The sequence below is a fragment of the Corythoichthys intestinalis genome, chromosome 17 (genome assembly GCF_030265065.1).
Source record: "Corythoichthys intestinalis isolate RoL2023-P3 chromosome 17, ASM3026506v1, whole genome shotgun sequence".
In the NCBI taxonomy this organism is placed as follows: domain Eukaryota; kingdom Metazoa; phylum Chordata; class Actinopteri; order Syngnathiformes; family Syngnathidae; genus Corythoichthys; species Corythoichthys intestinalis.
Genome location: NC_080411.1, coordinates 47694523 through 47766611, shown reverse-complemented (window position 1 = coordinate 47766611; position 72089 = coordinate 47694523).

Below are 72089 nucleotides of genomic sequence, written 5' to 3'. Positions count from 1 at the left end.
TCAAACTTAGGTCAAAAAAGCCATTTAAGCCTTTTCACAGTGAGATCTATGCGATATGGCCGAGAAATGTAATTTTGATGTTAACTCCCAAACCGCTGCGCAGAAGTAAACCAAACTTCACCCATTAGTGTATTGTATCACAATCTAGTAGTTACATGTGGAAATTTGGTTCTAGGACATTTGATTTGAGCGCAATCCTCATACTTAGGTCAAAAAAGCCATTTAAGCCTTTTCACAGTGAGATCTATGCGATATGGCCGAGAAATGTAATTTTGATGTTAACTCCCAAACCGCTGCGCAGAAGTCAACCAAACTTCACCCAATAGTGTATTGTATCACAATCTAGTAGTTACATTTGGAAATTTGGTTCTAGGACATTTGATTTGAGCGCAATCCTCAAACTTAGGTCAAAAAAGCCATTTAAGCCTTTTCACAGTGAGATCAATGCGATATGGCCGAGAAATGTAATTTTGATGTTAACTCCCAAACCGCTGCGCAGAAGTCAACCAAACTTCACCCATTAGTGTATTGTATCACAATCTAGTAGTTACATGTGGAAATTTGGTTCTAGGACATTTGATTTGAGCGCAATCCTCAAACTTAGGTCAAAAAAGCCATTTAAGCCTTTTCACAGTGAGATCTATGCGATATGGCCGAGAAATGTAATTTTGATGTTAACTCCCAAACCGCTGCGCAGAAGTAAACCAAACTTCACCCATTAGTGTATTGTATCACAATCTAGTAGTTACATGTGGAAATTTGGTTCTAGGACATTTGATTTGAGCGCAATCCTCATACTTAGGTCAAAAAAGCCATTTAAGCCTTTTCACAGTGAGATCTATGCGATATGGCCGAGAAATGTAATTTTGATGTTAACTCCCAAACCGCTGCGCAGAAGTCAACCAAACTTCACCCAATAGTGTATTGTATCACAATCTAGTAGTTACATTTGGAAATTTGGTTCTAGGACATTTGATTTGAGCGCAATCCTCAAACTTAGGTCAAAAAAGCCATTTAAGCCTTTTCACAGTGAGATCAATGCGATATGGCCGAGAAATGTAATTTTGATGTTAACTCCCAAACCGCTGCGCAGAAGTAAACCAAACTTCACCCATTAGTGTATTGTATCACAATCTAGTAGTTACATGTGGAAATTTGGTTCTAGGACATTTGATTTGAGCGCAATCCTCAAACTTAGGTCAAAAAAGCCATTTAAGCCTTTTCACAGTGAGATCTATGCGATATGGCCGAGAAATGTAATTTTGATGTTAACTCCCAAACCGCTGCGCAGAAGTCAACCAAACTTAACCCAATAGTGTATTGTATCACAATCTAGTAGTTACATTTGAAAATTTTGTTCTAGGACATTTTGTTTGAACGCAATCATCAAACTTAATTAAAAAAGTCATTTAAGGCTTTTCACAGTGAGATCTATGCGATATGGCCGAGAAATGTAATTTTAATGTTAACTCCCAAACCGCTGCGCAGAAGTCAACCAAACTTCACCCAATAGTGTATTGTATCACAATCTAGTAGTTACATTTAAAAATTTTGTTCTAGGACATTTTGTTTGAGCGCAATCATCAAACTTAATTAAAAAGTCATTTAAGCCTTTTCACAGTGAGATCTATGCGATATGGCCGAGAAATGTAATTTTGATGTTAACTCCCAAACCGCTGCGCAGAAGTCAACCAAACTTCACCCAATAGTGTATTGTATCACAATCTAGTAGTTACATGTGGAAATTTGGTTCTAGGACATTTGGTTTGAACGCAATCTTCAAACTTAATTTAAAAAGTCATTTAAGCCTTTTCACAGTGAGATCTATGCGATATGGCCGAGAAATGTAAATTTGATGTTAACTCCCAAACCGCTGCGCAGAAGTCAACCAAACTTCACCCAATAGTGTATTGTATCACAATCTAGTAGTTACATGTGGAAATTTGGTTCTAGGACATTTGATTTGAGCGCAATCCTCAAACTTAGGTCAAAAAAGCCATTTAAGCCTTTTCACAGTGAGATCTATGCGATATGGCCGAGAAATGTAATTTTGATGTTAACTCCCAAACCGCTGCGCAGAAGTCAACCAAACTTCACCCAATAGTGTATTGTATCACAATCTAGTAGTTACATTTAAAAATTTTGTTCTAGGACATTTTGTTTGAGCGCAATCATCAAACTTAATTAAAAAGTCATTTAAGCCTTTTCACAGTGAGATCTATGCGATATGGCCGAGAAATGTAATTTTGATGTTAACTCCCAAACCGCTGCGCAGAAGTAAACCAAACTTCACCCAATATTGTATTGTATCACAATCTAGTAGTTACATTTGAAAATTTTGTTCTAGGACATTTTGTTTGAGCGCAATCATCAAACTTAATTAAAAAAGTCATTTAAGCCTTTTCACAGTGAGATCTATGCGATATGGCCGAGAAATGTAAATTTGATGTTAACTCCCAAACCGCTGCGCAGAAGTCAACCAAACTTCACCCAATAGTGTATTGTATCACAATCTAGTAGTTACATTTGAAAATTTCGTTCTAGGACATTTGGTTTGAGCGCAATGTTCAAACTTAATTTTAAAAAGTCATTTAAGCCTTTTCACAATGAGATCTATGCGATATGGCCGAGAAATGTAATTTTGATGTTCACTACCAAACCGCTGCGCAGAAGTCAACCAAACTTCACCCATTAGTGTATTGTATCACAATCTAGTAGTTACATGTGGAAATTTGGTTCTAGGACATTTGATTTGAGCGCAATCCTCAAACTTAGGTCAAAAAAGCCATTTAAGCCTTTTCACAGTGAGATCTATGCGATATGGCCGAGAAATGTAATTTTGATGTTAACTCCCAAACCGCTGCGCAGAAGTAAACCAAACTTCACCCAATAGTGTATTGTATCACAATCTAGCAGTTACATTTGAACATTTTGTTCTAGGACATTTTGTTTGAGCGCAATCATCAAACTTAATTAAAAAAGTCACTTAAGCCTTTTCACAGTGAGATCTATGCGATATGGCCGAGAAATGTAATTTTGATGTTAACTCCCAAACCGCTGCGCAGAAGTAAACCAAACTTCACCCATTAGTGTATTGTATCACAATCTAGTAGTTACATGTGGAAATTTGGTTCTAGGACATTTGATTTGAGCGCAATCCTCAAACTTAGGTCAAAAAAGCCATTTAAGCCTTTTCACAGTGAGATCTATGCGATATGGCCGAGAAATGTAATTTTGATGTTAACTCCCAAACCGCTGCGCAGAAGTAAACCAAACTTCACCCATTAGTGTATTGTATCACAATCTAGTAGTTACATGTGGAAATTTGGTTCTAGGACATTTGATTTGAGCGCAATCCTCATACTTAGGTCAAAAAAGCCATTTAAGCCTTTTCACAGTGAGATCTATGCGATATGGCCGAGAAATGTAATTTTGATGTTAACTTCCAAACCGCTGCGCAGAAGTCAACCAAACTTCACCCATTAGTGTATTGTATCACAATCTAGTAGTTACATGTGGAAATTTGGTTCTAGGACATTTGATTTGAGCGCAATCCTCAAACTTAGGTCAAAAAAGCCATTTAAGCCTTTTCACAGTGAGATCTATGCGATATGGCCGAGAAATGTAATTTTGATGTTAACTCCCAAACCGCTGCGCAGAAGTCAACCAAACTTCACCCAATAGTGTATTGTATCACAATCTAGTAGTTACATTTAAAAATTTTGTTCTAGGACATTTTGTTTGAGCGCAATCATCAAACTTAATTAAAAAGTCATTTAAGCCTTTTCACAGTGAGATCTATGCGATATGGCCGAGAAATGTAATTTTGATGTTAACTCCCAAACCGCTGCGCAGAAGTAAACCAAACTTCACCCAATATTGTATTGTATCACAATCTAGTAGTTACATTTGAAAATTTTGTTCTAGGACATTTTGTTTGAGCGCAATCATCAAACTTAATTAAAAAAGTCATTTAAGCCTTTTCACAGTGAGATCTATGCGATATGGCCGAGAAATGTAAATTTGATGTTAACTCCCAAACCGCTGCGCAGAAGTCAACCAAACTTCACCCAATAGTGTATTGTATCACAATCTAGTAGTTACATTTGAAAATTTCGTTCTAGGACATTTGGTTTGAGCGCAATGTTCAAACTTAATTTTAAAAAGTCATTTAAGCCTTTTCACAATGAGATCTATGCGATATGGCCGAGAAATGTAATTTTGATGTTCACTACCAAACCGCTGCGCAGAAGTCAACCAAACTTCACCCATTAGTGTATTGTATCACAATCTAGTAGTTACATGTGGAAATTTGGTTCTAGGACATTTGATTTGAGCGCAATCCTCAAACTTAGGTCAAAAAAGCCATTTAAGCCTTTTCACAGTGAGATCTATGCGATATGGCCGAGAAATGTAATTTTGATGTTAACTCCCAAACCGCTGCGCAGAAGTAAACCAAACTTCACCCAATAGTGTATTGTATCACAATCTAGCAGTTACATTTGAACATTTTGTTCTAGGACATTTTGTTTGAGCGCAATCATCAAACTTAATTAAAAAAGTCACTTAAGCCTTTTCACAGTGAGATCTATGCGATATGGCCGAGAAATGTAATTTTGATGTTAACTCCCAAACCGCTGCGCAGAAGTAAACCAAACTTCACCCATTAGTGTATTGTATCACAATCTAGTAGTTACATGTGGAAATTTGGTTCTAGGACATTTGATTTGAGCGCAATCCTCAAACTTAGGTCAAAAAAGCCATTTAAGCCTTTTCACAGTGAGATCTATGCGATATGGCCGAGAAATGTAATTTTGATGTTAACTCCCAAACCGCTGCGCAGAAGTAAACCAAACTTCACCCATTAGTGTATTGTATCACAATCTAGTAGTTACATGTGGAAATTTGGTTCTAGGACATTTGATTTGAGCGCAATCCTCATACTTAGGTCAAAAAAGCCATTTAAGCCTTTTCACAGTGAGATCTATGCGATATGGCCGAGAAATGTAATTTTGATGTTAACTTCCAAACCGCTGCGCAGAAGTCAACCAAACTTCACCCATTAGTGTATTGTATCACAATCTAGTAGTTACATGTGGAAATTTGGTTCTAGGACATTTGATTTGAGCGCAATCCTCAAACTTAGGTCAAAAAAGCCATTTAAGCCTTTTCACAGTGAGATCTATGCGATATGGCCGAGAAATGTAATTTTGATGTTAACTCCCAAACCGCTGCGCAGAAGTAAACCAAACTTCACCCATTAGTGTATTGTATCACAATCTAGTAGTTACATGTGGAAATTTGGTTCTAGGACATTTGATTTGAGCGCAATCCTCAAACTTAGGTCAAAAAAGCCATTAAAGCCTTTTCACAGTGAGATCTATGCGATATGGCCGAGAAATGTAATTTTGATGTTAACTCCCAAACCGCTGCGCAGAAGTCAACCAAACTTCACCCAATAGTGTATTTTATCACAATCTAGTAGTTACATTTGGAAATTTAGTTCTAGGACATTTGGTTTGAGCGCAATCTTCAAACATAATTAAAAAAAGTCATTTAAGGCTTTTCACAGTGAGATCTATGCGATATGGCCGAGAAATGTAATTTTGATATTAACTCCCAAACCGCTGCGCAGAAGTCAACCAAACTTCACCCAAAAGTGTATTTTATCACAATCTAGTAGTTACATTTGGAAATTTAGTTCTAGGACATTTGATTTGAGCGCAATCTTCAAACTTAATTAAAAAAAAAGTCATTTAAGCGTTTTCACAGTGAGATCTATGCGATATGGCCGAGAAATGTAATTTTGATGTTCACTCCCAAACCGCTGCGCAGAAGTCAACCAAACTTCACCCAATAGTGTATTTTATCACAATCTAGTAGTTACATGTGGAAATTTGGTTCTAGGACATTTGATTTGAGCGTAATCATCAAACTTAGGTCAAAAAAGCCATTTAAGCCTTTTCACAGTGAGATCTATGCGATATGGCCGAGAAATGTAATTTTGATGTTAACTCCCAAACCGCTGCGCAGAAGTAAACCAAACTTCACCCAATAGTGTATTGTATCACAATCTAGTAGTTACATTTAAAAATTTTGTTCTAGGACATTTTGTTTGAGCGCAATCATCAAACTTAATTAAAAAGTCATTTAAGCCTTTTCACAGTGAGATCTATGCGATATGGCCGAGAAATGTAATTTTGATGTTAACTCCCAAACCGCTGCGCAGAAGTCAACCAAACTTCACCCAATAGTGTATTGTATCACAATCTAGTAGTTACATGTGGAAATTTGGTTCTAGGACATTTGGTTTGAACGCAATCTTCAAACTTAATTTAAAAAGTCATTTAAGCCTTTTCACAGTGAGATCTATGCGATATGGCCGAGAAATGTAAATTTGATGTTAACTCCCAAACCGCTGCGCAGAAGTCAACCAAACTTCACCCAATAGTGTATTGTATCACAATCTAGTAGTTACATGTGGAAATTTGGTTCTAGGACATTTGATTTGAGCGCAATCCTCAAACTTAGGTCAAAAAAGCCATTTAAGCCTTTTCACAGTGAGATCTATGCGATATGGCCGAGAAATGTAATTTTGATGTTAACTCCCAAACCGCTGCGCAGAAGTCAACCAAACTTCACCCAATAGTGTATTGTATCACAATCTAGTAGTTACATTTAAAAATTTTGTTCTAGGACATTTTGTTTGAGCGCAATCATCAAACTTAATTAAAAAGTCATTTAAGCCTTTTCACAGTGAGATCTATGCGATATGGCCGAGAAATGTAATTTTGATGTTAACTCCCAAACCGCTGCGCAGAAGTCAACCAAACTTCACCCAATAGTGTATTGTATCACAATCTAGTAGTTACATTTGGAAATTTAGTTCTAGGACATTTGGTTTGAGCGCAATCTTCAAACTTAATTAAAAAAAGTCATTTAAGCCTTTTCACAGTGAGATCTATGCGATATGGCCGAGAAATGTAATTTTGATGTTAACTCCCAAACCGCTGCGCAGAAGTCAACCAAACTTCACCCGATAGTGTATTTTATCACAATCTAGTAGTTACATTTGGAAATTTAGTTCTAGGACATTTGGTTTGAGCGCAATCTTCAAACTTAATTAAAAAAAGTCATTTAAGCCTTTTCACAGTGAGATCTATGCGATATGGCCGAGAAATGTAAATTTGATGTTAACTCCCAAACCGCTGCGCAGATGTCAACCAAACTTCACCCAATAGTGTATTGTATCACAATCTAGTAGTTACATTTGACAATTTCGTTCTAGGACATTTGGTTTGAGCGCAATCTTCAAACTTAATTAAAAAAAGTCATTTAAGCGTTTTCACAGTGAGATCTATGCGATATGGCCGAGAAATGTAATTTTGATGTTCACTCCCAAACCGCTGCGCAGAAGTCAACCAAACTTCACCCAATAGTGTATTTTATCACAATCTAGTAGTTACATGTAGAAATTTGGTTCTAGGACATTTGATTTGAGCGCAATCCTCAAACTTAGGTCAAAAAAGCCATTTAAGCCTTTTCACAGTGAGATCTATGCGATATGGCCGAGAAATGTAATTTTGATGTTAACTCCCAAACCGCTGCGCAGAAGTAAACCAAACTTCACCCAATATTGTATTGTATCACAATCTAGTAGTTACATTTGAAAATTTTGTTCTAGGACATTTTGTTTGAGCGCAATCATCAAACTTAATTAAAAAAGTCATTTAAGCCTTTTCACAGTGAGATCTATGCGATATGGCCGAGAAATGTAATTTTGATGTTAACTCCCAAACCGCTGCGCAGAAGTCAACCAAACTTCACCCAATAGTGTATTTTATCACAATCTAGTAGTTACATTTGGAAATTTAGTTCTAGGACATTTGGTTTGAGCGCAATCTTCAAAATTAATTAAAAAAAGTCATTTAAGCCTTTTCACAGTGAGATCTATGCGATATGGCCGAGAAATGTAATTTTGATGTTAACTCCCAAACCGCTGCGCAGAAGTCAACCAAACTTCACCCGATAGTGTATTTTATCACAATCTAGTAGTTACATTTGGAAATTTAGTTCTAGGACATTTGGTTTGAGCGCAATCTTCAAACTTAATTAAAAAAAGTCATTTAAGCCTTTTCACAGTGAGATCTATGCGATATGGCCGAGAAATGTAAATTTGATGTTAACTCCCAAACCGCTGCGCAGATGTCAACCAAACTTCACCCAATAGTGTATTGTATCACAATCTAGTAGTTACATTTGACAATTTCGTTCTAGGACATTTGGTTTGAGCGCAATCTTCAAACTTAATTAAAAAAAGTCATTTAAGCGTTTTCACAGTGAGATCTATGCGATATGGCCGAGAAATGTAATTTTGATGTTCACTCCCAAACCGCTGCACAGAAGTCAACCAAACTTCACCCAATAGTGTATTTTATCACAATCTAGTAGTTACATGTAGAAATTTGGTTCTAGGACATTTGATTTGAGCGCAATCCTCAAACTTAGGTCAAAAAAGCCATTTAAGCCTTTTCACAGTGAGATCTATGCGATATGGCCGAGAAATGTAATTTTGATGTTAACTCCCAAACCGCTGCGCAGAAGTAAACCAAACTTCACCCAATATTGTATTGTATCACAATCTAGTAGTTACATTTGAAAATTTTGTTCTAGGACATTTTGTTTGAGCGCAATCATCAAACTTAATTAAAAAAGTCATTTAAGCCTTTTCACAGTGAGATCTATGCGATATGGCCGAGAAATGTAATTTTGATGTTAACTCCCAAACCGCTGCGCAGAAGTCAACCAAACTTCACCCAATAGTGTATTTTATCACAATCTAGTAGTTACATTTGGAAATTTAGTTCTAGGACATTTGGTTTGAGCGCAATCTTCAAACTTAATTAAAAAAAGTCATTTAAGCCTTTTCACAGTGAGATCTATGCGATATGGCCGAGAAATGTAAATTTGATGTTAACTCCCAAACCGCTGCGCAGAAGTAAACCAAACTTCACCCAATAGTGTATTGTATCACAATCTAGCAGTTACATTTGAAAATTTTGTTCTAGGACATTTTGTTTGAGCGCAATCATCAAACTTAATTAAAAAAGTCATTTAAGCCTTTTCACAGTGAGATCTATGCGATATGGCCGAGAAATGTAATTTTGATGTTAACTCCCAAACCGCTGCGCAGAAGTCAACCAAACTTCACCCATTAGTGTATTGTATCACAATCTAGTAGTTACATGTGGAAATTTGGTTCTAGGACATTTGATTTGAGCGCAATCCTCAAACTTAGGTCAAAAAAGCCATTTAAGCCTTTTCACAGTGAGATCTATGCGATATGGCCGAGAAATGTAATTTTGATGTTAACTCCCAAACCGCTGCGCAGAAGTAAACCAAACTTCACCCATTAGTGTATTGTATCACAATCTAGTAGTTACATGTGGAAATTTGGTTCTAGGACATTTGATTTGAGCGCAATCCTCATACTTAGGTCAAAAAAGCCATTTAAGCCTTTTCACAGTGAGATCTATGCGATATGGCCGAGAAATGTAATTTTGATGTTAACTCCCAAACCGCTGCGCAGAAGTCAACCAAACTTCACCCAATAGTGTATTGTATCACAATCTAGTAGTTACATTTGGAAATTTGGTTCTAGGACATTTGATTTGAGCGCAATCCTCAAACTTAGGTCAAAAAAGCCATTTAAGCCTTTTCACAGTGAGATCAATGCGATATGGCCGAGAAATGTAATTTTGATGTTAACTCCCAAACCGCTGCGCAGAAGTCAACCAAACTTCACCCATTAGTGTATTGTATCACAATCTAGTAGTTACATGTGGAAATTTGGTTCTAGGACATTTGATTTGAGCGCAATCCTCAAACTTAGGTCAAAAAAGCCATTTAAGCCTTTTCACAGTGAGATCTATGCGATATGGCCGAGAAATGTAATTTTGATGTTAACTCCCAAACCGCTGCGCAGAAGTAAACCAAACTTCACCCATTAGTGTATTGTATCACAATCTAGTAGTTACATGTGGAAATTTGGTTCTAGGACATTTGATTTGAGCGCAATCCTCATACTTAGGTCAAAAAAGCCATTTAAGCCTTTTCACAGTGAGATCTATGCGATATGGCCGAGAAATGTAATTTTGATGTTAACTCCCAAACCGCTGCGCAGAAGTCAACCAAACTTCACCCAATAGTGTATTGTATCACAATCTAGTAGTTACATTTGGAAATTTGGTTCTAGGACATTTGATTTGAGCGCAATCCTCAAACTTAGGTCAAAAAAGCCATTTAAGCCTTTTCACAGTGAGATCAATGCGATATGGCCGAGAAATGTAATTTTGATGTTAACTCCCAAACCGCTGCGCAGAAGTAAACCAAACTTCACCCATTAGTGTATTGTATCACAATCTAGTAGTTACATGTGGAAATTTGGTTCTAGGACATTTGATTTGAGCGCAATCCTCAAACTTAGGTCAAAAAAGCCATTTAAGCCTTTTCACAGTGAGATCTATGCGATATGGCCGAGAAATGTAATTTTGATGTTAACTCCCAAACCGCTGCGCAGAAGTCAACCAAACTTAACCCAATAGTGTATTGTATCACAATCTAGTAGTTACATTTGAAAATTTTGTTCTAGGACATTTTGTTTGAACGCAATCATCAAACTTAATTAAAAAAGTCATTTAAGGCTTTTCACAGTGAGATCTATGCGATATGGCCGAGAAATGTAATTTTAATGTTAACTCCCAAACCGCTGCGCAGAAGTCAACCAAACTTCACCCAATAGTGTATTGTATCACAATCTAGTAGTTACATTTAAAAATTTTGTTCTAGGACATTTTGTTTGAGCGCAATCATCAAACTTAATTAAAAAGTCATTTAAGCCTTTTCACAGTGAGATCTATGCGATATGGCCGAGAAATGTAATTTTGATGTTAACTCCCAAACCGCTGCGCAGAAGTCAACCAAACTTCACCCAATAGTGTATTGTATCACAATCTAGTAGTTACATGTGGAAATTTGGTTCTAGGACATTTGGTTTGAACGCAATCTTCAAACTTAATTTAAAAAGTCATTTAAGCCTTTTCACAGTGAGATCTATGCGATATGGCCGAGAAATGTAAATTTGATGTTAACTCCCAAACCGCTGCGCAGAAGTCAACCAAACTTCACCCAATAGTGTATTGTATCACAATCTAGTAGTTACATGTGGAAATTTGGTTCTAGGACATTTGATTTGAGCGCAATCCTCAAACTTAGGTCAAAAAAGCCATTTAAGCCTTTTCACAGTGAGATCTATGCGATATGGCCGAGAAATGTAATTTTGATGTTAACTCCCAAACCGCTGCGCAGAAGTCAACCAAACTTCACCCAATAGTGTATTGTATCACAATCTAGTAGTTACATTTAAAAATTTTGTTCTAGGACATTTTGTTTGAGCGCAATCATCAAACTTAATTAAAAAGTCATTTAAGCCTTTTCACAGTGAGATCTATGCGATATGGCCGAGAAATGTAATTTTGATGTTAACTCCCAAACCGCTGCGCAGAAGTAAACCAAACTTCACCCAATATTGTATTGTATCACAATCTAGTAGTTACATTTGAAAATTTTGTTCTAGGACATTTTGTTTGAGCGCAATCATCAAACTTAATTAAAAAAGTCATTTAAGCCTTTTCACAGTGAGATCTATGCGATATGGCCGAGAAATGTAAATTTGATGTTAACTCCCAAACCGCTGCGCAGAAGTCAACCAAACTTCACCCAATAGTGTATTGTATCACAATCTAGTAGTTACATTTGAAAATTTCGTTCTAGGACATTTGGTTTGAGCGCAATGTTCAAACTTAATTTTAAAAAGTCATTTAAGCCTTTTCACAATGAGATCTATGCGATATGGCCGAGAAATGTAATTTTGATGTTCACTACCAAACCGCTGCGCAGAAGTCAACCAAACTTCACCCATTAGTGTATTGTATCACAATCTAGTAGTTACATGTGGAAATTTGGTTCTAGGACATTTGATTTGAGCGCAATCCTCAAACTTAGGTCAAAAAAGCCATTTAAGCCTTTTCACAGTGAGATCTATGCGATATGGCCGAGAAATGTAATTTTGATGTTAACTCCCAAACCGCTGCGCAGAAGTAAACCAAACTTCACCCAATAGTGTATTGTATCACAATCTAGCAGTTACATTTGAACATTTTGTTCTAGGACATTTTGTTTGAGCGCAATCATCAAACTTAATTAAAAAAGTCACTTAAGCCTTTTCACAGTGAGATCTATGCGATATGGCCGAGAAATGTAATTTTGATGTTAACTCCCAAACCGCTGCGCAGAAGTAAACCAAACTTCACCCATTAGTGTATTGTATCACAATCTAGTAGTTACATGTGGAAATTTGGTTCTAGGACATTTGATTTGAGCGCAATCCTCAAACTTAGGTCAAAAAAGCCATTTAAGCCTTTTCACAGTGAGATCTATGCGATATGGCCGAGAAATGTAATTTTGATGTTAACTCCCAAACCGCTGCGCAGAAGTAAACCAAACTTCACCCATTAGTGTATTGTATCACAATCTAGTAGTTACATGTGGAAATTTGGTTCTAGGACATTTGATTTGAGCGCAATCCTCATACTTAGGTCAAAAAAGCCATTTAAGCCTTTTCACAGTGAGATCTATGCGATATGGCCGAGAAATGTAATTTTGATGTTAACTTCCAAACCGCTGCGCAGAAGTCAACCAAACTTCACCCATTAGTGTATTGTATCACAATCTAGTAGTTACATGTGGAAATTTGGTTCTAGGACATTTGATTTGAGCGCAATCCTCAAACTTAGGTCAAAAAAGCCATTTAAGCCTTTTCACAGTGAGATCTATGCGATATGGCCGAGAAATGTAATTTTGATGTTAACTCCCAAACCGCTGCGCAGAAGTCAACCAAACTTCACCCAATAGTGTATTGTATCACAATCTAGTAGTTACATTTAAAAATTTTGTTCTAGGACATTTTGTTTGAGCGCAATCATCAAACTTAATTAAAAAGTCATTTAAGCCTTTTCACAGTGAGATCTATGCGATATGGCCGAGAAATGTAATTTTGATGTTAACTCCCAAACCGCTGCGCAGAAGTAAACCAAACTTCACCCAATATTGTATTGTATCACAATCTAGTAGTTACATTTGAAAATTTTGTTCTAGGACATTTTGTTTGAGCGCAATCATCAAACTTAATTAAAAAAGTCATTTAAGCCTTTTCACAGTGAGATCTATGCGATATGGCCGAGAAATGTAAATTTGATGTTAACTCCCAAACCGCTGCGCAGAAGTCAACCAAACTTCACCCAATAGTGTATTGTATCACAATCTAGTAGTTACATTTGAAAATTTCGTTCTAGGACATTTGGTTTGAGCGCAATGTTCAAACTTAATTTTAAAAAGTCATTTAAGCCTTTTCACAATGAGATCTATGCGATATGGCCGAGAAATGTAATTTTGATGTTCACTACCAAACCGCTGCGCAGAAGTCAACCAAACTTCACCCATTAGTGTATTGTATCACAATCTAGTAGTTACATGTGGAAATTTGGTTCTAGGACATTTGATTTGAGCGCAATCCTCAAACTTAGGTCAAAAAAGCCATTTAAGCCTTTTCACAGTGAGATCTATGCGATATGGCCGAGAAATGTAATTTTGATGTTAACTCCCAAACCGCTGCGCAGAAGTAAACCAAACTTCACCCAATAGTGTATTGTATCACAATCTAGCAGTTACATTTGAACATTTTGTTCTAGGACATTTTGTTTGAGCGCAATCATCAAACTTAATTAAAAAAGTCACTTAAGCCTTTTCACAGTGAGATCTATGCGATATGGCCGAGAAATGTAATTTTGATGTTAACTCCCAAACCGCTGCGCAGAAGTAAACCAAACTTCACCCATTAGTGTATTGTATCACAATCTAGTAGTTACATGTGGAAATTTGGTTCTAGGACATTTGATTTGAGCGCAATCCTCAAACTTAGGTCAAAAAAGCCATTTAAGCCTTTTCACAGTGAGATCTATGCGATATGGCCGAGAAATGTAATTTTGATGTTAACTCCCAAACCGCTGCGCAGAAGTAAACCAAACTTCACCCATTAGTGTATTGTATCACAATCTAGTAGTTACATGTGGAAATTTGGTTCTAGGACATTTGATTTGAGCGCAATCCTCATACTTAGGTCAAAAAAGCCATTTAAGCCTTTTCACAGTGAGATCTATGCGATATGGCCGAGAAATGTAATTTTGATGTTAACTTCCAAACCGCTGCGCAGAAGTCAACCAAACTTCACCCATTAGTGTATTGTATCACAATCTAGTAGTTACATGTGGAAATTTGGTTCTAGGACATTTGATTTGAGCGCAATCCTCAAACTTAGGTCAAAAAAGCCATTTAAGCCTTTTCACAGTGAGATCTATGCGATATGGCCGAGAAATGTAATTTTGATGTTAACTCCCAAACCGCTGCGCAGAAGTCAACCAAACTTAACCCAATAGTGTATTGTATCACAATCTAGTAGTTACATTTGAAAATTTTGTTCTAGGACATTTTGTTTGAACGCAATCATCAAACTTAATTAAAAAAGTCATTTAAGGCTTTTCACAGTGAGATCTATGCGATATGGCCGAGAAATGTAATTTTGATGTTAACTCCCAAACCGCTGCGCAGAAGTCAACCAAACTTCACCCAATAGTGTATTTTATCACAATCTAGTAGTTACATTTGGAAATTTAGTTCTAGGACATTTGGTTTGAGCGCAATCTTCAAACTTAATTAAAAAAAGTCATTTAAGCCTTTTCACAGTGAGATCTATGCGATATGGCCGAGAAATGTAATTTTGATGTTAACTCCCAAACCACTGCGCAGAAGTAAACCAAACTTCACCCATTAGTGTATTGTATCACAATCTAGTAGTTACATGTAGAAATTTGGTTCTAGGACATTTGATTTGAGCGCAATCCTCAAACATAGGTCAAAAAAGCCATTTAAGCCTTTTCACAGTGAGATCTATGCGATATGGCCGAGAAATGTAATTTTGATGTTAACTCCCAAACCGCTGCGCAGAAGTCAACCAAACTTCACCCAATAGTGTATTGTATCACAATCTAGTAGTTACATTTGGAAATTTAGTTCTAAGACATTTGGTTTGAGCGCAATCCTCAAACATAGGTCAAAAAAGCCATTTAAGCCTTTTCACAGTGAGATCTATGCGATATGGCCGAGAAATGTAATTTTGATGTTAACTCCCAAACCGCTGCGCAGAAGTCAACCAAACTTCACCCAATAGTGTATTGTATCACAATCTAGTAGTTACATGTGGAAATTTGGTTCTAGGACATTTGATTTGAGCGCAATCCTCAAACTTAGGTCAAAAAAGCCATTTAAGCCTTTTCACCGTGAGATCTATGCGATATGGCCGAGAAATGTTATTTTGATGTTAACTCCCAAACCGCTGCGCAGAAGTCAACCAAACTTCACCCAATAGTGTATTGTATCAAAATCTAGTAGTTACATTTAAAAATTTTGTTCTAGGACATTTTGTTTGAGCGCAATCATCAAACTTAATTAAAAAAGTCATTTAAGCCTTTTCACAGTGAGATCTATGCGATATGGCCGAGAAATGTAATTTTGATGTTAACTCCCAAACCGCTGCGCAGAAGTCAACCAAACTTCACCCATTAGTGTATTGTATCACAATCTAGTAGTTACATGTGGAAATTTGGTTCTAGGACATTTGGTTTGAACGCAATCTTCAAACTTAATTTAAAAAGTCATTTAAGCCTTTTCACAGTGAGATCTATGCGATATGGCCGAGAAATGTAATTTTGATGTTAACTCCCAAACCGCTGCGCAGAAGTCAACCAAACTTCACCCAATAGTGTATTGTATCACAATCTAGTAGTTACATGTGGAAATTTGGTTCTAGGACATTTGATTTGAGCGCAATCCTCAAACTTAGGTCAAAAAAGCCATTTAAGCCTTTTCACAGTGAGATCTATGCGATATGGCCGAGAAATGTAATTTTGATGTTAACTCCCAAACCGCTGCGCAGAAGTCAACCAAACTTCACCCAATAGTGTATTGTATCACAATCTAGTAGTTACATTTAAAAATTTTGTTCTAGGACATTTTGTTTGAGCGCAATCATCAAACTTAATTAAAAAGTCATTTAAGACTTTTCACAGTGAGATCTATGCGATATGGCCGAGAAATGTAATTTTGATGTTAACTCCCAAACCGCTGCGCAGAAGTCAACCAAACTTCACCCATTAGTGTATTGTATCACAATCTAGTAGTTACATTTGGAAATTTAGTTCTAGGACATTTGGTTTGAGCGCAATCTTCAAACTTAATTAAAAAAAGTCATTTAAGCCTTTTCACAGTGAGATCTATGCGATATGGCCGAGAAATGTAATTTTGATGTTAACTCCCAAACCGCTGCGCGGAAGTCAACCAAACTTCACCCAATAGTGTATTGTATCACAATCTAGCAGTTACATTTGAACATTTTGTTCTAGGACATTTTGTTTGAGCGCAATCATCAAACTTAATTAAAAAAGTCACTTAAGCCTTTTCACAGTGAGATCTATGCGATATGGCCGAGAAATGTAATTTTGATGTTAACTCCCAAACCGCTGCGCAGAAGTCAACCAAACTTCACCCATTAGTGTATTGTATCACAATCTAGTAGTTACATGTGGAAATTTGGTTCTAGGACATTTGATTTGAGCGCAATCCTCAAACTTAGGTCAAAAAAGCCATTTAAGCCTTTTCACAGTGAGATCTATGCGATATGGCCGAGAAATGTAATTTTGATGTTAACTCCCAAACCGCTGCGCAGAAGTAAACCAAACTTCACCCATTAGTGTATTGTATCACAATCTAGTAGTTACATGTGGAAATTTGGTTCTAGGACATTTGATTTGAGCGCAATCCTCATACTTAGGTCAAAAAAGCCATTTAAGCCTTTTCACAGTGAGATCTATGCGATATGGCCGAGAAATGTAATTTTGATGTTAACTTCCAAACCGCTGCGCAGAAGTCAACCAAACTTCACCCAATAGTGTATTGTATCACAATCTAGTAGTTACATTTGGAAATTTGGTTCTAGGACATTTGATTTGAGCGCAATCCTCAAACTTAGGTCAAAAAAGCCATTTAAGCCTTTTCACAGTGAGATCTATGCGATATGGCCGAGAAATGTAATTTTGATGTTAACTCCCAAACCGCTGCGCAGAAGTAAACCAAACTTCACCCATTTGTGTATTGTATCACAATCTAGTAGTTACATGTGGAAATTTGGTTCTAGGACATTTGATTTGAGCGCAATCCTCAAACTTAGGTCAAAAAAGCCATTTAAGCCTTTTCACAGTGAGATCTATGCGATATGGCCGAGAAATGTAATTTTGATGTTAACTCCCAAACCGCTGCGCAGAAGTCAACCAAACTTAACCCAATAGTGTATTGTATCACAATCTAGTAGTTACATTTGAAAATTTTGTTCTAGGACATTTTGTTTGAACGCAATCATCAAACTTAATTAAAAAAGTCATTTAAGGCTTTTCACAGTGAGATCTATGCGATATGGCCGAGAAATGTAATTTTGATGTTAACTCCCAAACCGCTGCGCAGAAGTCAACCAAACTTCACCCAATAGTGTATTTTATCACAATCTAGTAGTTACATTTGGAAATTTAGTTCTAGGACATTTGGTTTGAGCGCAATCTTCAAACTTAATTAAAAAAAGTCATTTAAGCCTTTTCACAGTGAGATCTATGCGATATGGCCGAGAAATGTAATTTTGATGTTAACTCCCAAACCACTGCGCAGAAGTAAACCAAACTTCACCCATTAGTGTATTGTATCACAATCTAGTAGTTACATGTAGAAATTTGGTTCTAGGACATTTGATTTGAGCGCAATCCTCAAACATAGGTCAAAAAAGCCATTTAAGCCTTTTCACAGTGAGATCTATGCGATATGGCCGAGAAATGTAATTTTGATGTTAACTCCCAAACCGCTGCGCAGAAGTCAACCAAACTTCACCCAATAGTGTATTGTATCACAATCTAGTAGTTACATTTGGAAATTTAGTTCTAAGACATTTGGTTTGAGCGCAATCCTCAAACATAGGTCAAAAAAGCCATTTAAGCCTTTTCACAGTGAGATCTATGCGATATGGCCGAGAAATGTAATTTTGATGTTAACTCCCAAACCGCTGCGCAGAAGTCAACCAAACTTCACCCAATAGTGTATTGTATCACAATCTAGTAGTTACATGTGGAAATTTGGTTCTAGGACATTTGATTTGAGCGCAATCCTCAAACTTAGGTCAAAAAAGCCATTTAAGCCTTTTCACCGTGAGATCTATGCGATATGGCCGAGAAATGTTATTTTGATGTTAACTCCCAAACCGCTGCGCAGAAGTCAACCAAACTTCACCCAATAGTGTATTGTATCAAAATCTAGTAGTTACATTTAAAAATTTTGTTCTAGGACATTTTGTTTGAGCGCAATCATCAAACTTAATTAAAAAAGTCATTTAAGCCTTTTCACAGTGAGATCTATGCGATATGGCCGAGAAATGTAATTTTGATGTTAACTCCCAAACCGCTGCGCAGAAGTCAACCAAACTTCACCCATTAGTGTATTGTATCACAATCTAGTAGTTACATGTGGAAATTTGGTTCTAGGACATTTGGTTTGAACGCAATCTTCAAACTTAATTTAAAAAGTCATTTAAGCCTTTTCACAGTGAGATCTATGCGATATTGCCGAGAAATGTAAATTTGATGTTAACTCCCAAACCGCTGCGCAGAAGTCAACCAAACTTCACCCAATAGTGTATTGTATCACAATCTAGTAGTTACATGTGGAAATTTGGTTCTAGGACATTTGATTTGAGCGCAATCCTCAAACTTAGGTCAAAAAAGCCATTTAAGCCTTTTCACAGTGAGATCTATGCGATATGGCCGAGAAATGTAATTTTGATGTTAACTCCCAAACCGCTGCGCAGAAGTCAACCAAACTTCACCCAATAGTGTATTGTATCACAATCTAGTAGTTACATTTCAAAATTTTGTTCTAGGACATTTTGTTTGAGCGCAATCATCAAACTTAATTAAAAAGTCATTTAAGCCTTTTCACAGAAAGATCTATGCGATATGGCCGAGAAATGTAATTTTGATGTTAACTCCCAAACCGCTGCGCAGAAGTCAACCAAACTTCACCCATTAGTGTATTGTATCACAATCTAGTAGTTACATTTGGAAATTTAGTTCTAGGACATTTGGTTTGAGCGCAATCTTCAAACTTAATTAAAAAAAGTCATTTAAGCCTTTTCACAGTGAGATCTATGCGATATGGCCGAGAAATGTAATTTTGATGTTAACTCCCAAACCGCTGCGCGGAAGTCAACCAAACTTCACCCATTAGTGTATTGTATCACAATCTAGTAGTTACATGTGGAAATTTGGTTCTAGGACATTTGATTTGAGCGCAATCCTCAAACTTAGGTCAAAAAAGCCATTTAAGCCTTTTCACAGTGAGATCTATGCGATATGGCCGAGAAATGTAATTTTGATGTTAATTCCCAAACCGCTGCGCAGAAGTAAACCAAACTTCACCCAATAGTGTATTGTATCACATTCTAGTAGTTACATTTGAAAATTTCGTTCTAGGACATTTGGTTTGAGCGCAATCATTAAACTTAATTAAAAAAGTCATTTAAGCCTTTTCACAGTGAGATCTATGCGATATGGCCGAGAAATGTAATTTTGATGTTAATTCCCAAACCGCTGCGCAGAAGTAAACCAAACTTCACCCAATAGTATATTGTATCACATTCTAGTAGTTACATTTGAAAATTTCGTTCTAGGACATTTGGTTTGAGCGCAATCATTAAACTTAATTAAAAAAGTCATTTAAGCCTTTTCACAGTGAGATCTATGCGATATGGCCGAGAAATGTAATTTTGATGTTAACTCCCAAACCGCTGCGCAGAAGTCAACCAAACTTCACCCATTAGTGTATGGTATCACAATCTAGTAGTTACAAGTGGAAATTTGGTTCTAGGACATTTGATTTGAGCGCAATCCTCAAACTTAGGTCAAAAAAGCCATTTAAGCCTTTTCACAGTGAGAACTATGCGATATGGCCGAGAAATGTAATTTTGATGTTAACTCCCAAACCGCTGCGCAGAAGTCAACCAAACTTCACCCAATAGTGTATTGTATCACAATCTAGTAGTTACATTTGAAAATTTGGTTCTAGGACATTTTGTTTGAACGCAATCATCAAACTTAATTAAAAAAGTCATTTAAGCCTTTTCACAGTGAGATCTATGCGATATGGCCGAGAAATGTAATTTTGATGTTAACTCCCAAACCGCTGCGCAGAAGTCAACCAAACTTCACCCAATAGTGTATTTTATCACAATCTAGTAGTTACATTTGGAAATTTAGTTCTAGGACATTTGGTTTGAGCGCAATCTTCAAACTTAATTAAAAAAAGTCATTTAAGGCTTTTCACAGTGAGATCTATGCGATATGGCCGAGAAATGTAATTTTGATGTTCACTCCCAAACCGCTGCGCAGAAGTCAACCAAACTTCACCCAATAGTGTATTTTATCACAATCTAGTAGTTACATTTGGAAATTTAGTTCTAGGACATTTGGTTTGAGCGCAATCTTCAAACTTAATTAAAAAAAGTCATTTAAGGCTTTTCACAGTGAGATCTATGCGATATGGCCGAGAAATGTAATTTTGATGTTAACTCCCAAACCGCTGCGCAGAAGTCAACCAAACTTCACCCGATAGTGTATTTTATCACAATCTAGTAGTTACATTTGGAAATTTAGTTCTAGGACATTTGGTTTGAGCGCAATCTTCAAACTTAATTAAAAAAAGTCATTTAAGCCTTTTCACAGTGAGATCTATGCGATATGGCCGAGAAATGTAATTTTGATGTTAACTCCCAAACCGCTGCGCAGATGTCAACCAAACTTCACCCAATAGTGTATTGTATCACAATCTAGTAGTTACATTTGACAATTTCGTTCTAGGACATTTGGTTTGAGCGCAATCTTCAAACTTAATTAAAAAAAGTCATTTAAGCGTTTTCACAGTGAGATCTATGCGATATGGCCGAGAAATGTAATTTTGATGTTCACTCCCAAACCGCTGCGCAGAAGTCAACCAAACTTCACCCAATAGTGTATTTTATCACAATCTAGTAGTTACATGTAGAAATTTGGTTCTAGGACATTTGATTTGAGCGCAATCCTCAAACTTAGGTCAAAAAAGCCATTTAAGCCTTTTCACAGTGAGATCTATGCGATATGGCCGAGAAATGTAATTTTGATGTTATCTCCCAAACCGCTGCGCAGAAGTAAACCAAACTTCACCCAATATTGTATTGTATCACAATCTAGTAGTTACATTTGAAAATTTTGTTCTAGGACATTTTGTTTGAGCGCAATCATCAAACTTAATTAAAAAAGTCATTTAAGCCTTTTCACAGTGAGATCTATGCGATATGGCCGAGAAATGTAATTTTGATGTTAACTCCCAAACCGCTGCGCAGAAGTCAACCAAACTTCACCCAATAGTGTATTTTATCACAATCTAGTAGTTACATTTGGAAATTTAGTTCTAGGACATTTGGTTTGAGCGCAATCTTCAAACTTAATTAAAAAAAGTCATTTAAGCCTTTTCACAGTGAGATCTATGCGATATGGCCGAGAAATGTAATTTTGATGTTAACTCCCAAAACGCTGCGCAGAAGTCAACCAAACTTCACCCGATAGTGTATTTTATCACAATCTAGTAGTTACATTTGGAAATTTAGTTCTAGGACATTTGGTTTGAGCGCAATCTTCAAACTTAATTAAAAAAAGTCATTTAAGCCTTTTCACAGTGAGATCTATGCGATATGGCCGAGAAATGTAAATTTGATGTTAACTCCCAAACCGCTGCGCAGATGTCAACCAAACTTCACCCAATAGTGTATTGTATCACAATCTAGTAGTTACATGTAGAAATTTGGTTCTAGGACATTTGATTTGAGCGCAATCCTCAAACTTAGGTCAAAAAAGCCATTTAAGCCTTTTCACAGTGAGATCTATGCGATATGGCCGAGAAATGTAATTTTGATGTTAACTCCCAAACCGCTGCGCAGAAGTAAACCAAACTTCACCCAATATTGTATTGTATCACAATCTAGTAGTTACATTTGAAAATTTTGTTCTAGGACATTTTGTTTGAGCGCAATCATCAAACTTAATTAAAAAAGTCATTTAAGCCTTTTCACAGTGAGATCTATGCGATATGGCCGAGAAATGTAATTTTGATGTTAACTCCCAAACCGCTGCGCAGAAGTCAACCAAACTTCACCCAATAGTGTATTTTATCACAATCTAGTAGTTACATTTGGAAATTTAGTTCTAGGACATTTGGTTTGAGCGCAATCTTCAAACTTAATTAAAAAAAGTCATTTAAGCCTTTTCACAGTGAGATCTATGCGATATGGCCGAGAAATGTAAATTTGATGTTAACTCCCAAACCGCTGCGCAGAAGTAAACCAAACTTCACCCAATAGTGTATTGTATCACAATCTAGCAGTTACATTTGAAAATTTTGTTCTAGGACATTTTGTTTGAGCGCAATCATCAAACTTAATTAAAAAAGTCATTTAAGCCTTTTCACAGTGAGATCTATGCGATATGGCCGAGAAATGTAATTTTGATGTTAACTCCCAAACCGCTGCGCAGAAGTCAACCAAACTTCACCCATTAGTGTATTGTATCACAATCTAGTAGTTACATGTGGAAATTTGGTTCTAGGACATTTGATTTGAGCGCAATCCTCAAACTTAGGTCAAAAAAGCCATTTAAGCCTTTTCACAGTGAGATCTATGCGATATGGCCGAGAAATGTAATTTTGATGTTAACTCCCAAACCGCTGCGCAGAAGTAAACCAAACTTCACCCATTAGTGTATTGTATCACAATCTAGTAGTTACATGTGGAAATTTGGTTCTAGGACATTTGATTTGAGCGCAATCCTCATACTTAGGTCAAAAAAGCCATTTAAGCCTTTTCACAGTGAGATCTATGCGATATGGCCGAGAAATGTAATTTTGATGTTAACTCCCAAACCGCTGCGCAGAAGTCAACCAAACTTCACCCAATAGTGTATTGTATCACAATCTAGTAGTTACATTTGGAAATTTGGTTCTAGGACATTTGATTTGAGCGCAATCCTCAAACTTAGGTCAAAAAAGCCATTTAAGCCTTTTCACAGTGAGATCTATGCGATATGGCCGAGAAATGTAATTTTGATGTTAACTCCCAAACCGCTGCGCAGAAGTAAACCAAACTTCACCCATTAGTGTATTGTATCACAATCTAGTAGTTACATGTGGAAATTTGGTTCTAGGACATTTGATTTGAGCGCAATCCTCAAACTTAGGTCAAAAAAGCCATTTAAGCCTTTTCACAGTGAGATCTATGCGATATGGCCGAGAAATGTAATTTTGATGTTAACTCCCAAACCGCTGCGCAGAAGTCAACCAAACTTAACCCAATAGTGTATTGTATCACAATCTAGTAGTTACATTTGAAAATTTTGTTCTAGGACATTTTGTTTGAACGCAATCATCAAACTTAATTAAAAAAGTCATTTAAGGCTTTTCACAGTGAGATCTATGCGATATGGCCGAGAAATGTAATTTTGATGTTAACTCCCAAACCGCTGCGCAGAAGTCAACCAAACTTCACCCAATAGTGTATTGTATCACAATCTAGTAGTTACATTTAAAAATTTTGTTCTAGGACATTTTGTTTGAGCGCAATCATCAAACTTAATTAAAAAGTCATTTAAGCCTTTTCACAGTGAGATCTATGCGATATGGCCGAGAAATGTAATTTTGATGTTAACTCCCAAACCGCTGCGCAGAAGTCAACCAAACTTCACCCAATAGTGTATTGTATCACAATCTAGTAGTTACATGTGGAAATTTGGTTCTAGGACATTTGGTTTGAACGCAATCTTCAAACTTAATTTAAAAAGTCATTTAAGCCTTTTCACAGTGAGATCTATGCGATATGGCCGAGAAATGTAAATTTGATGTTAACTCCCAAACCGCTGCGCAGAAGTCAACCAAACTTCACCCAATAGTGTATTGTATCACAATCTAGTAGTTACATGTGGAAATTTGGTTCTAGGACATTTGATTTGAGCGCAATCCTCAAACTTAGGTCAAAAAAGCCATTTAAGCCTTTTCACAGTGAGATCTATGCGATATGGCCGAGAAATGTAATTTTGATGTTAACTCCCAAACCGCTGCGCAGAAGTCAACCAAACTTCACCCAATACTGTATTGTATCACAATCTAGTAGTTACATTTAAAAATTTTGTTCTAGGACATTTTGTTTGAGCGCAATCATCAAACTTAATTAAAAAGTCATTTAAGCCTTTTCACAGTGAGATCTATGCGATATGGCCGAGAAATGTAATTTTGATGTTAACTCCCAAACCGCTGCGCAGAAGTAAACCAAACTTCACCCAATATTGTATTGTATCACAATCTAGTAGTTACATTTGAAAATTTTGTTCTAGGACATTTTGTTTGAGCGCAATCATCAAACTTAATTAAAAAAGTCATTTAAGCCTTTTCACAGTGAGATCTATGCGATATGGCCGAGAAATGTAATTTTGATGTTAACTCCCAAACCGCTGCGCAGAAGTCAACCAAACTTCACCCAATAGTGTATTTTATCACAATCTAGTAGTTACATTTGAAAATTTAGTTCTAGGACATTTGGTTTGAGCGCAATCTTCAAACTTAATTAAAAAAAGTCATTTAAGCCTTTTCACAGTGAGATCTATGCGATATGGCCGAGAAATGTAAATTTGATGTTAACTCCCAAACCGCTGCGCAGAAGTCAACCAAACTTCACCCAATAGTGTATTGTATCACAATCTAGTAGTTACATTTGAAAATTTCGTTCTAGGACATTTGGTTTGAGCGCAATGTTCAAACTTAATTTTAAAAAGTCATTTAAGCCTTTTCACAATGAGATCTATGCGATATGGCCGAGAAATGTAATTTTGATGTTCACTACCAAACCGCTGCGCAGAAGTCAACCAAACTTCACCCATTAGTGTATTGTATCACAATCTAGTAGTTACATGTGGAAATTTGGTTCTAGGACATTTGATTTGAGCGCAATCCTCAAACTTAGGTCAAAAAAGCCATTTAAGCCTTTTCACAGTGAGATCTATGCGATATGGCCGAGAAATATAATTTTGATGTTAACTCCCAAACCGCTGCGCAGAAGTAAACCAAACTTCACCCAATAGTGTATTGTATCACAATCTAGCAGTTACATTTGAACATTTTGTTCTAGGACATTTTGTTTGAGCGCAATCATCAAACTTAATTAAAAAAGTCACTTAAGCCTTTTCACAGTGAGATCTATGCGATATGGCCGAGAAATGTAATTTTGATGTTAACTCCCAAACCGCTGCGCAGAAGTCAACCAAACTTCACCCATTAGTGTATTGTATCACAATCTAGTAGTTACATGTGGAAATTTGGTTCTAGGACATTTGATTTGAGCGCAATCCTCAAACTTAGGTCAAAAAAGCCATTTAAGCCTTTTCACAGTGAGATCTATGCGATATGGCCGAGAAATGTAATTTTGATGTTAACTCCCAAACCGCTGCGCAGAAGTAAACCAAACTTCACCCATTAGTGTATTGTATCACAATCTAGTAGTTACATGTGGAAATTTGGTTCTAGGACATTTGATTTGAGCGCAATCCTCATACTTAGGTCAAAAAAGCCATTTAAGCCTTTTCACAGTGAGATCTATGCGATATGGCCGAGAAATGTAATTTTGATGTTAACTTCCAAACCGCTGCGCAGAAGTCAACCAAACTTCACCCAATAGTGTATTGTATCACAATCTAGTAGTTACATTTGGAAATTTGGTTCTAGGACATTTGATTTGAGCGCAATCCTCAAACTTAGGTCAAAAAAGCCATTTAAGCCTTTTCACAGTGAGATCTATGCGATATGGCCGAGAAATGTAATTTTGATGTTAACTCCCAAACCGCTGCGCAGAAGTAAACCAAACTTCACCCATTAGTGTATTGTATCACAATCTAGTAGTTACATGTGGAAATTTGGTTCTAGGACATTTGATTTGAGCGCAATCCTCAAACTTAGGTCAAAAAAGCCATTTAAGCCTTTTCACAGTGAGATCTATGCGATATGGCCGAGAAATGTAATTTTGATGTTAACTCCCAAACCGCTGCGCAGAAGTCAACCAAACTTAACCCAATAGTGTATTGTATCACAATCTAGTAGTTACATTTGAAAATTTTGTTCTAGGACATTTTGTTTGAACGCAATCATCAAACTTAATTAAAAAAGTCATTTAAGGCTTTTCACAGTGAGATCTATGCGATATGGCCGAGAAATGTAATTTTGATGTTAACTCCCAAACCGCTGCGCAGAAGTCAACCAAACTTCACCCAATAGTGTATTTCATCACAATCTAGTAGTTACATTTGGAAATTTAGTTCTAGGACATTTGGTTTGAGCGCAATCTTCAAACTTAATTAAAAAAAGTCATTTAAGCCTTTTCACAGTGAGATCTATGCGATATGGCCGAGAAATGTAATTTTGATGTTAACTCCCAAACCACTGCGCAGAAGTAAACCAAACTTCACCCATTAGTGTATTGTATCACAATCTAGTAGTTACATGTAGAAATTTGGTTCTAGGACATTTGATTTGAGCGCAATCCTCAAACATAGGTCAAAAAAGCCATTTAAGCCTTTTCACAGTGAGATCTATGCGATATGGCCGAGAAATGTAATTTTGATGTTAACTCCCAAACCGCTGCGCAGAAGTCAACCAAACTTCACCCAATAGTGTATTGTATCACAATCTAGTAGTTACATGTGGAAATTTGGTTCTAGGACATTTGATTTGAGCGCAATCCTCAAACTTAGGTCAAAAAAGCCATTTAAGCCTTTTCACAGTGAGATCTATGCGATATGGCCGAGAAATGTAATTTTGATGTTAACTCCCAAACCGCTGCGCAGAAGTAAACCAAACTTCACCCATTAGTGTATTGTATCACAATCTAGTAGTTACATGTGGAAATTTGGTTCTAGGACATTTGATTTGAGCGCAATCCTCATACTTAGGTCAAAAAAGCCATTTAAGCCTTTTCACAGTGAGATCTATGCGATATGGCCGAGAAATGTAATTTTGATGTTAACTCCCAAACCGCTGCGCAGAAGTCAACCAAACTTAACCCAATAGTGTATTGTATCACAATCTAGTAGTTACATTTGAAAATTTTGTTCTAGGACATTTTGTTTGAACGCAATCATCAAACTTAATTAAAAAAGTCATTTAAGGCTTTTCACAGTGAGATCTATGCGATATGGCCGAGAAATGTAATTTTGATGTTAACTCCCAAACCGCTGCGCAGAAGTCAACCAAACTTCACCCATTAGTGTATTGTATCACAATCTAGTAGTTACATGTGGAAATTTGGTTATAGGACATTTGGTTTGAACGCAATCTTCAAACTTAATTTAAAAAGTCATTTAAGCCTTTTCACAGTGAGATCTATGCGATATGGCCGAGAAATGTAAATTTGATGTTAACTCCCAAACCGCTGCGCAGAAGTCAACCAAACTTCACCCAATAGTGTATTGTATCACAATCTAGTAGTTACATGTGGAAATTTGGTTCTAGGACATTTGATTTGAGCGCAATCCTCAAACTTAGGTCAAAAAAGCCATTTAAGCCTTTTCACAGTGAGATCTATGCGATATGGCCGAGAAATGTAATTTTGATGTTAACTCCCAAACCGCTGCGCAGAAGTCAACCAAACTTCACCCAATAGTGTATTGTATCACAATCTAGTAGTTACATTTAAAAATTTTGTTCTAGGACATTTTGTTTGAGCGCAATCATCAAACTTAATTAAAAAGTCATTTAAGCCTTTTCACAGTGAGATCTATGCGATATGGCCGAGAAATGTAATTTTGATGTTAACTCCCAAACCGCTGCGCAGAAGTCAACCAAACTTCACCCATTAGTGTATTGTATCACAATCTAGTAGTTACATTTGGAAATTTAGTTCTAGGACATTTGGTTTGAGCGCAATCTTCAAACTTAATTAAAAAAAGTCATTTAAGCCTTTTCACAGTGAGATCTATGCGATATGGCCGAGAAATGTAATTTTGATGTTAACTCCCAAACCGCTGCGCGGAAGTAAACCAAACTTCACCCATTAGTGTATTGTATCACAATCTAGTAGTTACATGTGGAAATTTGGTTCTAGGACATTTGATTTGAGCGCAATCCTCAAACTTAGGTCAAAAAAGCCATTTAAGCCTTTTCACAGTGAGATCTATGCGATATGGCCGAGAAATGTAATTTTGATGTTAACTCCCAAACCGCTGCGCAGAAGTCAACCAAACTTCACCCATTAGTGTATTGTATCACAATCTAGTAGTTACATGTGGAAATTTGGTTCTAGGACATTTGATTTGAGCGCAATCCTCAAACTTAGGTCAAAAAAGCCATTTAAGCCTTTTCACAGTGAGATCTATGCGATATGGCCGAGAAATGTAATTTTGATGTTAACTCCCAAACCGCTGCGCAGAAGTAAACCAAACTTCACCCATTAGTGTATTGTATCACAATCTAGTAGTTACATGTGGAAATTTGGTTCTAGGACATTTGATTTGAGCGCAATCCTCATACTTAGGTCAAAAAAGCCATTTAAGCCTTTTCACAGTGAGATCTATGCGATATGGCCGAGAAATGTAATTTTGATGTTAACTTCCAAACCGCTGCGCAGAAGTCAACCAAACTTCACCCAATAGTGTATTGTATCACAATCTAGTAGTTACATTTGGAAATTTGGTTCTAGGACATTTGATTTGAGCGCAATCCTCAAACTTAGGTCAAAAAAGCCATTTAAGCCTTTTCACAGTGAGATCTATGCGATATGGCCGAGAAATGTAATTTTGATGTTAACTCCCAAACCGCTGCGCAGAAGTAAACCAAACTTCACCCATTAGTGTATTGTATCACAATCTAGTAGTTACATGTGGAAATTTGGTTCTAGGACATTTGATTTGAGCGCAATCCTCAAACTTAGGTCAAAAAAGCCATTTAAGCCTTTTCACAGTGAGATCTATGCGATATGGCCGAGAAATGTAATTTTGATGTTAACTCCCAAACCGCTGCGCAGAAGTCAACCAAACTTAACCCAATAGTGTATTGTATCACAATCTAGTAGTTACATTTGAAAATTTTGTTGTAGGACATTTTGTTTGAACGCAATCATCAAACTTAATTAAAAAAGTCATTTAAGGCTTTTCACAGTGAGATCTATGCGATATGGCCGAGAAATGTAATTTTGATGTTAACTCCCAAACCGCTGCGCAGAAGTCAACCAAACTTCACCCAATAGTGTATTTTATCACAATCTAGTAGTTACATTTGGAAATTTAGTTCTAGGACATTTGGTTTGAGCGCAATCTTCAAACTTAATTAAAAAAAGTCATTTAAGCCTTTTCACAGTGAGATCTATGCGATATGGCCGAGAAATGTAATTTTGATGTTAACTCCCAAACCACTGCGCAGAAGTAAACCAAACTTCACCCATTAGTGTATTGTATCACAATCTAGTAGTTACATGTAGAAATTTGGTTCTAGGACATTTGATTTGAGCGCAATCCTCAAACATAGGTCAAAAAAGCCATTTAAGCCTTTTCACAGTGAGATCTATGCGATATGGCCGAGAAATGTAATTTTGATGTTAACTCCCAAACCGCTGCGCAGAAGTCAACCAAACTTCACCCAATAGTGTATTGTATCACAATCTAGTAGTTACATTTGGAAATTTAGTTCTAAGACATTTGGTTTGAGCGCAATCCTCAAACATAGGTCAAAAAAGCCATTTAAGCCTTTTCACAGTGAGATCTATGCGATATGGCCGAGAAATGTAATTTTGATGTTAACTCCCAAACCGCTGCGCAGAAGTCAACCAAACTTCACCCAATAGTGTATTGTATCACAATCTAGTAGTTACATGTGGAAATTTGGTTCTAGGACATTTGATTTGAGCGCAATCCTCAAACTTAGGTCAAAAAAGCCATTTAAGCCTTTTCACAGTGAGATCTATGCGATATGGCCGAGAAATGTAATTTTGATGTTAACTCCCAAACCGCTGCGCAGAAGTAAACCAAACTTCACCCATTAGTGTATTGTATCACAATCTAGTAGTTACATGTGGAAATTTGGTTCTAGGACATTTGATTTGAGCGCAATCCTCATACTTAGGTCAAAAAAGCCATTTAAGCCTTTTCACAGTGAGATCTATGCGATATGGCCTAGAAATGTAATTTTGATGTTAACTCCCAAACCGCTGCGCAGAAGTCAACCAAACTTAACCCAATAGTGTATTGTATCACAATCTAGTAGTTACATTTGAAAATTTTGTTCTAGGACATTTTGTTTGAACGCAATCATCAAACTTAATTAAAAAAGTCATTTAAGGCTTTTCACAGTGAGATCTATGCGATATGGCCGAGAAATGTAATTTTGATGTTAACTCCCAAACCGCTGCGCAGAAGTCAACCAAACTTCACCCAATAGTGTATTGTATCACAATCTAGTAGTTACATTTGGAAATTTAGTTCTAGGACATTTGGTTTGAGCGCAATCTTCAAACTTAATTAAAAAAAGTCATTTAAGCCTTTTCACAGTGAGATCTATGCGATATGGCCGAGAAATGTAATTTTGATGTTAACTCCCAAACCTCTGCGCAGAAGTAAACCAAACTTCACCCATTAGTGTATTGTATCACAATCTAGTAGTTACATGTAGAAATTTGGTTCTAGGACATTTGATTTTAGCGCAATCCTCAAACATAGGTCAAAAAAGCCATTTAAGCCTTTTCACAGTGAGATCTATGCGATATGGCCGAGAAATGTAATTTTGATGTTAACTCCCAAACCGCTGCGCAGAAGTCAACCAAACTTCACCCAATAGTGTATTGTATCACAATCTAGTAGTTACATTTGGAAATTTAGTTCTAAGACATTTGGTTTGAGCGCAATCCTCAAACATAGGTCAAAAAAGCCATTTAAGCCTTTTCACAGTGAGATCTATGCGATATGGCCGAGAAATGTAATTTTGATGTTAACTCCCAAACCGCTGCGCAGAAGTCAACCAAACTTCACCCAATAGTGTATTGTATCACAATCTAGTAGTTACATGTGGAAATTTGGTTCTAGGACATTTGATTTGAGCGCAATCCTCAAACTTAGGTCAAAAAAGCCATTTAAGCCTTTTCACCGTGAGATCTATGCGATATGGCCGAGAAATGTTATTTTGATGTTAACTCCCAAACCGCTGCGCAGAAGTCAACCAAACTTCACCCAATAGTGTATTGTATCAAAATCTAGTAGTTACATTTAAAAATTTTGTTCTAGGACATTTTGTTTGAGCGCAATCATCAAACTTAATTAAAAAAGTCATTTAAGCCTTTTCACAGTGAGATCTATGCGATATGGCCGAGAAATGTAATTTTGATGTTAACTCCCAAACCGCTGCGCAGAAGTCAACCAAACTTCACCCATTAGTGTATTGTATCACAATCTAGTAGTTACATGTGGAAATTTGGTTCTAGGACATTTGGTTTGAACGCAATCTTCAAACTTAATTTAAAAAGTCATTTAAGCCTTTTCACAGTGAGATCTATGCGATATGGCCGAGAAATGTAAATTTGATGTTAACTCCCAAACCGCTGCGCAGAAGTCAACCAAACTTCACCCAATAGTGTATTGTATCACAATCTAGTAGTTACATGTGGAAATTTGGTTCTAGGACATTTGATTTGAGCGCAATCCTCAAACTTAGGTCAAAAAAGCCATTTAAGCCTTTTCACAGTGAGATCTATGCGATATGGCCGAGAAATGTAATTTTGATGTTAACTCCCAAACCGCTGCGCAGAAGTCAACCAAACTTCACCCAATAGTGTATTGTATCACAATCTAGTAGTTACATTTAAAAATTTTGTTCTAGGACATTTTGTTTGAGCGCAATCATCAAACTTAATTAAAAAGTCATTTAAGCCTTTTCACAGTGAGATCTATGCGATATGGCCGAGAAATGTAATTTTGATGTTAACTCCCAAACCGCTGCGCAGAAGTCAACCAAACTTCACCCATTAGTGTATTGTATCACAATCTAGTAGTTACATTTGGAAATTTAGTTCTAGGACATTTGGTTTGAGCGCAATCTTCAAACTTAATTAAAAAAAGTCATTTAAGCCTTTTCACAGTGAGATCTATGCGATATGGCCGAGAAATGTAATTTTGATGTTAACTCCCAAACCGCTGCGCGGAAGTCAACCAAACTTCACCCATTAGTGTATTGTATCACAATCTAGTAGTTACATGTGGAAATTTGGTTCTAGGACATTTGATTTGAGCGCAATCCTCAAACTTAGGTCAAAAAAGCCATTTAAGCCTTTTCACAGTGAGATCTATGCGATATGGCCGAGAAATGTAATTTTGATGTTAACTCCCAAACCGCTGCGCAGAAGTAAACCAAACTTCACCCAATAGTGTATTGTATCACAATCTAGCAGTTACATTTGAACATTTTGTTCTAGGACATTTTGTTTGAGCGCAATCATCAAACTTAATTAAAAAAGTCACTTAAGCCTTTTCACAGTGAGATCTATGCGATATGGCCGAGAAATGTAATTTTGATGTTAACTCCCAAACCGCTGCGCAGAAGTAAACCAAACTTCACCCATTAGTGTATTGTATCACAATCTAGTAGTTACATGTGGAAATTTGGTTCTAGGACATTTGATTTGAGCGCAATCCTCATACTTAGGTCAAAAAAGCCATTTAAGCCTTTTCACAGTGAGATCTATGCGATATGGCCGAGAAATGTAATTTTGATGTTAACTTCCAAACCGCTGCGCAGAAGTCAACCAAACTTCACCCAATAGTGTATTGTATCACAATCTAGTAGTTACATTTGGAAATTTGGTTCTAGGACATTTGATTTGAGCGCAATCCTCAAACTTAGGTCAAAAAAGCCATTTAAGCCTTTTCACAGTGAGATCTATGCGATATGGCCGAGAAATGTAATTTTGATGTTAACTCCCAAACCGCTGCGCAGAAGTAAACCAAACTTCACCCATTAGTGTATTGTATCACAATCTAGTAGTTACATGTGGAAATTTGGTTCTAGGACATTTGATTTGAGCGCAATCCTCAAACTTAGGTCAAAAAAGCCATTTAAGCCTTTTCACAGTGAGATCTATGCGATATGGCCGAGAAATGTAATTTTGATGTTAACTCCCAAACCGCTGCGCAGAAGTCAACCAAACTTAACCCAATAGTGTATTGTATCACAATCTAGTAGTTACATTTGAAAATTTTGTTCTAGGACATTTTGTTTGAACGCAATCATCAAACTTAATTAAAAAAGTCATTTAAGGCTTTTCACAGTGAGATCTATGCGATATGGCCGAGAAATGTAATTTTGATGTTAACTCCCAAACCGCTGCGCAGAAGTCAACCAAACTTCACCCAATAGTGTATTTTATCACAATCTAGTAGTTACATTTGGAAATTTAGTTCTAGGACATTTGGTTTGAGCGTATTCTTCAAACTTAATTAAAAAAAGTCATTTAAGCCTTTTCACAGTGAGATCTATGCGATATGGCCGAGAAATGTAATTTTGATGTTAACTCCCAAACCACTGCGCAGAAGTAAACCAAACTTCACCCATTAGTGTATTGTATCACAATCTAGTAGTTACATGTAGAAATTTGGTTCTAGGACATTTGATTTGAGCGCAATCCTCAAACATAGGTCAAAAAAGCCATTTAAGCCTTTTCACAGTGAGATCTATGCGATATGGCCGAGAAATGTAATTTTGATGTTAACTCCCAAACCGCTGCGCAGAAGTCAACCAAACTTCACCCAATAGTGTATTGTATCACAATCTAGTAGTTACATTTGGAAATTTAGTTCTAAGACATTTGGTTTGAGCGCAATCCTCAAACATAGGTCAAAAAAGCCATTTAAGCCTTTTCACAGTGAGATCTATGCGATATGGCCGAGAAATGTAATTTTGATGTTAACTCCCAAACCGCTGCGCAGAAGTCAACCAAACTTCACCCAATAGTGTATTGTATCACAATCTAGTAGTTACATGTGGAAATTTGGTTCTAGGACATTTGATTTGAGCGCAATCCTCAAACTTAGGTCAAAAAAGCCATTTAAGCCTTTTCACCGTGAGATCTATGCGATATGGCCGAGAAATGTTATTTTGATGTTAACTCCCAAACCGCTGCGCAGAAGTCAACCAAACTTCACCCAATAGTGTATTGTATCAAAATCTAGTAGTTACATTTAAAAATTTTGTTCTAGGACATTTTGTTTGAGCGCAATCATCAAACTTAATTAAAAAAGTCATTTAAGCCTTTTCACAGTGAGATCTATGCGATATGGCCGAGAAATGTAATTTTGATGTTAACTCCCAAACCGCTGCGCAGAAGTCAACCAAACTTCACCCATTAGTGTATTGTATCACAATCTAGTAGTTACATGTGGAAATTTGGTTCTAGGACATTTGGTTTGAACGCAATATTCAAACTTAATTTAAAAAGTCATTTAAGCCTTTTCACAGTGAGATCTATGCGATATGGCCGAGAAATGTAAATTTGATGTTAACTCCCAAACCGCTGCGCAGAAGTCAACCAAACTTCACCCAATAGTGTATTGTATCACAATCTAGTAGTTACATGTGGAAATTTGGTTCTAGGACATTTGATTTGAGCGCAATCCTCAAACTTAGGTCAAAAAAGCCATTTAAGCCTTTTCACAGTGAGATCTATGCGATATGGCCGAGAAATGTAATTTTGATGTTAACTCCCAAACCGCTGCGCAGAAGTCAACCAAACTTCACCCAATAGTGTATTGTATCACAATCTAGTAGTTACATTTAAAAATTTTGTTCTAGGACATTTTGTTTGAGCGCAATCATCAAACTTAATTAAAAAGTCATTTAAGCCTTTTCACAGTGAGATCTATGCGATATGGCCGAGAAATGTAATTTTGATGTTAACTCCCAAACCGCTGCGCAGAAGTCAACCAAACTTCACCCATTAGTGTATTGTATCACAATCTAGTAGTTACATTTGGAAATTTAGTTCTAGGACATTTGGTTTGAGCGCAATCTTCAAACTTAATTAAAAAAAGTCATTTAAGCCTTTTCACAGTGAGATCTATGCGATATGGCCGAGAAATGTAATTTTGATGTTAACTCCCAAACCGCTGCGCGGAAGTCAACCAAACTTTACCCATTAGTGTATTGTATCACAATCTAGTAGTTACATGTGGAAATTTGGTTCTAGGACATTTGATTTGAGCGCAATCCTCAAACTTAGGTCAAAAAAGCCATTTAAGCCTTTTCACAGTGAGATCTATGCGATATGGCCGAGAAATGTAATTTTGATGTTAATTCCCAAACCGCTGCGCAGAAGTAAACCAAACTTCACCCAATAGTGTATTGTATCACATTCTAGTAGTTACATTTGAAAATTTCGTTCTAGGACATTTGGTTTGAGCGCAATCATTAAACTTAATTAAAAAAGTCATTTAAGCCTTTTCACAGTGAGATCTATGCGATATGGCCGAGAAATGTAATTTTGATGTTAATTCCCAAACCGCTGCGCAGAAGTAAACCAAACTTCACCCAATAGTATATTGTATCACATTCTAGTAGTTACATTTGAAAATTTCGTTCTAGGACATTTGGTTTGAGCGCAATCATTAAACTTAATTAAAAAAGTCATTTAAGCCTTTTCACAGTGAGATCTATGCGATATGGCCGAGAAATGTAATTTTGATGTTAACTCCCAAACCGCTGCGCAGAAGTCAACCAAACTTCACCCATTAGTGTATGGTATCACAATCTAGTAGTTACAAGTGGAAATTTGGTTCTAGGACATTTGATTTGAGCGCAATCCTCAAACTTAGGTCAAAAAAGCCATTTAAGCCTTTTCACAGTGAGAACTATGCGATATGGCCGAGAAATGTAATTTTGATGTTAACTCCCAAACCGCTGCGCAGAAGTCAACCAAACTTCACCCAATAGTGTATTGTATCACAATCTAGTAGTTACATTTGAAAATTTGGTTCTAGGACATTTTGTTTGAACGCAATCATCAAACTTAATTAAAAAAGTCATTTAAGCCTTTTCACAGTGAGATCTATGCGATATGGCCGAGAAATGTAATTTTGATGTTAACTCCCAAACCGCTGCGCAGAAGTCAACCAAACTTCACCCAATAGTGTATTGTATCACAATCTAGTCGTTACATTTGGAAATTTAGTTCTAGGACATTTGGTTTGAGCGCAATCTTCAAACTTAATTAAAAAAAGTCATTTAAGCCTTTTCACAGTGAGATCTATGCGATATGGCCGAGAAATGTAATTTTGATGTTAACTCCCAAACCGCTGCGCAGAAGTCAACCAAACTTCACCCAATAGTGTATTTTATCACAATCTAGTAGTTACATTTGGAAATTTAGTTCTAGGACATTTGGTTTGAGCGCAATCTTCAAACTTAATTAAAAAAAGTCATTTAAGGCTTTTCACAGTGAGATCTATGCGATATGGCCGAGAAATGTAATTTTGATGTTCACTCCCAAACCGCTGCGCAGAAGTCAACCAAACTTCACCCAATAGTGTATTTTATCACAATCTAGTAGTTACATTTGGAAATTTAGTTCTAGGACATTTGGTTTGAGCGCAATCTTCAAACTTAATTAAAAAAAGTCATTTAAGGCTTTTCACAGTGAGATCTATGCGATATGGCCGAGAAATGTAATTTTGATGTTAACTCCCAAACCGCTGCGCAGAAGTCAACCAAACTTCACCCAATAGTGTATTTTATCACAATCTAGTAGTTACATTTGGAAATTTAGTTCTAGGACATTTGATTTGAGCGCAATCCTCAAACTTAGGTCAAAAAAGCCATTTAAGCCTTTTCACAGTGAGATCTATGCGATATGGCCGAGAAATGTAATTTTGATGTTAACTCCCAAACCGCTGCGCAGAAGTACACCAAACTTCACCCAATAGTGTATTGTATCACAATCTAGTAGTTACATTTGGAAATTTAGTTCTAGGACATTTGGTTTGAGCGCAATCTTCAAACTTAATTAAAAAAAAGTCATTTAAGCCTTTTCACAGTGAGATCTATGCGATATGGCCGAGAAATGTAAATTTGATGTTAACTCCCAAACCGCTGCGCAGAAGTCAACCAAACTTCACCCAATAGTGTATTTTATCACAATCTAGTAGTTACATGTAGAAATTTGGTTCTAGGACATTTGATTTGAGCGCAATCCTCAAACTTAGGTCAAAAAAGCCATTTAAGCCTTTTCACAGTGAGATCTATGCGATATGGCCGAGAAATGTAAATTTGATGTTAACTCCCAAACCGCTGCGCAGAAGTCAACCAAACTTCACCCAATAGTGTATTGTATCACAATCTAGTAGTTACATTTGGAAATTTAGTTCTAGGACATTTGGTTTGAGCGCAATCTTCAAACTTAATTAAAAAAAGTCATTTAAGCCTTTTCACAGTGAGATCTATGCGATATGGCCGAGAAATGTAATTTTGATGTTAACTCCCAAACCGCTGCGCAGAACTCAACCAAACTTCACCCGATAGTGTATTTTATCACAATCTAGTAGTTACATTTGGAAATTTAGTTCTAGGACATTTGGTTTGAGCGCAATCTTCAAACTTAATTAAAAAAAGTCATTTAAGCCTTTTCACAGTGAGATCTATGCGATATGGCCGAGAAATGTAAATTTGATGTTAACTCCCAAACCGCTGCGCAGATGTCAACCAAACTTCACCCAATAGTGTATTGTATCACAATCTAGTAGTTACATTTGACAATTTCGTTCTAGGACATTTGGTTTGAGCGCAATCTTCAAACTTAATTAAAAAAAGTCATTTAAGCGTTTTCACAGTGAGATCTATGCGATATGGCCGAGAAATGTAATTTTGATGTTCACTCCCAAACCGCTGCGCAGAAGTCAACCAAACTTCACCCAATAGTGTATTTTATCACAATCTAGTAGTTACATGTAGAAATTTGGTTCTAGGACATTTGATTTGAGCGCAATCCTCAAACTTAGGTCAAAAAAGCCATTTAAGCCTTTTCACAGTGAGATCTATGCGATATGGCCGAGAAATGTAATTTTGATGTTAACTCCCAAACCGCTGCGCAGAAGTAAACCAAACTTCACCCAATATTGTATTGTATCACAATCTAGTAGTTACATTTGAAAATTTTGTTCTAGGACATTTTGTTTGAGCGCAATCATCAAACTTAATTAAAAAAGTCATTTAAGCCTTTTCACAGTGAGATCTATGCGATATGGCCGAGAAATGTAATTTTGATGTTAACTCCCAAACCGCTGCGCAGAAGTCAACCAAACTTCACCCAATAGTGTATTTTATCACAATCTAGTAGTTACATTTGGAAATTTAGTTCTAGGACATTTGGTTTGAGCGCAATCTTCAAACTTAATTAAAAAAAGTCATTTAAGCCTTTTCACAGTGAGATCTATGCGATATGGCCGAGAAATGTAATTTTGATGTTAACTCCCAAACCACTGCGCAGAAGTCAACCAAACTTCACCCGATAGTGTATTTTATCACAATCTAGTAGTTACATTTGGAAATTTAGTTCTAGGACATTTGGTTTGAGCGCAATCTTCAAACTTAATTAAAAAAAGTCATTTAAGCCTTTTCACAGTGAGATCTATGCGATATGGCCGAGAAATGTAAATTTGATGTTAACTCCCAAACCGCTGCGCAGATGTCAACCAAACTTCACCCAATAGTGTATTGTATCACAATCTAGTAGTTACATTTGACAATTTCGTTCTAGGACATTTGGTTTGAGCGCAATCTTCAAACTTAATTAAAAAAAGTCATTTAAGCGTTTTCACAGTGAGATCTATGCGATATGGCCGAGAAATGTAATTTTGATGTTCACTCCCAAACCGCTGCGCAGAAGTCAACCAAACTTCACCCAATAGTGTATTTTATCACAATCTAGTAGTTACATGTAGAAATTTGGTTCTAGGACATTTGATTTGAGCGCAATCCTCAAACTTAGGTCAAAAAAGCCATTTAAGCCTTTTCACAGTGAGATCTATGCGATATGGCCGAGAAATGTAATTTTGATGTTAACTCCCAAACCGCTGCGCAGAAGTAAACCAAACTTCACCCAATATTGTATTGTATCACAATCTAGTAGTTACATTTGAAAATTTTGTTCTAGGACATTTTGTTTGAGCGCAATCATCAAACTTAATTAAAAAAGTCATTTAAGCCTTTTCACAGTGAGATCTATGCGATATGGCCGAGAAATGTAATTTTGATGTTAACTCCCAAACCGCTGCGCAGAAGTCAACCAAACTTCACCCAATAGTGTATTTTATCACAATCTAGTAGTTACATGTGGAAATTTAGTTCTAGGACATTTGGTTTGAGCGCAATCTTCAAACTTAATTAAAAAAAGTCATTTAAGCCTTTTCACAGTGAGATCTATGCGATATGGCCGAGAAATGTAAATTTGATGTTAACTCCCAAACCGCTGCGCAGAAGTAAACCAAACTTCACCCAATAGTGTATTGTATCACAATCTAGCAGTTACATTTGAAAATTTTGTTCTAGGACATTTTGTTTGAGCGCAATCATCAAACTTAATTAAAAAAGTCATTTAAGCCTTTTCACAGTGAGATCTATGCGATATGGCCGAGAAATGTAATTTTGATGTTAACTCCCAAACCGCTGCGCAGAAGTCAACCAAACTTCACCCATTAGTGTATTGTATCACAATCTAGTAGTTACATGTGGAAATTTGGTTCTAGGACATTTGATTTGAGCGCAATCCTCAAACTTAGGTCAAAAAAGCCATTTAAGCCTTTTCACAGTGAGATCTATGCGATATGGCCGAGAAATGTAATTTTGATGTTAACTCCCAAACCGCTGCGCAGAAGTAAACCAAACTTCACCCATTAGTGTATTGTATCACAATCTAGTAGTTACATGTGGAAATTTGGTTCTAGGACATTTGATTTGAGCGCAATCCTCATACTTAGGTCAAAAAAGCCATTTAAGCCTTTTCACAGTGAGATCTATGCGATATGGCCGAGAAATGTAATTTTGATGTTAACTCCCAAACCGCTGCGCAGAAGTCAACCAAACTTCACCCAATAGTGTATTGTATCACAATCTAGTAGTTACATTTGGAAATTTGGTTCTAGGACATTTGATTTGAGCGCAATCCTCAAACTTAGGTCAAAAAAGCCATTTAAGCCTTTTCACAGTGAGATCTATGCGATATGGCCGAGAAATGTAATTTTGATGTTAACTCCCAAACCGCTGCGCAGAAGTAAACCAAACTTCACCCATTAGTGTATTGTATCACAATCTAGTAGTTACATGTGGAAATTTGGTTCTAGGACATTTGATTTGAGCGCAATCCTCAAACTTAGGTCAAAAAAGCCATTTAAGCCTTTTCACAGTGAGATCTGTGCGATATGGCCGAGAAATCTAATTTTGATGTTAACTCCCAAACCGCTGCGCAGAAGTCAACCAAACTTAACCCAATAGTGTATTGTATCACAATCTAGTAGTTACATTTGAAAATTTTGTTCTAGGACATTTTGTTTGAACGCAATCATCAAACTTAATTAAAAAAGTCATTTAAGGCTTTTCACAGTGAGATCTATGCGATATGGCCGAGAAATGTAATTTTGATGTTAACTCCCAAACCGCTGCGCAGAAGTCAACCAAACTTCACCCAATAGTGTATTGTATCACAATCTAGTAGTTACATTTAAAAATTTTGTTCTAGGACATTTTGTTTGAGCGCAATCATCAAACTTAATTAAAAAGTCATTTAAGCCTTTTCACAGTGAGATCTATGCGATATGGCCGAGAAATGTAATTTTGATGTTAACTCCCAAACCGCTGCGCAGAAGTCAACCAAACTTCACCCAATAGTGTATTGTATCACAATCTAGTAGTTACATGTGGAAATTTGGTTCTAGGACATTTGGTTTGAACGCAATCTTCAAACTTAATTTAAAAAGTCATTTAAGCCTTTTCACAGTGAGATCTATGCGATATGGCCGAGAAATGTAAATTTGATGTTAACTCCCAAACCGCTGCGCAGAAGTCAACCAAACTTCACCCAATAGTGTATTGTATCACAATCTAGTAGTTACATGTGGAAATTTGGTTCTAGGACATTTGATTTGAGCGCAATCCTCAAACTTAGGTCAAAAAAGCCATTTAAGCCTTTTCACAGTGAGATCTATGCGATATGGCCGAGAAATGTAATTTTGATGTTAACTCCCAAACCGCTGCGCAGAAGTCAACCAAACTTCACCCAATACTGTATTGTATCACAATCTAGTAGTTACATTTAAAAATTTTGTTCTAGGACATTTTGTTTGAGCGCAATCATCAAACCTAATTAAAAAGTCATTTAAGCCTTTTCACAGTGAGATCTATGCGATATGGCCGAGAAATGTAATTTTGATGTTAACTCCCAAACCGCTGCGCAGAAGTAAACCAAACTTCACCCAATATTGTATTGTATCACAATCTAGTAGTTACATTTGAAAATTTTGTTCTAGGACATTTTGTTTGAGCGCAATCATCAAACTTAATTAAAAAAGTCATTTAAGCCTTTTCACAGTGAGATCTATGCGATATGGCCGAAAAATGTAATTTTGATGTTAACTCCCAAACCGCTGCGCAGAAGTCAACCAAACTTCACCCAATAGTGTATTTTATCACAATCTAGTAGTTACATTTGAAAATTTAGTTCTAGGACATTTGGTTTGAGCGCAATCTTCAAACTTAATTAAAAAAAGTCATTTAAGCCTTTTCACAGTGAGATCTATGCGATATGGCCGAGAAATGTAAATTTGATGTTAACTCCCAAACCGCTGCGCAGAAGTCAACCAAACTTCACCCAATAGTGTATTGTATCACAATCTAGTAGTTACATTTGAAAATTTCGTTCTAGGACATTTGGTTTGAGCGCAATGTTCAAACTTAATTTTAAAAAGTCATTTAAGCCTTTTCACAATGAGATCTATGCGATATGGCCGAGAAATGTAATTTTGATGTTCACTACCAAACCGCTGCGCAGAAGTCAACCAAACTTCACCCATTAGTGTATTGTATCACAATCTAGTAGTTACATGTGGAAATTTGGTTCTAGGACATTTGATTTGAGCGCAATCCTCAAACTTAGGTCAAAAAAGCCATTTAAGCCTTTTCACAGTGAGATCTATGCGATATGGCCGAGAAATGTAATTTTGATGTTAACTCCCAAACCGCTGCGCAGAAGTAAACCAAACTTCACCCAATAGTGTATTGTATCACAATCTAGCAGTTACATTTGAAAATTTTGTTCTAGGACATTTTGTTTGAGCGCAATCATCAAACTTAATTAAAAAAGTCACTTAAGCCTTTTCACAGTGAGATCTATGCGATATGGCCGAGAAATGTAATTTTGATGTTAACTCCCAAACCGCTGCGCAGAAGTCAACCAAACTTCACCCATTAGTGTATTGTATCACAATCTAGTAGTTACATGTGGAAATTTGGTTCTAGGACATTTGATTTGAGCGCAATCCTCAAACTTAGGTCAAAAAAGCCATTTAAGCCTTTTCACAGTGAGATCTATGCGATATGGCCGAGAAATGTAATTTTGATGTTAACTCCCAAACCGCTGCGCAGAAGTAAACCAAACTTCACCCATTAGTGTATTGTATCACAATCTAGTAGTTACATGTGGAAATTTGGTTCTAGGACATTTGATTTGAGCGCAATCCTCATACTTAGGTCAAAAAAGCCATTTAAGCCTTTTCACAGTGAGATCTATGCGATATGGCCGAGAAATGTAATTTTGATGTTAACTTCCAAACCGCTGCGCAGAAGTCAACCAAACTTCACCCAATAGTGTATTGTATCACAATCTAGTAGTTACATTTGGAAATTTGGTTCTAGGACATTTGATTTGAGCGCAATCCTCAAACTTAGGTCAAAAAAGCCATTTAAGCCTTTTCACAGTGAGATCTATGCGATATGGCCGAGAAATGTAATTTTGATGTTAACTCCCAAACCGCTGCGCAGAAGTCAACCAAACTTCACCCAATAGTGTATTGTATCACAATCTAGTAGTTACATGTGGAAATTTGGTTCTAGGACATTTGATTTGAGCGCAATCCTCAAACTTAGGTCAAAAAAGCCATTTAAGCCTTTTCACAGTGAGATCTATGCGATATGGCCGAGAAATGTAATTTTGATGTTAACTCCCAAACCGCTGCGCAGAAGTCAACCAAACTTCACCCAATACTGTATTGTATCACAATCTAGTAGTTACATTTAAAAATTTTGTTCTAGGACATTTTGTTTGAGCGCAATCATCAAACTTAATTAAAAAGTCATTTTAAGCCTTTTCACAGTGAGATCTATGCGATATGGCCGAGAAATGTAATTTTGATGTTAACTCCCAAACCGCTGCGCAGAAGTCAACCAAACTTCACCCAATAGTGTATTTTATCACAATCTAGTAGTTACATTTGGAAATTTAGTTCTAGGACATTTGGTTTGAGCGCAATCTTCAAACTTAATTAAAAAAAGTCATTTAAGCCTTTTCACAGTGAGATCTATGCGATATGGCCGAGAAATGTAAATTTGATGTTAACTCCCAAACCGCTGCGCAGAAGTCAACCAAACTTCACCCAATAGTGTATTTTATCACAATCTAGTAGTTACATTTGGAAATTTAGTTCTAGGACATTTGGTTTGAGCGCAATCTTCAAACATAATTAAAAAAAGTCATTTAAGGCTTTTCACAGTGAGATCTATGCGATATGGCCGAGAAATGTAATTTTGATATTAACTCCCAAACCGCTGCGCAGAAGTCAACCAAACTTCACCCAAAATGTATTTTATCACAATCTAGTAGTTACATTTGGAAATTTAGTTCTAGGACATTTGATTTGAGCGCAATCTTCAAACTTAATTAAAAAAAAAGTCATTTAAGCGTTTTCACAGTGAGATCTATGCGATATGGCCGAGAAATGTAATTTTGATGTTCACTCCCAAACCGCTGCGCAGAAGTCAACCAAACTTCACCCAATAGTGTATTTTATCACAATCTAGTAGTTACATGTGGAAATTTGGTTCTAGGACATTTGATTTGAGCGTAATCCTCAAACTTAGGTCAAAAAAGCCATTTAAGCCTTTTCACAGTGAGATCTATGCTATATGGCCGAGAAATGTAATTTTGATGTTAACTCCCAAACCGCTGCGCAGAAGTAAACCAAACTTCACCCAATAGTGTATTGTATCACAATCTAGTAGTTACATTTAAAAATTTTGTTCTAGGACATTTTGTTTGAGCGCAATCATCAAACTTAATTAAAAAGTCATTTAAGCCTTTTCACAGTGAGATCTATGCGATATGGCCGAGAAATGTAATTTTGATGTTAACTCCCAAACCGCTGCGCAGAAGTCAACCAAACTTCACCCATTAGTGTATTGTATCACAATCTAGTAGTTACATTTGGAAATTTAGTTCTAGGACATTTGGTTTGAGCGCAATCTTCAAACTTAATTAAAAAAAGTCATTTAAGCCTTTTCACAGTGAGATCTATGCGATATGGCCGAGAAATGTAATTTTGATGTTAACTCCCAAACCGCTGCGCGGAAGTCAACCAAACTTCACCCATTAGTGTATTGTATCACAATCTAGTAGTTACATGTGGAAATTTGGTTCTAGGACATTTGATTTGAGCGCAATCCTCAAACTTAGGTCAAAAAAGCCATTTAAGCCTTTTCACAGTGAGATCTATGCGATATGGCCGAGAAATGTAATTTTGATGTTAACTCCCAAACCGCTGCGCAGAAGTAAACCAAACTTCACCCATTAGTGTATTGTATCACAATCTAGTAGTTACATGTGGAAATTTGGTTCTAGGACATTTGATTTGAGCGCAATCCTCAAACTTAGGTCAAAAAAGCCATTAAAGCCTTTTCACAGTGAGATCTATGCGATATGGCCGAGAAATGTAATTTTGATGTTAACTCCCAAACCGCTGCGCAGAAGTCAACCAAACTTCACCCAATAGTGTATTTTATCACAATCTAGTAGTTACATTTGGAAATTTAGTTCTAGGACATTTGGTTTGAGCGCAATCTTCAAACATAATTAAAAAAAGTCATTTAAGGCTTTTCACAGTGAGATCTATGCGATATGGCCGAGAAATGTAATTTTGATATTAACTCCCAAACCGCTGCGCAGAAGTCAACCAAACTTCACCCAAAAGTGTATTTTATCACAATCTAGTAGTTACATTTGGAAATTTAGTTCTAGGACATTTGATTTGAGCGCAATCTTCAAACTTAATTAAAAAAAAAGTCATTTAAGCGTTTTCACAGTGAGATCTATGCGATATGGCCGAGAAATGTAATTTTGATGTTCACTCCCAAACCGCTGCGCAGAAGTCAACCAAACTTCACCCAATAGTGTATTTTATCACAATCTAGTAGTTACATGTGGAAATTTGGTTCTAGGACAATTGATTTGAGCGTAATCCTCAAACTTAGGTCAAAAAAGCCATTTAAGCCTTTTCACAGTGAGATCTATGCGATATGGCCGAGAAATGTAATTTTGATGTTAACTCCCAAACCGCTGCGCAGAAGTAAACCAAACTTCACCCAATAGTGTATTGTATCACAATCTAGTAGTTACATTTAAAAATTTTGTTCTAGGACATTTTGTTTGAGCGCAATCATCAAACTTAATTAAAAAGTCATTTAAGCCTTTTCACAGTGAGATCTATGCGATATGGCCGAGAAATGTAATTTTGATGTTAACTCCCAAACCGCTGCGCAGAAGTCAACCAAACTTCACCCAATAGTGTATTGTATCACAATCTAGTAGTTACATGTGGAAATTTGGTTCTAGGACATTTGGTTTGAACGCAATCTTCAAACTTAATTTAAAAAGTCATTTAAGCCTTTTCACAGTGAGATCTATGCGATATGGCCGAGAAATGTAAATTTGATGTTAACTCCCAAACCGCTGCGCAGAAGTCAACCAAACTTCACCCAATAGTGTATTGTATCACAATCTAGTAGTTACATGTGGAAATTTGGTTCTAGGACATTTGATTTGAGCGCAATCCTCAAACTTAGGTCAAAAAAGCCATTTAAGCCTTTTCACAGTGAGATCTATGCGATATGGCCGAGAAATGTAATTTTGATGTTAACTCCCAAACCGCTGCGCAGAAGTCAACCAAACTTCACCCAATAGTGTATTGTATCACAATCTAGTAGTTACATTTAAAAATTTTGTTCTAGGACATTTTGTTTGAGCGCAATCATCAAACTTAATTAAAAAGTCATTTAAGCCTTTTCACAGTGAGATCTATGCGATATGGCCGAGAAATGTAATTTTGATGTTAACTCCCAAACCGCTGCGCAGAAGTCAACCAAACTTCACCCAATAGTGTATTGTATCACAATCTAGTAGTTACATTTGGAAATTTAGTTCTAGGACATTTGGTTTGAGCGCAATCTTCAAACTTAATTAAAAAAAGTCATTTAAGCCTTTTCACAGTGAGATCTATGCGATATGGCCGAGAAATGTAATTTTGATGTTAACTCCCAAACCGCTGCGCAGAAGTCAACCAAACTTCACCCGATAGTGTATTTTATCACAATCTAGTAGTTACATTTGGAAATTTAGTTCTAGGACATTTGGTTTGAGCGCAATCTTCAAACTTAATTAAAAAAAGTCATTTAAGCCTTTTCACAGTGAGATCTATGCGATATGGCCGAGAAATGTAAATTTGATGTTAACTCCCAAACCGCTGCGCAGATGTCAACCAAACTTCACCCAATAGTGTATTGTATCACAATCTAGTAGTTACATTTGACAATTTCGTTCTAGGACATTTGGTTTGAGCGCAATCTTCAAACTTAATTAAAAAAAGTCATTTAAGCGTTTTCACAGTGAGATCTATGCGATATGGCCGAGAAATGTAATTTTGATGTTCACTCCCAAACCGCTGCGCAGAAGTCAACCAAACTTCACCCAATAGTGTATTTTATCACAATCTAGTAGTTACATGTAGAAATTTGGTTCTAGGACATTTGATTTGAGCGCAATCCTCAAACTTAGGTCAAAAAAGCCATTTAAGCCTTTTCACAGTGAGATCTATGCGATATGGCCGAGAAATGTAATTTTGATGTTAACTCCCAAACCGCTGCGCAGAAGTAAACCAAACTTCACCCAATATTGTATTGTATCACAATCTAGTAGTTACATTTGAAAATTTTGTTCTAGGACATTTTGTTTGAGCGCAATCATCAAACTTAATTAAAAAAGTCATTTAAGCCTTTTCACAGTGAGATCTATGCGATATGGCCGAAAAATGTAATTTTGATGTTAACTCCCAAACCGCTGCGCAGAAGTCAACCAAACTTCACCCAATAGTGTATTTTATCACAATCTAGTAGTTACATTTGGAAATTTAGTTCTAGGACATTTGGTTTGAGCGCAATCTTCAAACTTAATTAAAAAAAGTCATTTAAGCCTTTTCACAGTGAGATCTATGCGATATGGCCGAGAAATGTAATTTTGATGTTAACTCCCAAACCGCTGCGCAGAAGTCAACCAAACTTCACCCGATAGTGTATTTTATCACAATCTAGTAGTTACATTTGGAAATTTAGTTCTAGGACATTTGGTTTGAGCGCAATCTTCAAACTTAATTAAAAAAAGTCATTTAAGCCTTTTCACAGTGAGATCTATGCGATATGGCCGAGAAATGTAAATTTGATGTTAACTCCCAAACCGCTGCGCAGATGTCAACCAAACTTCACCCAATAGTGTATTGTATCACAATCTAGTAGTTACATTTGACAATTTCGTTCTAGGACATTTGGTTTGAGCGCAATCTTCAAACTTAATTAAAAAAAGTCATTTAAGCGTTTTCACAGTGAGATCTATGCGATATGGCCGAGAAATGTAATTTTGATGTTCACTCCCAAACCGCTGCGCAGAAGTCAACCAAACTTCACCCAATAGTGTATTTTATCACAATCTAGTAGTTACATGTAGAAATTTGGTTCTAGGACATTTGATTTGAGCGCAATCCTCAAACTTAGGTCAAAAAAGCCATTTAAGCCTTTTCACAGTGAGATCTATGCGATATGGCCGAGAAATGTAATTTTGATGTTAACTCCCAAACCGCTGCGCAGAAGTAAACCAAACTTCACCCAATATTGTATTGTATCACAATCTAGTAGTTACATTTGAAAATTTTGTTCTAGGACATTTTGTTTGAGCGCAATCATCAAACTTAATTAAAAAAGTCATTTAAGCCTTTTCACAGTGAGATCTATGCGATATGGCCGAGAAATGTAATTTTGATGTTAACTCCCAAACCGCTGCGCAGAAGTCAACCAAACTTCACCCAATAGTGTATTTTATCACAATCTAGTAGTTACATTTGGAAATTTAGTTCTAGGACATTTGGTTTGAGCGCAATCTTCAAACTTAATTAAAAAAAGTCATTTAAGCCTTTTCACAGTGAGATCTATGCGATATGGCCGAGAAATGTAAATTTGATGTTAACTCCCAAACCGCTGCGCAGAAGTAAACCAAACTTCACCCAATAGTGTATTGTATCACAATCTAGCAGTTACATTTGAAAATTTTGTTCTAGGACATTTTGTTTGAGCGCAATCATCAAACTTAATTAAAAAAGTCATTTAAGCCTTTTCACAGTGAGATCTATGCGATATGGCCGAGAAATGTAATTTTGATGTTAACTCCCAAACCGCTGCGCAGAAGTCAACCAAACTTCACCCATTAGTGTATTGTATCACAATCTAGTAGTTACATGTGGAAATTTGGTTCTAGGACATTTGATTTGAGCGCAATCCTCAAACTTAGGTCAAAAAAGCCATTTAAGCCTTTTCACAGTGAGATCTATGCGATATGGCCGAGAAATGTAATTTTGATGTTAACTCCCAAACCGCTGCGCAGAAGTAAACCAAACTTCACCCATTAGTGTATTGTATCACAATCTAGTAGTTACATGTGGAAATTTGGTTCTAGGACATTTGATTTGAGCGCAATCCTCAAACTTAGGTCAAAAAAGCCATTTAAGCCTTTTCACAGTGAGATCTATGCGATATGGCCGAGAAATGTAATTTTGATGTTAACTCCCAAACCGCTGCGCAGAAGTAAACCAAACTTCACCCATTAGTGTATTGTATCACAATCTAGTAGTTACATGTGGAAATTTGGTTCTAGGACATTTGATTTGAGCGCAATCCTCATACTTAGGTCAAAAAAGCCATTTAAGCCTTTTCACAGTGAGATCTATGCGATATGGCCGAGAAATGTAATTTTGATGTTAACTCCCAAACCGCTGCGCAGAAGTCAACCAAACTTCACCCAATAGTGTATTGTATCACAATCTAGTAGTTACATTTGGAAATTTGGTTCTAGGACATTTGATTTGAGCGCAATCCTCAAACTTAGGTCAAAAAAGCCATTTAAGCCTTTTCACAGTGAGATCAATGCGATATGGCCGAGAAATGTAATTTTGATGTTAACTCCCAAACCGCTGCGCAGAAGTAAACCAAACTTCACCCATTAGTGTATTGTATCACAATCTAGTAGTTACATGTGGAAATTTGGTTCTAGGACATTTGATTTGAGCGCAATCCTCAAACTTAGGTCAAAAAAGCCATTTAAGCCTTTTCACAGTGAGATCTATGCGATATGGCCGAGAAATGTAATTTTGATGTTAACTCCCAAACCGCTGCGCAGAAGTCAACCAAACTTAACCCAATAGTGTATTGTATCACAATCTAGTAGTTACATTTGAAAATTTTGTTCTAGGACATTTTGTTTGAACGCAATCATCAAACTTAATTAAAAAAGTCATTTAAGGCTTTTCACAGTGAGATCTATGCGATATGGCCGAGAAATGTAATTTTAATGTTAACTCCCAAACCGCTGCGCAGAAGTCAACCAAACTTCACCCAATAGTGTATTGTATCACAATCTAGTAGTTACATTTAAAAATTTTGTTCTAGGACATTTTGTTTGAGCGCAATCATCAAACTTAATTAAAAAGTCATTTAAGCCTTTTCACAGTGAGATCTATGCGATATGGCCGAGAAATGTAATTTTGATGTTAACTCCCAAACCGCTGCGCAGAAGTCAACCAAACTTCACCCAATAGTGTATTGTATCACAATCTAGTAGTTACATGTGGAAATTTGGTTCTAGGACATTTGGTTTGAACGCAATCTTCAAACTTAATTTAAAAAGTCATTTAAGCCTTTTCACAGTGAGATCTATGCGATATGGCCGAGAAATGTAAATTTGATGTTAACTCCCAAACCGCTGCGCAGAAGTCAACCAAACTTCACCCAATAGTGTATTGTATCACAATCTAGTAGTTACATGTGGAAATTTGGTTCTAGGACATTTGATTTGAGCGCAATCCTCAAACTTAGGTCAAAAAAGCCATTTAAGCCTTTTCACAGTGAGATCTATGCGATATGGCCGAGAAATGTAATTTTGATGTTAACTCCCAAACCGCTGCGCAGAAGTCAACCAAACTTCACCCAATAGTGTATTGTATCACAATCTAGTAGTTACATTTAAAAATTTTGTTCTAGGACATTTTGTTTGAGCGCAATCATCAAACTTAATTAAAAAGTCATTTAAGCCTTTTCACAGTGAGATCTATGCGATATGGCCGAGAAATGTAATTTTGATGTTAACTCCCAAACCGCTGCGCAGAAGTAAACCAAACTTCACCCAATATTGTATTGTATCACAATCTAGTAGTTACATTTGAAAATTTTGTTCTAGGACATTTTGTTTGAGCGCAATCATCAAACTTAATTAAAAAAGTCATTTAAGCCTTTTCACAGTGAGATCTATGCGATATGGCCGAGAAATGTAAATTTGATGTTAACTCCCAAACCGCTGCGCAGAAGTCAACCAAACTTCACCCAATAGTGTATTGTATCACAATCTAGTAGTTACATTTGAAAATTTCGTTCTAGGACATTTGGTTTGAGCGCAATGTTCAAACTTAATTTTAAAAAGTCATTTAAGCCTTTTCACAATGAGATCTATGCGATATGGCCGAGAAATGTAATTTTGATGTTCACTACCAAACCGCTGCGCAGAAGTCAACCAAACTTCACCCATTAGTGTATTGTATCACAATCTAGTAGTTACATGTGGAAATTTGGTTCTAGGACATTTGATTTGAGCGCAATCCTCAAACTTAGGTCAAAAAAGCCATTTAAGCCTTTTCACAGTGAGATCTATGCGATATGGCCGAGAAATGTAATTTTGATGTTAACTCCCAAACCGCTGCGCAGAAGTAAACCAAACTTCACCCAATAGTGTATTGTATCACAATCTAGCAGTTACATTTGAACATTTTGTTCTAGGACATTTTGTTTGAGCGCAATCATCAAACTTAATTAAAAAAGTCACTTAAGCCTTTTCACAGTGAGATCTATGCGATATGGCCGAGAAATGTAATTTTGATGTTAACTCCCAAACCGCTGCGCAGAAGTAAACCAAACTTCACCCATTAGTGTATTGTATCACAATCTAGTAGTTACATGTGGAAATTTGGTTCTAGGACATTTGATTTGAGCGCAATCCTCAAACTTAGGTCAAAAAAGCCATTTAAGCCTTTTCACAGTGAGATCTATGCGATATGGCCGAGAAATGTAATTTTGATGTTAACTCCCAAACCGCTGCGCAGAAGTAAACCAAACTTCACCCATTAGTGTATTGTATCACAATCTAGTAGTTACATGTGGAAATTTGGTTCTAGGACATTTGATTTGAGCGCAATCCTCATACTTAGGTCAAAAAAGCCATTTAAGCCTTTTCACAGTGAGATCTATGCGATATGGCCGAGAAATGTAATTTTGATGTTAACTTCCAAACCGCTGCGCAGAAGTCAACCAAACTTCACCCATTAGTGTATTGTATCACAATCTAGTAGTTACATGTGGAAATTTGGTTCTAGGACATTTGATTTGAGCGCAATCCTCAAACTTAGGTCAAAAAAGCCATTTAAGCCTTTTCACAGTGAGATCTATGCGATATGGCCGAGAAATGTAATTTTGATGTTAACTCCCAAACCGCTGCGCAGAAGTCAACCAAACTTCACCCAGTAGTGTATTGTATCACAATCTAGTAGTTACATTTAAAAATTTTGTTCTAGGACATTTTGTTTGAGCGCAATCATCAAACTTAATTAAAAAGTCATTTAAGCCTTTTCACAGTGAGATCTATGCGATATGGCCGAGAAATGTAATTTTGATGTTAACTCCCAAACCGCTGCGCAGAAGTAAACCAAACTTCACCCAATATTGTATTGTATCACAATCTAGTAGTTACATTTGAAAATTTTGTTCTAGGACATTTTGTTTGAGCGCAATCATCAAACTTAATTAAAAAAGTCATTTAAGCCTTTTCACAGTGAGATCTATGCGATATGGCCGAGAAATGTAAATTTGATGTTAACTCCCAAACCGCTGCGCAGAAGTCAACCAAACTTCACCCAATAGTGTATTGTATCACAATCTAGTAGTTACATTTGAAAATTTCGTTCTAGGACATTTGGTTTGAGCGCAATGTTCAAACTTAATTTTAAAAAGTCATTTAAGCCTTTTCACAATGAGATCTATGCGATATGGCCGAGAAATGTAATTTTGATGTTCACTACCAAACCGCTGCGCAGAAGTCAACCAAACTTCACCCATTAGTGTATTGTATCACAATCTAGTAGTTACATGTGGAAATTTGGTTCTAGGACATTTGATTTGAGCGCAATCCTCAAACTTAGGTCAAAAAAGCCATTTAAGCCTTTTCACAGTGAGATCTATGCGATATGGCCGAGAAATGTAATTTTGATGTTAACTCCCAAACCGCTGCGCAGAAGTAAACCAAACTTCACCCAATAGTGTATTGTATCACAATCTAGCAGTTACATTTGAACATTTTGTTCTAGGACATTTTGTTTGAGCGCAATCATCAAACTTAATTAAAAAAGTCACTTAAGCCTTTTCACAGTGAGATCTATGCGATATGGCCGAGAAATGTAATTTTGATGTTAACTCCCAAACCGCTGCGCAGAAGTAAACCAAACTTCACCCATTAGTGTATTGTATCACAATCTAGTAGTTACATGTGGAAATTTGGTTCTAGGACATTTGATTTGAGCGCAATCCTCAAACTTAGGTCAAAAAAGCCATTTAAGCCTTTTCACAGTGAGATCTATGCGATATGGCCGAGAAATGTAATTTTGATGTTAACTCCCAAACCGCTGCGCAGAAGTAAACCAAACTTCACCCATTAGTGTATTGTATCACAATCTAGTAGTTACATGTGGAAATTTGGTTCTAGGACATTTGATTTGAGCGCAATCCTCATACTTAGGTCAAAAAAGCCATTTAAGCCTTTTCACAGTGAGATCTATGCGATATGGCCGAGAAATGTAATTTTGATGTTAACTTCCAAACCGCTGCGCAGAAGTCAACCAAACTTCACCCATTAGTGTATTGTATCACAATCTAGTAGTTACATGTGGAAATTTGGTTCTAGGACATTTGATTTGAGCGCAATCCTCAAACTTAGGTCAAAAAAGCCATTTAAGCCTTTTCACAGTGAGATCTATGCGATATGGCCGAGAAATGTAATTTTGATGTTAACTCCCAAACCGCTGCGCAGAAGTCAACCAAACTTAACCCAATAGTGTATTGTATCACAATCTAGTAGTTACATTTGAAAATTTTGTTCTAGGACATTTTGTTTGAACGCAATCATCAAACTTAATTAAAAAAGTCATTTAAGGCTTTTCACAGTGAGATCTATGCGATATGGCCGAGAAATGTAATTTTGATGTTAACTCCCAAACCGCTGCGCAGAAGTCAACCAAACTTCACCCAATAGTGTATTTTATCACAATCTAGTAGTTACATTTGGAAATTTAGTTCTAGGACATTTGGTTTGAGCGCAATCTTCAAACTTAATTAAAAAAAGTCATTTAAGCCTTTTCACAGTGAGATCTATGCGATATGGCCGAGAAATGTAATTTTGATGTTAACTCCCAAACCACTGCGCAGAAGTAAACCAAACTTCACCCATTAGTGTATTGTATCACAATCTAGTAGTTACATGTAGAAATTTGGTTCTAGGACATTTGATTTGAGCGCAATCCTCAAACATAGGTCAAAAAAGCCATTTAAGCCTTTTCACAGTGAGATCTATGCGATATGGCCGAGAAATGTAATTTTGATGTTAACTCCCAAACCGCTGCGCAGAAGTCAACCAAACTTCACCCAATAGTGTATTGTATCACAATCTAGTAGTTACATTTGGAAATTTAGTTCTAAGACATTTGGTTTGAGCGCAATCCTCAAACATAGGTCAAAAAAGCCATTTAAGCCTTTTCACAGTGAGATCTATGCGATATGGCCGAGAAATGTAATTTTGATGTTAACTCCCAAACCGCTGCGCAGAAGTCAACCAAACTTCACCCAATAGTGTATTGTATCACAATCTAGTAGTTACATGTGGAAATTTGGTTCTAGGACATTTGATTTGAGCGCAATCCTCAAACTTAGGTCAAAAAAGCCATTTAAGCCTTTTCACCGTGAGATCTATGCGATATGGCCGAGAAATGTTATTTTGATGTTAACTCCCAAACCGCTGCGCAGAAGTCAACCAAACTTCACCCAATAGTGTATTGTATCAAAATCTAGTAGTTACATTTAAAAATTTTGTTCTAGGACATTTTGTTTGAGCGCAATCATCAAACTTAATTAAAAAAGTCATTTAAGCCTTTTCACAGTGAGATCTATGCGATATGGCCGAGAAATGTAATTTTGATGTTAACTCCCAAACCGCTGCGCAGAAGTCAACCAAACTTCACCCATTAGTGTATTGTATCACAATCTAGTAGTTACATGTGGAAATTTGGTTCTAGGACATTTGGTTTGAACGCAATCTTCAAACTTAATTTAAAAAGTCATTTAAGCCTTTTCACAGTGAGATCTATGCGATATGGCCGAGAAATGTAAATTTGATGTTAACTCCCAAACCGCTGCGCAGAAGTCAACCAAACTTCACCCAATAGTGTATTGTATCACAATCTAGTAGTTACATGTGGAAATTTGGTTCTAGGACATTTGATTTGAGCGCAATCCTCAAACTTAGGTCAAAAAAGCCATTTAAGCCTTTTCACAGTGAGATCTATGCGATATGGCCGAGAAATGTAATTTTGATGTTAACTCCCAAACCGCTGCGCAGAAGTCAACCAAACTTCACCCAATAGTGTATTGTATCACAATCTAGTAGTTACATTTAAAAATTTTGTTCTAGGACATTTTGTTTGAGCGCAATCATCAAACTTAATTAAAAAGTCATTTAAGCCTTTTCACAGTGAGATCTATGCGATATGGCCGAGAAATGTAATTTTGATGTTAACTCCCAAACCGCTGCGCAGAAGTCAACCAAACTTCACCCATTAGTGTATTGTATCACAATCTAGTAGTTACATTTGGAAATTTAGTTCTAGGACATTTGGTTTGAGCGCAATCTTCAAACTTAATTAAAAAAAGTCATTTAAGCCTTTTCACAGTGAGATCTATGCGATATGGCCGAGAAATGTAATTTTGATGTTAACTCCCAAACCGCTGCGCGGAAGTCAACCAAACTTCACCCATTAGTGTATTGTATCACAATCTAGTAGTTACATGTGGAAATTTGGTTCTAGGACATTTGATTTGAGCGCAATCCTCAAACTTAGGTCAAAAAAGCCATTTAAGCCTTTTCACAGTGAGATCTATGCGATATGGCCGAGAAATGTAATTTTGATGTTAACTCCCAAACCGCTGCGCAGAAGTAAACCAAACTTCACCCAATAGTGTATTGTATCACAATCTAGCAGTTACATTTGAACATTTTGTTCTAGGACATTTTGTTTGAGCGCAATCATCAAACTTAATTAAAAAAGTCACTTAAGCCTTTTCACAGTGAGATCTATGCGATATGGCCGAGAAATGTAATTTTGATGTTAACTCCCAAACCGCTGCGCAGAAGTCAACCAAACTTCACCCATTAGTGTATTGTATCACAATCTAGTAGTTACATGTGGAAATTTGGTTCTAGGACATTTGATTTGAGCGCAATCCTCAAACTTAGGTCAAAAAAGCCATTTAAGCCTTTTCACAGTGAGATCTATGCGATATGGCCGAGAAATGTAATTTTGATGTTAACTCCCAAACCGCTGCGCAGAAGTAAACCAAACTTCACCCATTAGTGTATTGTATCACAATCTAGTAGTTACATGTGGAAATTTGGTTCTAGGACATTTGATTTGAGCGCAATCCTCATACTTAGGTCAAAAAAGCCATTTAAGCCTTTTCACAGTGAGATCTATGCGATATGGCCGAGAAATGTAATTTTGATGTTAACTTCCAAACCGCTGCGCAGAAGTCAACCAAACTTCACCCAATAGTGTATTGTATCACAATCTAGTAGTTACATTTGGAAATTTGGTTCTAGGACATTTGATTTGAGCGCAATCCTCAAACTTAGGTCAAAAAAGCCATTTAAGCCTTTTCACAGTGAGATCTATGCGATATGGCCGAGAAATGTAATTTTGATGTTAACTCCCAAACCGCTGCGCAGAAGTAAACCAAACTTCACCCATTAGTGTATTGTATCACAATCTAGTAGTTACATGTGGAAATTTGGTTCTAGGACATTTGATTTGAGCGCAATCCTCAAACTTAGGTCAAAAAAGCCATTTAAGCCTTTTCACAGTGAGATCTATGCGATATGGCCGAGAAATGTAATTTTGATGTTAACTCCCAAACCGCTGCGCAGAAGTCAACCAAACTTAACCCAATAGTGTATTGTATCACAATCTAGTAGTTACATTTGAAAATTTTGTTCTAGGACATTTTGTTTGAACGCAATCATCAAACTTAATTAAAAAAGTCATTTAAGGCTTTTCACAGTGAGATCTATGCGATATGGCCGAGAAATGTAATTTTGATGTTAACTCCCAAACCGCTGCGCAGAAGTCAACCAAACTTCACCCAATAGTGTATTTTATCACAATCTAGTAGTTACATTTGGAAATTTAGTTCTAGGACATTTGGTTTGAGCGCAATCTTCAAACTTAATTAAAAAAAGTCATTTAAGCCTTTTCACAGTGAGATCTATGCGATATGGCCGAGAAATGTAATTTTGATGTTAACTCCCAAACCACTGTGCAGAAGTAAACCAAACTTCACCCATTAGTGTATTGTATCACAATCTAGTAGTTACATGTAGAAATTTGGTTCTAGGACATTTGATTTGAGCGCAATCCTCAAACATAGGTCAAAAAAGCCATTTAAGCCTTTTCACAGTGAGATCTATGCGATATGGCCGAGAAATGTAATTTTGATGTTAACTCCCAAACCGCTGCGCAGAAGTCAACCAAACTTCACCCAATAGTGTATTGTATCACAATCTAGTAGTTACATTTGGAAATTTAGTTCTAAGACATTTGGTTTGAGCGCAATCCTCAAACATAGGTCAAAAAAGCCATTTAAGCCTTTTCACAGTGAGATCTATGCGATATGGCCGAGAAATGTAATTTTGATGTTAACTCCCAAACCGCTGCGCAGAAGTCAACCAAACTTCACCCAATAGTGTATTGTATCACAATCTAGTAGTTACATGTGGAAATTTGGTTCTAGGACATTTGATTTGAGCGCAATCCTCAAACTTAGGTCAAAAAAGCCATTTAAGCCTTTTCACCGTGAGATCTATGCGATATGGCCGAGAAATGTTATTTTGATGTTAACTCCCAAACCGCTGCGCAGAAGTCAACCAAACTTCACCCAATAGTGTATTGTATCAAAATCTAGTAGTTACATTTAAAAATTTTGTTCTAGGACATTTTGTTTGAGCGCAATCATCAAACTTAATTAAAAAAGTCATTTAAGCCTTTTCACAGTGAGATCTATGCGATATGGCCGAGAAATGTAATTTTGATGTTAACTCCCAAACCGCTGCGCAGAAGTCAACCAAACTTCACCCATTAGTGTATTGTATCACAATCTAGTAGTTACATGTGGAAATTTGGTTCTAGGACATTTGGTTTGAACGCAATCTTCAAACTTAATTTAAAAAGTCATTTAAGCCTTTTCACAGTGAGATCTATGCGATATTGCCGAGAAATGTAAATTTGATGTTAACTCCCAAACCGCTGCGCAGAAGTCAACCAAACTTCACCCAATAGTGTATTGTATCACAATCTAGTAGTTACATGTGGAAATTTGGTTCTAGGACATTTGATTTGAGCGCAATCCTCAAACTTAGGTCAAAAAAGCCATTTAAGCCTTTTCACAGTGAGATCTATGCGATATGGCCGAGAAATGTAATTTTGATGTTAACTCCCAAACCGCTGCGCAGAAGTCAACCAAACTTCACCCAATAGTGTATTGTATCACAATCTAGTAGTTACATTTAAAAATTTTGTTCTAGGACATTTTGTTTGAGCGCAATCATCAAACTTAATTAAAAAGTCATTTAAGCCTTTTCACAGAAAGATCTATGCGATATGGCCGAGAAATGTAATTTTGATGTTAACTCCCAAACCGCTGCGCAGAAGTCAACCAAACTTCACCCATTAGTGTATTGTATCACAATCTAGTAGTTACATTTGGAAATTTAGTTCTAGGACATTTGGTTTGAGCGCAATCTTCAAACTTAATTAAAAAAAGTCATTTAAGCCTTTTCACAGTGAGATCTATGCGATATGGCCGAGAAATGTAATTTTGATGTTAACTCCCAAACCGCTGCGCGGAAGTCAACCAAACTTCACCCATTAGTGTATTGTATCACAATCTAGTAGTTACATGTGGAAATTTGGTTCTAGGACATTTGATTTGAGCGCAATCCTCAAACTTAGGTCAAAAAAGCCATTTAAGCCTTTTCACAGTGAGATCTATGCGATATGGCCGAGAAATGTAATTTTGATGTTAATTCCCAAACCGCTGCGCAGAAGTAAACCAAACTTCACCCAATAGTGTATTGTATCACATTCTAGTAGTTACATTTGAAAATTTCGTTCTAGGACATTTGGTTTGAGCGCAATCATTAAACTTAATTAAAAAAGTCATTTAAGCCTTTTCACAGTGAGATCTATGCGATATGGCCGAGAAATGTAATTTTGATGTTAATTCCCAAACCGCTGCGCAGAAGTAAACCAAACTTCACCCAATAGTATATTGTATCACATTCTAGTAGTTACATTTGAAAATTTCGTTCTAGGACATTTGGTTTGAGCGCAATCATTAAACTTAATTAAAAAAGTCATTTAAGCCTTTTCACAGTGAGATCTATGCGATATGGCCGAGAAATGTAATTTTGATGTTAACTCCCAAACCGCTGCGCAGAAGTCAACCAAACTTCACCCATTAGTGTATGGTATCACAATCTAGTAGTTACAAGTGGAAATTTGGTTCTAGGACATTTGATTTGAGCGCAATCCTCAAACTTAGGTCAAAAAAGCCATTTAAGCCTTTTCACAGTGAGAACTATGCGATATGGCCGAGAAATGTAATTTTGATGTTAACTCCCAAACCGCTGCGCAGAAGTCAACCAAACTTCACCCACTAGTGTATTGTATCACAATCTAGTAGTTACATTTGAAAATTTGGTTCTAGGACATTTTGTTTGAACGCAATCATCAAACTTAATTAAAAAAGTCATTTAAGCCTTTTCACAGTGAGATCTATGCGATATGGCCGAGAAATGTAATTTTGATGTTAACTCCCAAACCGCTGCGCAGAAGTCAACCAAACTTCACCCAATAGTGTATTTTATCACAATCTAGTAGTTACATTTGGAAATTTAGTTCTAGGACATTTGGTTTGAGCGCAATCTTCAAACTTAATTAAAAAAAGTCATTTAAGGCTTTTCACAGTGAGATCTATGCGATATGGCCGAGAAATGTAATTTTGATGTTCACTCCCAAACCGCTGCGCAGAAGTCAACCAAACTTCACCCAATAGTGTATTTTATCACAATCTAGTAGTTACATTTGGAAATTTAGTTCTAGGACATTTGGTTTGAGCGCAATCTTCAAACTTAATTAAAAAAAGTCATTTAAGGCTTTTCACAGTGAGATCTATGCGATATGGCCGAGAAATGTAATTTTGATGTTAACTCCCAAACCGCTGCGCAGAAGTCAACCAAACTTCACCCAATAGTGTATTTTATCACAATCTAGTAGTTACATTTGGAAATTTAGTTCTAGGACATTTGATTTGAGCGCAATCCTCAAACTTAGGTCAAAAAAGCCATTTAAGCCTTTTCACAGTGAGATCTATGCGATATGGCCGAGAAATGTAATTTTGATGTTAACTCCCAAACCGCTGCGCAGAAGTCAACCAAACTTCACCCGATAGTGTATTTTATCACAATCTAGTAGTTACATTTGGAAATTTAGTTCTAGGACATTTGGTTTGAGCGCAATCTTCAAACTTAATTAAAAAAAGTCATTTAAGCCTTTTCACAGTGAGATCTATGCGATATGGCCGAGAAATGTAAATTTGATGTTAACTCCCAAACCGCTGCGCAGATGTCAACCAAACTTCACCCAATAGTGTATTGTATCACAATCTAGTAGTTACATTTGACAATTTCGTTCTAGGACATTTGGTTTGAGCGCAATCTTCAAACTTAATTAAAAAAAGTCATTTAAGCGTTTTCACAGTGAGATCTATGCGATATGGCCGAGAAATGTAATTTTGATGTTCACTCCCAAACCGCTGCGCAGAAGTCAACCAAACTTCACCCAATAGTGTATTTTATCACAATCTAGTAGTTACATGTAGAAATTTGGTTCTAGGACATTTGATTTGAGCGCAATCCTCAAACTTAGGTCAAAAAAGCCATTTAAGCCTTTTCACAGTGAGATCTATGCGATATGGCCGAGAAATGTAATTTTGATGTTATCTCCCAAACCGCTGCGCAGAAGTAAACCAAACTTCACCCAATATTGTATTGTATCACAATCTAGTAGTTACATTTGAAAATTTTGTACTAGGACATTTTGTTTGAGCGCAATCATCAAACTTAATTAAAAAAGTCATTTAAGCCTTTTCACAGTGAGATCTATGCGATATGGCAGAGAAATGTAATTTTGATGTTAACTCCCAAACCGCTGCGCAGAAGTCAACCAAACTTCACCCAATAGTGTATTTTATCACAATCTAGTAGTTACATTTGGAAATTTAGTTCTAGGACATTTGGTTTGAGCGCAATCTTCAAACTTAATTAAAAAAAGTCATTTAAGCCTTTTCACAGTGAGATCTATGCGATATGGCCGAGAAATGTAATTTTGATGTTAACTCCCAAACCGCTGCGCAGAAGTCAACCAAACTTCACCCGATAGTGTATTTTATCACAATCTAGTAGTTACATTTGGAAATTTAGTTCTAGGACATTTGGTTTGAGCGCAATCTTCAAACTTAATTAAAAAAAGTCATTTAAGCCTTTTCACAGTGAGATCTATGCGATATGGCCGAGAAATGTAAATTTGATGTTAACTCCCAAACCGCTGCGCAGATGTCAACCAAACTTCACCCAATAGTGTATTGTATCACAATCTAGTAGTTACATGTAGAAATTTGGTTCTAGGACATTTGATTTGAGCGCAATCCTCAAACTTAGGTCAAAAAAGCCATTTAAGCCTTTTCACAGTGAGATCTATGCGATATGGCCGAGAAATGTAATTTTGATGTTAACTCCCAAACCGCTGCGCAGAAGTAAACCAAACTTCACCCAATATTGTATTGTATCACAATCTAGTAGTTACATTTGAAAATTTTGTTCTAGGACATTTTGTTTGAGCGCAATCATCAAACTTAATTAAAAAAGTCATTTAAGCCTTTTCACAGTGAGATCTATGCGATATGGCCGAGAAATGTAATTTTGATGTTAACTCCCAAACCGCTGCGCAGAAGTCAACCAAACTTCACCCAATAGTGTATTTTATCACAATCTTGTAGTTACATTTGGAAATTTAGTTCTAGGACATTTGGTTTGAGCGCAATCTTCAAACTTAATTAAAAAAAGTCATTTAAGCCTTTTCACAGTGAGATCTATGCGATATGGCCGAGAAATGTAAATTTGATGTTAACTCCCAAACCGCTGCGCAGAAGTAAACCAAACTTCACCCAATAGTGTATTGTATCACAATCTAGCAGTTACATTTGAAAATTTTGTTCTAGGACATTTTGTTTGAGCGCAATCATCAAACTTAATTAAAAAAGTCATTTAAGCCTTTTCACAGTGAGATCTATGCGATATGGCCGAGAAATGTAATTTTGATGTTAACTCCCAAACCGCTGCGCAGAAGTCAACCAAACTTCACCCATTAGTGTATTGTATCACAATCTAGTAGTTACATGTGGAAATTTGGTTCTAGGACATTTGATTTGAGCGCAATCCTCAAACTTAGGTCAAAAAAGCCATTTAAGCCTTTTCACAGTGAGATCTATGCGATATGGCCGAGAAATGTAATTTTGATGTTAACTCCCAAACCGCTGCGCAGAAGTAAACCAAACTTCACCCATTAGTGTATTGTATCACAATCTAGTAGTTACATGTGGAAATTTGGTTCTAGGACATTTGATTTGAGCGCAATCCTCATACTTAGGTCAAAAAAGCCATTTAAGCCTTTTCACAGTGAGATCTATGCGATATGGCCGAGAAATGTAATTTTGATGTTAACTCCCAAACCGCTGCGCAGAAGTCAACCAAACTTCACCCAATAGTGTATTGTATCACAATCTAGTAGTTACATTTGGAAATTTGGTTCTAGGACATTTGATTTGAGCGCAATCCTCAAACTTAGGTCAAAAAAGCCATTTAAGCCTTTTCACAGTGAGATCTATGCGATATGGCCGAGAAATGTAATTTTGATGTTAACTCCCAAACCGCTGCGCAGAAGTAAACCAAACTTCACCCATTAGTGTATTGTATCACAATCTAGTAGTTACATGTGGAAATTTGGTTCTAGGACATTTGATTTGAGCGCAATCCTCAAACTTAGGTCAAAAAAGCCATTTAAGCCTTTTCACAGTGAGATCTATGCGATATGGCCGAGAAATGTAATTTTGATGTTAACTCCCAAACCGCTGCGCAGAAGTCAACCAAACTTAACCCAATAGTGTATTGTATCACAATCTAGTAGTTACATTTGAAAATTTTGTTCTAGGACATTTTGTTTGAACGCAATCATCAAACTTAATTAAAAAAGTCATTTAAGGCTTTTCACAGTGAGATCTATGCGATATGGCCGAGAAATGTAATTTTGATGTTAACTCCCAAACCGCTGCGCAGAAGTCAACCAAACTTCACCCAATAGTGTATTGTATCACAATCTAGTAGTTACATTTAAAAATTTTGTTCTAGGACATTTTGTTTGAGCGCAATCATCAAACTTAATTAAAAAGTCATTTAAGCCTTTTCACAGTGAGATCTATGCGATATGGCCGAGAAATGTAATTTTGATGTTAACTCCCAAACCGCTGCGCAGAAGTCAACCAAACTTCACCCAATAGTGTATTGTATCACAATCTAGTAGTTACATGTGGAAATTTGGTTCTAGGACATTTGGTTTGAACGCAATCTTCAAACTTAATTTAAAAAGTCATTTAAGCCTTTTCACAGTGAGATCTATGCGATATGGCCGAGAAATGTAAATTTGATGTTAACTCCCAAACCGCTGCGCAGAAGTCAACCAAACTTCACCCAATAGTGTATTGTATCACAATCTAGTAGTTACATGTGGAAATTTGGTTCTAGGACATTTGATTTGAGCGCAATCCTCAAACTTAGGTCAAAAAAGCCATTTAAGCCTTTTCACAGTGAGATCTATGCGATATGGCCGAGAAATGTAATTTTGATGTTAACTCCCAAACCGCTGCGCAGAAGTCAACCAAACTTCACCCAATACTGTATTGTATCACAATCTAGTAGTTACATTTAAAAATTTTGTTCTAGGACATTTTGTTTGAGCGCAATCATCAAACTTAATTAAAAAGTCATTTAAGCCTTTTCACAGTGAGATCTATGCGATATGGCCGAGAAATGTAATTTTGATGTTAACTCCCAAACCGCTGCGCAGAAGTAAACCAAACTTCACCCAATATTGTATTGTATCACAATCTAGTAGTTACATTTGAAAATTTTGTTCTAGGACATTTTGTTTGAGCGCAATCATCAAACTTAATTAAAAAAGTCATTTAAGCCTTTTCACAGTGAGATCTATGCGATATGGCCGAGAAATGTAATTTTGATGTTAACTCCCAAACCGCTGCGCAGAAGTCAACCAAACTTCACCCAATAGTGTATTTTATCACAATCTAGTAGTTACATTTGAAAATTTAGTTCTAGGACATTTGGTTTGAGCGCAATCTTCAAACTTAATTAAAAAAAGTCATTTAAGCCTTTTCACAGTGAGATCTATGCGATATGGCCGAGAAATGTAAATTTGATGTTAACTCCCAAACCGCTGCGCAGAAGTCAACCAAACTTCACCCAATAGTGTATTGTATCACAATCTAGTAGTTACATTTGAAAATTTCGTTCTAGGACATTTGGTTTGAGCGCAATGTTCAAACTTAATTTTAAAAAGTCATTTAAGCCTTTTCACAATGAGATCTATGCGATATGGCCGAGAAATGTAATTTTGATGTTCACTACCAAACCGCTGCGCAGAAGTCAACCAAACTTCACCCATTAGTGTATTGTATCACAATCTAGTAGTTACATGTGGAAATTTGGTTCTAGGACATTTGATTTGAGCGCAATCCTCAAACTTAGGTCAAAAAAGCCATTTAAGCCTTTTCACAGTGAGATCTATGCGATATGGCCGAGAAATATAATTTTGATGTTAACTCCCAAACCGCTGCGCAGAAGTAAACCAAACTTCACCCAATAGTGTATTGTATCACAATCTAGCAGTTACATTTGAACATTTTGTTCTAGGACATTTTGTTTGAGCGCAATCATCAAACTTAATTAAAAAAGTCACTTAAGCCTTTTCACAGTGAGATCTATGCGATATGGCCGAGAAATGTAATTTTGATGTTAACTCCCAAACCGCTGCGCAGAAGTCAACCAAACTTCACCCATTAGTGTATTGTATCACAATCTAGTAGTTACATGTGGAAATTTGGTTCTAGGACATTTGATTTGAGCGCAATCCTCAAACTTAGGTCAAAAAAGCCATTTAAGCCTTTTCACAGTGAGATCTATGCGATATGGCCGAGAAATGTAATTTTGATGTTAACTCCCAAACCGCTGCGCAGAAGTAAACCAAACTTCACCCATTAGTGTATTGTATCACAATCTAGTAGTTACATGTGGAAATTTGGTTCTAGGACATTTGATTTGAGCGCAATCCTCATACTTAGGTCAAAAAAGCCATTTAAGCCTTTTCACAGTGAGATCTATGCGATATGGCCGAGAAATGTAATTTTGATGTTAACTTCCAAACCGCTGCGCAGAAGTCAACCAAACTTCACCCAATAGTGTATTGTATCACAATCTAGTAGTTACATTTGGAAATTTGGTTCTAGGACATTTGATTTGAGCGCAATCCTCAAACTTAGGTCAAAAAAGCCATTTAAGCCTTTTCACAGTGAGATCTATGCGATATGGCCGAGAAATGTAATTTTGATGTTAACTCCCAAACCGCTGCGCAGAAGTAAACCAAACTTCACCCATTAGTGTATTGTATCACAATCTAGTAGTTACATGTGGAAATTTGGTTCTAGGACATTTGATTTGAGCGCAATCCTCAAACTTAGGTCAAAAAAGCCATTTAAGCCTTTTCACAGTGAGATCTATGCGATATGGCCGAGAAATGTAATTTTGATGTTAACTCCCAAACCGCTGCGCAGAAGTCAACCAAACTTCACCCAATAGTGTATTGTATCACAATCTAGTAGTTACATGTGGAAATTTGGTTCTAGGACATTTGATTTGAGCGCAATCCTCAAACTTAGGTCAAAAAAGCCATTTAAGCCTTTTCACAGTGAGATCTATGCGATATGGCCGAGAAATGTAATTTTGATGTTAACTCCCAAACCGCTGCGCAGAAGTCAACCAAACTTCACCCAATACTGTATTGTATCACAATCTAGTAGTTACATTTAAAAATTTTGTTCTAGGACATTTTGTTTGAGCGCAATCATCAAACTTAATTAAAAAGTCATTTAAGCCTTTTCACAGTGAGATCTATGCGATATGGCCGAGAAATGTAATTTTGATGTTAACTCCCAAACCGCTGCGCAGAAGTAAACCAAACTTCACCCAATATTGTATTGTATCACAATCTAGTAGTTACATTTGAAAATTTTGTTCTAGGACATTTTGTTTGAGCGCAATCATCAAACTTAATTAAAAAAGTCATTTAAGCCTTTTCACAGTGAGATCTATGCGATATGGCCGAGAAATGTAATTTTGATGTTAACTCCCAAACCGCTGCGCAGAAGTCAACCAAACTTCACCCAATAGTGTATTTTATCACAATCTAGTAGTTACATTTGAAAATTTAGTTCTAGGACATTTGGTTTGAGCGCAATCTTCAAACTTAATTAAAAAAAGTCATTTAAGCCTTTTCACAGTGAGATCTATGCGATATGGCCGAGAAATGTAAATTTGATGTTAACTCCCAAACCGCTGCGCAGAAGTCAACCAAACTTCACCCAATAGTGTATTGTATCACAATCTAGTAGTTACATTTGAAAATTTCGTTCTAGGACATTTGGTTTGAGCGCAATGTTCAAACTTAATTTTAAAAAGTCATTTAAGCCTTTTCACAATGAGATCTATGCGATATGGCCGAGAAATGTAATTTTGATGTTCACTACCAAACCGCTGCGCAGAAGTCAACCAAACTTCACCCATTAGTGTATTGTATCACAATCTAGTAGTTACATGTGGAAATTTGGTTCTAGGACATTTGATTTGAGCGCAATCCTCAAACTTAGGTCAAAAAAGCCATTTAAGCCTTTTCACAGTGAGATCTATGCGATATGGCCGAGAAATATAATTTTGATGTTAACTCCCAAACCGCTGCGCAGAAGTAAACCAAACTTCACCCAATAGTGTATTGTATCACAATCTAGCAGTTACATTTGAACATTTTGTTCTAGGACATTTTGTTTGAGCGCAATCATCAAACTTAATTAAAAAAGTCACTTAAGCCTTTTCACAGTGAGATCTATGCGATATGGCCGAGAAATGTAATTTTGATGTTAACTCCCAAACCGCTGCGCAGAAGTCAACCAAACTTCACCCATTAGTGTATTGTATCACAATCTAGTAGTTACATGTGGAAATTTGGTTCTAGGACATTTGATTTGAGCGCAATCCTCAAACTTAGGTCAAAAAAGCCATTTAAGCCTTTTCACAGTGAGATCTATGCGATATGGCCGAGAAATGTAATTTTGATGTTAACTCCCAAACCGCTGCGCAGAAGTAAACCAAACTTCACCCATTAGTGTATTGTATCACAATCTAGTAGTTACATGTGGAAATTTGGTTCTAGGACATTTGATTTGAGCGCAATCCTCATACTTAGGTCAAAAAAGCCATTTAAGCCTTTTCACAGTGAGATCTATGCGATATGGCCGAGAAATGTAATTTTGATGTTAACTTCCAAACCGCTGCGCAGAAGTCAACCAAACTTCACCCAATAGTGTATTGTATCACAATCTAGTAGTTACATTTGGAAATTTGGTTCTAGGACATTTGATTTGAGCGCAATCCTCAAACTTAGGTCAAAAAAGCCATTTAAGCCTTTTCACAGTGAGATCTATGCGATATGGCCGAGAAATGTAATTTTGATGTTAACTCCCAAACCGCTGCGCAGAAGTAAACCAAACTTCACCCATTAGTGTATTGTATCACAATCTAGTAGTTACATGTGGAAATTTGGTTCTAGGACATTTGATTTGAGCGCAATCCTCAAACTTAGGTCAAAAAAGCCATTTAAGCCTTTTCACAGTGAGATCTATGCGATATGGCCGAGAAATGTAATTTTGATGTTAACTCCCAAACCGCTGCGCAGAAGTCAACCAAACTTAACCCAATAGTGTATTGTATCACAATCTAGTAGTTACATTTGAAAATTTTGTTCTAGGACATTTTGTTTGAACGCAATCATCAAACTTAATTAAAAAAGTCATTTAAGGCTTTTCACAGTGAGATCTATGCGATATGGCCGAGAAATGTAATTTTGATGTTAACTCCCAAACCGCTGCGCAGAAGTCAACCAAACTTCACCCAATAGTGTATTTTATCACAATCTAGTAGTTACATTTGGAAATTTAGTTCTAGGACATTTGGTTTGAGCGCAATCTTCAAACTTAATTAAAAAAAGTCATTTAAGCCTTTTCACAGTGAGATCTATGCGATATGGCCGAGAAATGTAATTTTGATGTTAACTCCCAAACCACTGCGCAGAAGTAAACCAAACTTCACCCATTAGTGTATTGTATCACAATCTAGTAGTTACATGTAGAAATTTGGTTCTAGGACATTTGATTTGAGCGCAATCCTCAAACATAGGTCAAAAAAGCCATTTAAGCCTTTTCACAGTGAGATCTATGCGATATGGCCGAGAAATGTAATTTTGATGTTAACTCCCAAACCGCTGCGCAGAAGTCAACCAAACTTCACCCAATAGTGTATTGTATCACAATCTAGTAGTTACATTTGGAAATTTAGTTCTAAGACATTTGGTTTGAGCGCAATCCTCAAACATAGGTCAAAAAAGCCATTTAAGCCTTTTCACAGTGAGATCTATGCGATATGGCCGAGAAATGTAATTTTGATGTTAACTCCCAAACCGCTGCGCAGAAGTCAACCAAACTTCACCCAATAGTGTATTGTATCACAATCTAGTAGTTACATGTGGAAATTTGGTTCTAGGACATTTGATTTGAGCGCAATCCTCAAACTTAGGTCAAAAAAGCCATTTAAGCCTTTTCACCGTGAGATCTATGCGATATGGCCGAGAAATGTTATTTTGATGTTAACTCCCAAACCGCTGCGCAGAAGTCAACCAAACTTCACCCAATAGTGTATTGTATCAAAATCTAGTAGTTACATTTAAAAATTTTGTTCTAGGACATTTTGTTTGAGCGCAATCATCAAACTTAATTAAAAAAGTCATTTAAGCCTTTTCACAGTGAGATCTATGCGATATGGCCGAGAAATGTAATTTTGATGTTAACTCCCAAACCGCTGCGCAGAAGTCAACCAAACTTCACCCATTAGTGTATTGTATCACAATCTAGTAGTTACATGTGGAAATTTGGTTATAGGACATTTGGTTTGAACGCAATCTTCAAACTTAATTTAAAAAGTCATTTAAGCCTTTTCACAGTGAGATCTATGCGATATGGCCGAGAAATGTAAATTTGATGTTAACTCCCAAACCGCTGCGCAGAAGTCAACCAAACTTCACCCAATAGTGTATTGTATCACAATCTAGTAGTTACATGTGGAAATTTGGTTCTAGGACATTTGATTTGAGCGCAATCCTCAAACTTAGGTCAAAAAAGCCATTTAAGCCTTTTCACAGTGAGATCTATGCGATATGGCCGAGAAATGTAATTTTGATGTTAACTCCCAAACCGCTGCGCAGAAGTCAACCAAACTTCACCCAATAGTGTATTGTATCACAATCTAGTAGTTACATTTAAAAATTTTGTTCTAGGACATTTTGTTTGAGCGCAATCATCAAACTTAATTAAAAAGTCATTTAAGCCTTTTCACAGTGAGATCTATGCGATATGGCCGAGAAATGTAATTTTGATGTTAACTCCCAAACCGCTGCGCAGAAGTCAACCAAACTTCACCCATTAGTGTATTGTATCACAATCTAGTAGTTACATTTGGAAATTTAGTTCTAGGACATTTGGTTTGAGCGCAATCTTCAAACTTAATTAAAAAAAGTCATTTAAGCCTTTTCACAGTGAGATCTATGCGATATGGCCGAGAAATGTAATTTTGATGTTAACTCCCAAACCGCTGCGCGGAAGTCAACCAAACTTCACCCATTAGTGTATTGTATCACAATCTAGTAGTTACATGTGGAAATTTGGTTCTAGGACATTTGATTTGAGCGCAATCCTCAAACTTAGGTCAAAAAAGCCATTTAAGCCTTTTCACAGTGAGATCTATGCGATATGGCCGAGAAATGTAATTTTGATGTTAACTCCCAAACCGCTGCGCAGAAGTCAACCAAACTTCACCCATTAGTGTATTGTATCACAATCTAGTAGTTACATGTGGAAATTTGGTTCTAGGACATTTGATTTGAGCGCAATCCTCAAACTTAGGTCAAAAAAGCCATTTAAGCCTTTTCACAGTGAGATCTATGCGATATGGCCGAGAAATGTAATTTTGATGTTAACTCCCAAACCGCTGCGCAGAAGTAAACCAAACTTCACCCATTAGTGTATTGTATCACAATCTAGTAGTTACATGTGGAAATTTGGTTCTAGGACATTTGATTTGAGCGCAATCCTCATACTTAGGTCAAAAAAGCCATTTAAGCCTTTTCACAGTGAGATCTATGCGATATGGCCGAGAAATGTAATTTTGATGTTAACTTCCAAACCGCTGCGCAGAAGTCAACCAAACTTCACCCAATAGTGTATTGTATCACAATCTAGTAGTTACATTTGGAAATTTGGTTCTAGGACATTTGATTTGAGCGCAATCCTCAAACTTAGGTCAAAAAAGCCATTTAAGCCTTTTCACAGTGAGATCTATGCGATATGGCCGAGAAATGTAATTTTGATGTTAACTCCCAAACCGCTGCGCAGAAGTAAACCAAACTTCACCCATTAGTGTATTGTATCACAATCTAGTAGTTACATGTGGAAATTTGGTTCTAGGACATTTGATTTGAGCGCAATCCTCAAACTTAGGTCAAAAAAGCCATTTAAGCCTTTTCACAGTGAGATCTATGCGATATGGCCGAGAAATGTAATTTTGATGTTAACTCCCAAACCGCTGCGCAGAAGTCAACCAAACTTAACCCAATAGTGTATTGTATCACAATCTAGTAGTTACATTTGAAAATTTTGTTGTAGGACATTTTGTTTGAACGCAATCATCAAACTTAATTAAAAAAGTCATTTAAGGCTTTTCACAGTGAGATCTATGCGATATGGCCGAGAAATGTAATTTTGATGTTAACTCCCAAACCGCTGCGCAGAAGTCAACCAAACTTCACCCAATAGTGTATTTTATCACAATCTAGTAGTTACATTTGGAAATTTAGTTCTAGGACATTTGGTTTGAGCGCAATCTTCAAACTTAATTAAAAAAAGTCATTTAAGCCTTTTCACAGTGAGATCTATGCGATATGGCCGAGAAATGTAATTTTGATGTTAACTCCCAAACCACTGCGCAGAAGTAAACCAAACTTCACCCATTAGTGTATTGTATCACAATCTAGTAGTTACATGTAGAAATTTGGTTCTAGGACATTTGATTTGAGCGCAATCCTCAAACATAGGTCAAAAAAGCCATTTAAGCCTTTTCACAGTGAGATCTATGCGATATGGCCGAGAAATGTAATTTTGATGTTAACTCCCAAACCGCTGCGCAGAAGTCAACCAAACTTCACCCAATAGTGTATTGTATCACAATCTAGTAGTTACAT